Source organism: Dipteris shenzhenensis, chromosome 4 (genome assembly GCF_047967505.1).
Source record: "Dipteris shenzhenensis isolate YYH24624 ecotype China chromosome 4, Dip_SZ_1.0, whole genome shotgun sequence".
Lineage (NCBI taxonomy): Eukaryota > Viridiplantae > Streptophyta > Polypodiopsida > Gleicheniales > Dipteridaceae > Dipteris > Dipteris shenzhenensis.
Window position 1 is genome coordinate 52906732 of NC_141599.1, and position 60948 is coordinate 52967679.

The 60948-nt window shown below is 41.6% G+C and overlaps 1 protein-coding gene across 4 annotated transcripts; it reads right to left on the reverse strand.

Annotated features, from left to right (window-relative positions):
* Positions 1–10914: 10914 nt before the first annotated feature.
* On the reverse strand, positions 10915–42318 carry LOC147903030 (uncharacterized). Of its 4 annotated transcripts, none has more exons than XR_015540914.1 (12): positions 41571–42318; positions 41112–41429; positions 40958–41011; positions 40416–40550; positions 40209–40301; positions 39939–40027; positions 21777–22170; positions 21064–21414; positions 20449–20612; positions 20245–20339; positions 11132–11391; positions 10915–11007 (listed from the first exon to the last, which is right to left on the reverse strand). XR_015540914.1 is itself a non-coding variant. In XM_087374126.1 (12 exons), the coding sequence occupies exons 1-12, from the start codon at positions 41653–41655 to the stop codon at positions 11202–11204; spliced, it is 1857 nt and encodes a 618-aa protein (XP_087230252.1). In that variant the 5' UTR covers positions 41656–42318; the 3' UTR covers positions 10921–11201. The 4 variants fall into 4 exon arrangements, 3 of the variants coding, with proteins under 3 accessions (XP_087230252.1, XP_087230253.1, XP_087230251.1); XM_087374126.1 differs by having other exon boundaries at positions 10921–11391; positions 21064–21252; positions 21364–21414; XM_087374127.1 differs by having other exon boundaries at positions 10921–11391; positions 41112–41338.
* Between the last annotated feature and the right edge of the window lie 18630 nt (positions 42319–60948).

Consider the following 60948-nt stretch of genomic DNA (forward strand, 5'->3'; position numbering starts at 1 on the left):
TTCTGAACAAGCATCCTTCCTTGACTACTTTTCCTACTAGCTGATATCCTCTGGATTTGTCTCTAATAGTGCATTCATGTCCATCAAAGAAGACTTGATAGTTGTGTTCCATCATTTGCCCAATTGACAATATGTTCTTGGTGAGCTTTGAAACATAGAGTACATCTTTCACCAATCCTTTTTTACCATTGAAATTGTTCATAAGGACAATGTATTTTCCTTGAACTGGATTTGGTGTGTTATCTATAGTGTAGATAGCATTCTTCTATCCTTCTAATGATGAACTATTCCTGATGCTTTGTCATATGAGATGATGCATCATTGTCGATGTTCCAAGAATCCTAATCTGCTTGATTGACTTGATAACTGCTGCTGTCCCTTTTGAATTGCAATCTATGTCAAGATACACTATTTCAATCTTCTACATATCCTCACTTGCAAGAAACATATTCTCAGGTTCATTGACATAATGACTATGAATTAAATGTCCACCGTGATGATTTCCTCTTGCTTGGAAATTCCTTGAATTGTTGTTGGATTGACCTCCTTGGTCATGCTTCTTCTTGTGGCAATCTCTTTCATAGTGTCAAAAGTTATGACAGTCGTTGCACTAAATGTTTGACACGTTGGTGGATGGATTCCCTCTTCCTTGGAATTTTCCTCTATTGGAATTATTTCCTATTGGATTCTGATGCTGATGTTGATTTTGATGATAACTTTGTTTGCTAATGATGAACACTTTGTTGAAATGATCTACCTCTACCTTTGCCTCTATCTGTGCTTTTATCTGAGTCTATGAATGCTTGATCATTCGAATGACCTTTGTTAGCATGAATGGTTTAAGTCCTGAGCTCTTCACCAAGTAACACTAACTGTAATCTTCTAGTATTGGAATTTGTTGTTGAATGGTAATACTCTAGACTAGATTCTCGTATCCCTCTCCTAGTCCATTCAAGATGACTTGAACCATTTCTGTGGGGTTCTCTCCTGCTGTGAGTTAATTGTTGTAATCCTTAATCCTGAATACATAAGCATGATCAATTTCACTGTTGTTGTGGAAACTCTGGTTGATTTGGCTTCTCAATGTGAGAATCTTGAAAGTATTCTTAGACTCATAGAGAGATGCGAACATATCCCATGCTTCTTTTGATGTCTTCACGGTGTTGAGCTGTCCTAGCATGCCATCTTGCACATTCTGCTTGATCAAATGATATGCATATTTTTCTTCTTGTCTCATTCTACATGTGCTTAGGCAATGGCAGGATCTATTGTAGGTGTAGGCATTGGTGGTGCAGATGTAGATTCCATTCCTTGTGCTACGACAATAGTGAAAGTGGATGTTGGATCATCTAATGGTCTAGGTGTAGACCCATTAACATAATCCCACTTTTCTTGAAGTACATAATGGTATCCAATTGGTATTTCCATGTTGTAATTAGAATTGTATAACTTAGCATATGCCTCCAAACTGAGGTTACTAGTGGTAGAGATGGTGCAAGATAGTACTCAAAGTGCCTATGAAAACCACTATCTAAATCAACTATAATAACTATCTATATTGACTGAAATCTGAACTATCTGTGAAGATAGAACTAAAATATATAATCTAATCTATTACAAGGATTGTGGCAATTCATGCTAAGAATAGCCAAGAGGCTTTACAAGGCTTAAATGATGTGCACAATGCCAAAAAATAGCCTATAAGTCTTTACAATGGTGGCATGTCTATGTAATGTGCAATCTTCCCTCTGATCAATCGGCCAATGCCTCTGAAAACTCTGAAGTCTACTCACTGAATTAATGATGGTCAGGTTTTAGGAAATGTAATGATGTGAAACTGCATGTGAGCATAAGGATTGACTCTGGGTAAATACCATTTGGGAATTTTTGGGCATGGCTTCAATTGGTTGCTTTGGAGTTATCTCCACTATGGATGATCTAATCTAGTCTGATCTAAATCTAACCAACCATCAAGCGATGAAAAAGCAACAAATAATTCAATTCTTTGCTCATTTTAGGTGTTGGGTCAGATGCACCGATGTAGAGGCTGATGTGCATGCAAGAAGTGGATTTTTCTCTGAGGCTACAATGTGTATGATACTTGCACCCAAATGTGTGTGTGATGTGACAAGTGTGTAGAGCACAAAAAATCAATCCTTTTTGCTGTTTTGAAATCCATCAAATTCTTCTTGGATCAAGAGATATGGCTGGAGAGGCAAAAAGGATGCAAATGATGAGGTGGTAGTCAAGCTCACATGCAGAGTGCACACCTTGTGTGGGTGACCAAATTGCCACGTGTACTTGATAACGCCTTATTGGAATCTCTTAAGATTTGATGGAATCCGATGATAGATCCTTTGACAGAACTAAACACTAAGCAAAGAAAGAACAAGAGAAAGAGGCCACGAGGTGGCCGTGGTGGTGGTGGTGGTGGTGGTGGTGGTGGTGGTGGTGGTGGTGGTGGTGGTGGTGGTGGTGGTGGTGGTGGTTGTTGTGGCGGTGGTGGTGGTGGTTGTGGCAATGGCAGGGGTGGTGGTGGTGATGATGATGATGATGATTGACACTATTGCATGAAACCAAGGAGGAGGGCAATCTTAGAAATCAAAAAGTATAAGAAGAGTGTCAAATTTATTATGCCTAGAGTAGCTTTTACCCAAGTGGTGAAAGAGATTTTACAATAGTACAAGGATGATGCAAGAATACAAAGTGTTGCCTTGGCTGCATTGCAAGAGGCTGTAAAAGTGCAAGTGGTCACTGTTATGGAAGATGTAAATTTGTTTTGCATACGTGCAAAGAGGGTGACCATCATGGACAAGGATATAGCGCTTGCTCTTTAAATCAGCAATGATCCATTGTTAAGACGATGTTGAGTTGTCTATATTTAGTCTATTATAAACAATGTCACCAAATTTTTAGGAGTAATGAAAATCATTTTTGTTGAAGGATGTGTTAGAAGAAATCGTCTAATTCTATGCAATCTTTATAAAATCTTCCCAATCCTTGTTTTATTGTGAAAATTATGTGATGCATGCCTCTTTTTTGTTTGTGGTAATTATTTTTTGTGCATGTTATGGCCTTCCAAGGGCACTTCTTATGGGCTTTTTAGCATGTCAGGGCCTTGTAATGGCCTTGTACTTGGCACCATCGTGCAACTATAACCCCAAACGGGTTTTAAAAAAAGGGGCAGACTCACATGCCAGTCTGTTTTTGTTTGTTTTAAAAAAAAAAGGATACGTAAGCACTTGGGCCTTATAGTAAGAACATGGGACTTGTGGTAAGCACATGGGCCAAACTGCAACCCCAAAGGGGTTTTTAAAAAAGGGGGTGGATTGGTAAGCCTAAGTGCCAGACGAGGTCCTTGGGTGTGCCAGTCTGCCCTGTTTTCTTTAACCCATTTGGGGTTGAGTTGGTCCCATTTTCCAACCACAAGGCCATGAGATGCTCCAAAACATCCAAAATTATAACAAATTTATCCAAAACTACAAAATTTAAAGAAAATTCTCAAGAATCCAAACAATGTAGCATAGAAAGTGTTTGTAATAATACCCTTGAAGGTGTATAACTATATCATTGTAATTATTTGAAGTATACTAGAGTATACAACTGTATCTATACAAGTATGTCTTAATCTTCTTTCCTTTTGCTACTTCAAGCCTATTTTGGAATGCAACTCATCTTTGAGCTGGTAGGATCGTTGGACTTGAAAATCTTTGAGCAAGGAGTGGAGCATCCATCACATTAATTGCCGCGCAAGCTCTTGTAACTCCAAGATCCTCCCAAAGAGCTTTTGCCCAAAACATCCAAGGGCTACATCTCTACACACCAAAATTGCTTTTTGAACATGCAATAACGGTGCAAAGGATGTCAATTTAGATAGAACCCTACACTTTATCAATTCATCCTTTCCATGGGGCTACATCTCTACGCACCAAAATTGCTTTTTGAACATGCGATAACGATGCAAAGGATGTCAATTTAGATAGGACCCTGCACTTTATCAATTCATCCTTTCCATGGGGCACAAACTTAGCATGCATGCACACAATTATGTGCCTTTGAAAAATCCCATGTAGTAACCAAGGGAGGCATCTTTCCCAAAACGTTGCCTTGTGCCACCCTACCGCATTTCGAAAGTGTCAACCTCAAGCGAAGCCTGAAAGTCCAACAAAACATCTTCATTAAATCACTTCTAACTATGAATTAAAATTTAAAAACTAAAAATATACATTACTTTCTATGTACTAGCACTTCTACATCAGCTTCCTCAAGACGTTTCTTGTAGAGGTCAATTGAGCCCTTAGTTTGATCAACTGATGTAGGTATATTAGACAAGGAAGCCTCTCAAGATGATTTGAATCTCTCCTCTCCACCACTACAACTTGGGGTTGCCGCCAATATTCTTCCTTAGTGTGAAAAAGCTTTGTTCAGCATGCATCATCTCCTCCTAAGTTGCATAGCTTGCACTCTCCAAAGAGAACGTCTTTGTCAGATCCGTGCTACATGGCTATCCTTCATCTACAATTTTTAAGCCAATACTTGATTCCCAATAGAATAGCATGGGCAATGCCTCATCTTCACAGAATCCTATCAAAAATTGTACAATGTGTTCTTTGTATCAAGGACGATAGTAGGTAGAGACCGCAACCTGACCATCAAATACGAGGTCCCATCATTCTCAATCATCAACATTAGTCATCAAGCCCTCTTTAATTTCCAAAGCATTGTTTGGTTCTAGCTACTGATGATAAACAACCATCTTCAGTCCAATTGATGGCTCTACCCTCTCTTCCACCCTTTCAAGGTATGTGACACTTGGTTGTGGCTGTTGATGGTACACAACCATCTTTAGTCCTATTGATGGTCTTGCCCTTTTGTTCCTCCATTTGTGGTTGCTGTGCTGAGCTGATTCTTTGTACATCTTGATGGCCAACCTTTCATCCATGTTGACATCCATGGTCTCTTCAACATCAAGAGTTTCTAACTAATAGGAGTGTTGGCGCATCTTCCACAAATTTTGGAACATCAGGGTCAACCATCTCAAGTAAAACAGGGCAGTAGGCCATCTGCCATGATAAGTCCCATTTGCCATAGTCTCACAAACGGAGCTCTTCTGATTCCGTTTCCAAGAAATGCAAAGAGTGATTATTAGATACATCTTTACAAAACCTTTGTTTGAATGATGGATCCTTGCCATGACACTCAAATAGCATGTCACAAGGCACCTGTGCACCTCCCTGAATGCTAACCTGAACTGTGTATGGACGGATGTTTTCCTCCATAAATTCGATCACCTCTTTGAAAAGTATGGTGCTTTAGGATGGTTTGCTCTATATTAAGCTAGCGATCCAAAATCTCATTGGTCTTGTCCTCCTTACTCATGTAATGCAAGGCATGGGGTGGCCATGAGTAGTGTCAGATGAAGATAGCAAGGAAGTGAGCACACAATGACACAAAAATGTTGTACCATATAAAGGCCCACCTTTTATAAAGTCTTAAATTATTAAAATTTTAACTAAGGTACTATTAAAACATATGGGTGAGCAAGCCACTCCGATGGCTGGCAATTAACTGCCAAGTGTTTCTTTGGAAACTACACATCTAAAGTGATCTCCCTTCTGAATACCTTCTTTAATATCCCAACCAGGATAGGGGAGATTATCCAAGAATTGTTGTGCCATTTGTTTACACACCCACATCATCTTTTTTCTATGAATGAAGACTGGTTTGAAGCAATGAACAAACACCAAAGAGGGCATGAACTAGTTCACTTCAACAAAATTAGAACCAAAAGTGAATTTAATGGATGCTTGAATATCTTTTCTCCTCTTCATTCTAAATCCATCTATAGTGAATGGATGAATTGGCCATTGTATATCATCAAATGTGGGAAGAGGTAGAGGACAAATGCTTCCAAATGCTCGATCTCTTCAAGGCACTTGATAACATGCATTATTTTAAAATATTCCTACCGAACTATGCCTTGGGAACATCAACTCCCCAATCGTTGAATGGAAATCTTGAAATGGTTCTATCAAACTCTCCAAAGGCTAGTTTTCAATCTTTGTGGAAGGAAATATGTGTGCATAGATAGACAAGAAATACAGTTTGTTCATGCTCTCTCTCTCTCTCTCTCTCTCTCTCTCACACACACACACACATACACACAATTCTCATAACTTGCAAGCCACACACTTTTATTTTGTGACTCTTATCTCACAAACCCATTTTTCCGGTTAACTCACAAAAACACACTGACACACGCGCACACACACACACACACACACACACATGGACACAAACACTTCAACACACACACTAACATACAAATGAGTTTCTTAGTGCTCGGTCACACACACACACACACACACACCACACATAAAGAAAATTCATAATGCTCACTCACACACACACCCCACATAAAAATTTGAATAAACACTTACAATGTGTAGGAAAGCAAGCTTGATTGGAAGGATCCAATTGCATGTCATTGAGCCATGTACACATGTTGGACTCTTGCCTTGATGCCCTTTTTGGTGTTCAAGAACCCAATGATACAACCTTTCTAATTGCATGGCACAAGCCACATATGCATGTTGGACCCTTGCCTTGATGCCCTTTTTGGTGTTCAAGAACCCAACGATACGACCTTTCCAATGCTTGTGTTTGTTGGCTCTATACTTCTTAGAAGCCTTGTGTGGACCTATTGCAGAGGGTTGCATTGTAAGCTAGGACATAATCTTGAACTCGAGGAGTCCAAACACCATTAGTATCCTTCAAGTTGTCGCAAATACAAGATTGAAGAGATACCTTTGGTTTAGGAGATGGGGAACACTTCACCATGTTGAAATGGAGAGGATACCAAGAGGAGAAAGAGGCCCTTCAGAGCCGCATACTTTGGAAGAAACAGTACTTTTAGCTTGGAAGAGGGCTTGGGTGCATGGAAATGGTTTGGGAGAGATTTTGGAAGAGTTTTGGGTGTTTTAGAAAAAGTCAATTTTTTGGAGGGAAAAAGTGACGTGGTTGATCAAGATAGGGGACTAATTGACCAAGAGAGGGGGTGGGGGTGGAGCACAAACAGACAAATGAGGTGGGGCGAAAAAGGTCAAGTGAGGCATGTGGAGGGGGCAAAGATGGGACCTAGTGTCAAGATGTGGGGACCAAGGGAGGTCTCTCCACCTATGAGAGGCCTTTGTGGTTTCCTCCAAATATTAAATATTGGAGCCTCCTCATTGGTGGATTGCTAATTTCTTTATTAGAGCATGAATTAGGTCCTTCATCAAAGGGCCCTTTTTGACTTGAAATCTTCCCTAATGTCAAGTTATATGTATGGAATAATTTGTGGAGATTATGGGCCCTTACCTAGATGGGAAGTATATGGAGCAAGTGTTTGGGTTCTCATTGTGTACGAGTTGTGTGTGTACATATTAAATCCTAGGATATCCTAGAATTCTTCTCATGTAGCTATAGCCAGCATAGTCGTATGTCTTGATCTCCACCTTTGTTGTCTCTTCTTTTATTTTCTCCTCCATTTCCTCTTTCTCCTTCTTCTGCTCACATCTCTCTCTCTCTCTCTCTCTCTCTCTCTCTCTCTCTCTCTCTCTCTCTCTCACGGTTAATATTTACATTGAATCGAGGTTAAAACCCAAAGACATGATTTAAGCATTTGAATGGGCGACATCAGAAGAAGCTTTTCAAGAGGCATAGAAAATTGTTCTAGAATTGTAGCAAAGATAGTATAAATGTCAGTATAAATTTTAATATAAATGTAGTATAAATTTTAAATGTGTTGTTTAAATTCCCAAGCTCATTGGAAATAAATAATGGCATCTCAATCATTTCTTTCCCACCCTTACCCCTATCCCTTTCAGCCTATTGGCCCATTTCACTTGCAAAACCCCATTTATAGTGTATCCCTAAAACCCCTATCATGATGGGTCAATCATCTATCCATCCATCCATCTATGCATACATACATATCTAAATTTGTGTGCGCAATGGCATCAACATGAGAGCAAAAGTGTGAAGAAAAAAAGGATTCACATTAGAATCACACAAAGTTCATCTTGAGTACATTAGTAACAATATGGATTTTCTCCCATCATTAAGCTTGTGTAAATGGCAAACTTGTTTAGTATACTTGCAACTTGCTAATTAGAACTGTAAACTAGTTCCCTTGGAGCTATTTATAAATAAAAAAGCACAACAATTTTGTTGTAATATGCACTTGAATAAATATTGGATTGCTACACATCTATTGCTATACCTTTACTAGGTTTGCATTCCATAGGCTAACAAAAGCCCTGTCAAGACCAAGTGTAGCTTCAAACATCTAGCGAAGCAACTAGTTGTTGCATATTCAAGAATCACAACATCCAATAGTGAAATTCCTCCTACGTCATCTACTTTTTGAAAGAGCCCTATCTAAAAAAATTGTTATAAAAGCGACATGTATGAGACGCACACGTTTCAAAGGCATACGGTGCATGCGTAGAGAGAGAGATTCAATGTCCACAAAAAAACCTAGAAAACTATATATGCAATGCAATAAAATCTACTTAGTTTTACGTTTTACAATTGTTAAAACTTGCAAGATTTTTATCATATTTTAACCTCCAAACTTGAAAGCTTATACAAAAACATGCAAGTTTACAAGTAATAGATATAACTCTTTAATATATTATTTGTTTATATATCCATAAATTGTTTTGAAAACTTTTGTTAGGATGACTTGTCAATAACATCTGTTAGATTGATGGTGATATTTGGCATGCAAACCATTCTCCACAATGCATTGAATTCAAATAGATTAGTGCTCCTCTAATCTAGCTTTTACTATTTTTTTTCTCAAGGGGCTCTACCTTAGATTATGCATAGCCTAGACTTTTCCTTATGACATGGAATTGTCCTGCAAAACACCCACGCTCTAGAAATATGGAACTTTTAAAGAATAGGTACATCCTAGAAAGGGGCACTAACATTAAATTTACATTTTGTAATCATAGCACCAAGCTGAAATTTTGGTCGATAATTACTATTAGTTTTGCATCTCTCATAGTTCTAGCTCAAGTCCTAGTCAATCAAGGGGATAGATATTTACTTGAGAATCCTTTGTATTACTTTTCATGAATCTATGGTTTGATGTTGCAAGTCTTTGTCCAAGGTATGGACCTTCCTTGCTTCTACAGATCTTAGATAGTTTTACCACATTGTATTCCTTCATGCTGTATTACCTTTTTCTTAAATGTCATTTGACCTTTTGAAAAGATTGCTAGAAAAACAAGACGTGGTAAAAATCTCTTCGACCAAAGGCCGTCCACCAAAAAGCACTACTTCATTCCTTTATTGCATTTTTTACATCACAACAAATGAATAGCCTAACAAGCAATTATGAATGCTGCATCAGATCAGATCTACATGTCATAATTATATAACAAGCTTTAACATAGTACAACTGAGCAGATTGCATAATCTCGAGTAATTCAAGTCATTTAAAGTTATAACAAAGAAATACATTACCTAAGAACTTGAAACGAGTCTCAAACATGCTTACAAAGGGTCTACAAACAGAAATTGATGGCTGTAAAAAAATTTGGTTGAGGGCAGTGCGTAAGCATTTAGAAGATTGCAAACAATACATAGCATTTTAAAAATTAACAAAGTTGAAAGGAAAATAGGGCAGAAGAGACATAACACAAGACTCAAATAGGGAACCAATCCTCAAGCACCCTTGTAAAAGTGATGTACAATTCAAGACAGCCAACTGATTACCAAAACCTTTGGTTCATCAAACTGCAGTAAAGATTGTATGGTGATCTACCTTCCAAAGAGTGGTGACCCACTAACTTCGCCAGTCCTGCCTCGACAAATTGTGGCAGAGATGGCCCTGAGCAAAGCTCCTGCTGAGTACCGCTACAGCCGAGCTCAAATATCTAGGGTAGAAAGTTGGGAGGCCACCAATTTACGTGACGCCCGTTTCACTACAACCAGGACAGACTTCCGGTCCTTCGAAAATATACGCCCCTGCTTGCTTTCAGTTTAATGCTTTCCAAACTAAAAATCAATTGCACTAGAATCGAGTTGTGGGTTACAGGAGGCCATTCAAAGAATCCCAGTCAACCGAATTGTGTGAGAAAAAGTTAATGCAGGAGTCCTGCAATACGCCCTTCATCGACTATTTGGGCAATTTCAGGCTTGTCACAATTTAAATAAGACTAACAATGATAACTGTGACTCTCTGTAGCCAACAATGTTAAGAAGAGCAGCTGATTCAGTGTCAATGTTGCCTTTAAATCTCAGAACTCTTATGGCATAGGATAGCATTGCTTTTCCCTTTGGTCGAAACACTGGGAAGTTTGCTCCAGCTTAGTCAAGTGGTGTACAAAGATGCTTGCTTTAGAGCATTATTCTTCCAACGAAGCCCAAGTGATCATAGAACTTGAAACCCTGCCTATTAATCTTTTAAAAATCAAGCCCCAAGCTTGTAATAAATAGATCTTTGTCAAATTCGCATTTGAAATGGATAACTCCACGTGATAGCAGAGAACACCTGTATTCCCTAATTCCACCAGTCTCAAGCATGCTCCAACCAAGCTTGCTTGATGCACTTAGGGTCCTCTTGATAACAAGAAACCCTGAGGTGAGCTTTCACCATCTCTCAAGTTTTTCAAACCTGCATTTGCTTCACGGCGATCCCAAACATGTTTACCACCCCAAAGTAATAGCCATCATTCAGCCTACTGTCGACAACTGTAGCTTGATTCTCAGCCAAAGTAAGTGATGAGCCCCCACACTGTATCGAGGGCTTATAATTGGCCAAATATACAAAGGCATCTTACGGCACTTTCAGAAAATGCTCAGACAGCCAGAAGAATGAGCCTTGGGCAACAGAGTTTACTTTGCTTGAAGCAGCAGAATACAGTTTACTTTGCTTGAAGCAGCAGAATACAGCTGTAGCAATTTAAAGACTTGAATGAATTTGCAAAGATCCGGAATCCAACTGTCCCAAAACTATTCCGTTCAAGCAGCAGAAAGAACCAGCTGTAAATATCCTGAGCAACACAATAAGACAGCTACAAAACCTGAACTCTGGCCAGTCATTTTCCGGAAACCAGGAAAGAAAACTGTATGCTACCTTGATAGGCCACCTTGGAGATAAAGCAACTCTGTAAGAATCAGACTCTTATCCACAGCGGTGCCGGTTGTCAAGTTTGGTTCTGTGGCAAACCTTCCCGGTGCTCCTCATTGAGCCTCACCAATATGACACGGCACAATGGACAACTCCTGTTGCAGACCAGCCATTTATCTATGCAATCCACATGGAAAAGGTGACAACAAAGAGGAATCTTCCGCAAGATTTCCCCAGCCACATATTCACCCAAGCAAATAGGACACCTGAAAGCACTCGAAAGTGTTAGCAAAGTTCTTATGTCGCAGCCAAAGGAAAGAAGAGGGAGTGAAACTTTACATTCATATGTTTGTCACACATGACAGATAATGTCATAAAAAAGTCCCTTGGAAGGTTTAATCCAATTATGAGGATTTGGCAACTACGAATCTTCCCAACTAGGCTTTAGGGTGCATTTCAAAAGAAACCTCAACAAAAAGATGTACTTTGGCAAGCACCCATGCGAACAGTCTACTTTAGAGAAGGTGGTTTCGATGAGGAGTTGTATGGCTGGGTGGAGAAGGTAGTGATGAGCATTTGAATTGTACAGTTATTTAGTTAATGCTTCAGATTGGAGCTCTCGTCATCTTAACAGCATGGTCTATAATCTTCCAAGATCTTTTAAGTCAAAAGTAAGATGGGAGCACTTATGTGCTTGGTCAAACCTCTCATAATCAATTGTGCTTTATTTTTATTTTTTTAAAGAAGTTTTTACATAGTGCTCACTTGTTGCCTATAAATAGTAAATGTTCAACATCCCTCCCCCCCCCCCAACTCATTACCTAGGTCTTAGATGAGCTCATTCCTGCTCTCATTTCCTAAAGAGAACTCTCTATCATGAGATTCTTGTTTTTAAAGAGGAGGGTAACTCTATTCATGGGTCAAGGTGTGTATAAGTTTCACCTAATGGATCCTCCTCAAGAGGGGGTGATGGTGTTACTTTCCCTCTCTCCTTGCGGCAATGGACAGAGATGTCATGACAAGAGAAATTACTAATCTGTGATTAGTAGACATTAAAACATTATTATTATGTTATACGCCAATGGTGTAACATGTATTTGTATTTATGCTAGACACCGACCGATTTGTTATGGCGGTGGATCATTTGAGTAGATAGGACTAGTCGAGCTGGAGCCACTGCTTCATACGGCATCGAATTTGGACATGTGATACTTATTCTATTAATAAAAATGTGCACACACGTGTCTAGGTCTGAGGGGCAATAGGAAGGGAAGGGTGCATTAAGGTGCATTGAATGGTAGATGCATGGGTCATAGGCTAAGGGTAGGTGAAAATGGGAAGATGGAACTTGAGTGATCTCAAGGGACATTAATGAAAGGGTATCACCTTTTCATTGAAAATCTCACGTTGCATTCTCTCTACCACATTGCTCATCCGTCATCTCTCTCCCACCTTGCATGTAGGTCAAAATAGAAACAAGTACTCTCACGAGGGCGCTCTTCCCCATTGGAGGGCCAATCGTCATTCAAATTCTGCATGCATTGCACACATTTGCATTCTCGAAAAGTGTGGATTTTCACATTTGGTATCAGAGCGGTGACGATCCACGAGCGGGACGAGAAGAGGGCGACAGTTGCAGACGACGAAAGTCAAAAGAGAAGTTGCGGAAGAGGATCACGACCGACCAATATCTGAGGTTCTGAGACAAGGGATTTTTCTGAAAATTTCTGGTCTTGAACGGTGAACGGGGTGTCCTCACGAGGTGAATCCCCCCCCCCCCCCCAAGTGAATGTACCATCAAAAGCCCTAAACCGTGAGAAAAAGGGGTCCCCTGTTCTCCCCAACGGAAAGTCGGATCGGAATAAGATTTTAAGGGGGTGATCAACCCATCAAGTACCCCCTATAACGGTATCTAGAGCTCCAATCCGCTCAAAACAAGTAGCCCAAACGGAGCGTACCAGTTTACAGCAGAAATACAAGAAGAAAAGCTTGAAAGAGAAGGGAAAGGAGGTCATTTTAAGTATCTTCTCAACACAAACGAAGCACGGATAAGTACCACCAACTCTACAACACTTGACTTTTGCTGTAAAATAAACCTCTTTTTTTTTTTAATTACAGCAAGACATTTTCTCTCTTGTATTACTAAAAGGAAAGAATGGAAGGGGAAGGGACATATAACAATGAACTTATTCCTTTTCCTCCATTACCCCAAGGAGAGAGAGAAAGAACACCTTCACCCCCTCTTGAAGAGAATGGATTAGGTGAGAGTTATGCACATCTTGAGTATGATAACCCACAAATAGATTTACAGCAGTCTCTCCTTCAAGAACCTCTTGATAGGGAGTTCTCCTTTCGTAATGAAAGAAGAAATGAGACCAGCCAAGGACAAGGTGATGAGTTCACGCCTTCAACTCAAAGCCCAGTACACATGGATTATAATCCAAGTGCAAGAGAAAGAGAGGAGACTCCTGTTGATAAGCTGACTTTCCAGCTTAGCAATATGATTGAGCAGTCCATTATGACAAGATTAGGGACTAAGAGGACTTTAAACTTCGGGGATGAAGAGTTGAGTACCCCTTCTAAGAGGTCCAAATTCCAACCACGAGAGAGAATTGAGTTCCCCAAATATGATGGGGCAAGGGAGGCTGACAAAATCCTCAATTGGATTCCTCATTTTGAGCTATACTTTGCCCATCAAGAGAAGACCGAGCAAGAGAAGCTTGCTCTTTCCACATTGCATCTACAGAAGGATGCTCTAATGTGGTGGTCCTTGTCACAAACAGGAAAAGAGCCTATTCATGAATGGCGTGGAGCAATTGAAAGCCACTTTCATGCCACCGAGGCATGAAGAGAACTAAGTTGGGAGAGGTTTAGGCAGTTCAATAATGAGAGTAATGCAGATTTGACAGCCAAATTTTGGAAACTCTCTCTAAAGTTACCCGAAAAGAGTGAGGAAGATAGGAGAAAGAAGTATTCAGCAGCCTTAAGCCCAAAAGTAAGGTACGAGGTTGAAATGTTTAACCCGACCACGCTTAAGGACCTCACTAAGCTGGCTGAAATAGCCGAGAGGAAATTGAATCCGCATAAACCCTTCAACAAAGGAAATGAGAAAGCTATCGTACAAAATGTTAACAGCCAATCACGTCGTGGATGGATACCATTTCCTTCCATGACTGACGATGAGAAGAAAAAGCTAATTAAGGAGGGAAAATGTTTCGGATGTAAGAAACATAAGCCAGGGCATCCATGGCATAAATGTCCTACTCTATTAGCCAAAATTGTCAAAACCAATTCTGTAAAAGGGAAAGGCAAAGCATTTAAGCAGGAGGGTGAGGCTTCTACCTCCTCATCCCAAGGCTCTACGATGAACATAGAACCAAGAGTAAATGCTATCCATTCAGCCAATGCTGGTGTATGGATGTGTGAACTGAATAGAGAGTAGGCGTATTCATTGTAGAGTATGGACAGAGAATAAATATTTTTCTCCTCCGTGTAGAGCATCTGATAAGATAAATAGGGCTGAAATAAAAGAGTTGGAAAACGAGATTGAAGGTCTATAGTTTCTATAGACTAAGTAGCTCTCCATCGCAAAATCATCCATAGCCAAGGTCTACCTAGTTCAATGAAAACATTTGGGTGAGAGAATCGTTTTAATACTGACCAATTTGTTGAGAATGTGTTTAAGCTTATTGAGCAGGTTACTGTAAAGAGATTTCAACAGCTAAGTATTCATAAGAAGATTCTGAGCATGAGGAGATACTGAAGAGGCACTGCAGTGGTACTTTTGCATTTTGAATATTCAGCATCAAGAGGAACCAGAACTTGAAGATGAGATTTAAGTTCGGATTCACAAGAGATCGTGTACTACCAGAAGAAGATTATTTGCAGATTATGAAGAGGAGATGCAAATGCAGAAGTAAAAGAGAAGGGTACGCAAGAGAAAGAGACAAGAGAGGATCCAGAAGAGGACTTCTGCCCATTCAAGCAGGAGGGAGTGTCATGACAAGAGAAATCACTAATCTGTGATTAGTAGACATTAAAACATTATTATTATGTTATACGCCAATGGTGTAACATGTATTTGTATTTATGATGGACACCGACTGATTTGTTATGGCAGTGGATCATCTGAGTAGATAGGACTAGTCGAGCTGGAGCCACTGCTTCAAACGGCATCGAATTTGGACATGTGATACTTATTCTATTAATAAAAATGTGCACACACGTGTCTAGGTCCTAGGGGCAATAGGAAGGGAAGGGTGCATTAAGGTGCATTGAATGGTAGATGCATGGGTCATAGGCTAAGGGTAGGTGAAAATGGGAAGATGGAACTTGAGTGTGGTCTCAAGGGACATTAATGAAAAGGTATCACCTTTTCATTGAAAATCTCACGTTGCATTCTCTCTACCACATTGCATTCATCCGTCATCTCTCTCTCACCTTGCGTGTAGGTCGAAATAGAAACAAGTACTCTCATGAGGGTGCTCTTCCCCATTGGAGGACTAATCGGCATTCAAATTCTGCATGCATTGCACACATTTGCATTCTCGAAAAGTGTGGATTTTCACAAGAGACAAGTTCATTATTGTGTATCCCTTTCCCTTCCATTCTTTCTTTTCACTAATAAGAGGAAACTGATATGCCGTAATCGCAAAAGAAAGGTTTATTTTACAGCAAAAATCATATGTTCTAGAGTTAATGGTGCTTATCCATCTCCTGCTTGATGTTTGTCAAAAGACGAGAAAAAATAATCTCTTTTCCTTTGAATTTTGCTGTAAATTGGTGCGCTAACTTCAGGCTGCTTAGTTTGAGTGAATAAAATCTTGTTCCATCATTATTGCTTGATCCCATCAAGTTTTGAGGGCTCCATCATAAATATGAACATATATGCCACACCATCGAATTGGCTTTTAATGCAATAATGTTCAAATCTCTATTAATTAACAAAATAATCTTTCTCTTGTCGTGACAACATGGCCAGAGCAGTCAAATGGGAACACTTTACTCGTGGCAATTGGACTAAATCTTGTTGCTTATTTAAATGTTTTAGATACTAAGACTTTTGCACACATAGGCAATGAAGTAAGGAACAAGATAGATCTTACATGAAGAAGATTGTAATAAGTCATGTTGTCTTTCTACAAATGGAGTCCGAATTAGATGCAATTGTACAAGCCGCTCTACAGATGTTGTCTTTCTATAGATCGACTCCCAATCTAATACGATTATACAAGCTGTTCCAATTTCTATATATACCTAAATGAATCCACGAACATTCCAAAACTCATCCTCTAAAAACACAACATAGTGCAGTTTCAATCTCATGATACACACTCATAAGATTGAAAACCATAAACTCCATCGCGCATAGTAGGGACTAGCTACTATGACATCCCCATTGACGTCATCAGCGCCCAACAGTGGGTGTGGACCATAGTATAAAAATATGCTCTCACACATATAAAGCCACACACCCACACATACTTGAAAATCCATTTATACAAAGTCTTTGTACTGAGTTTCTGTCTACACTTCGGAGGTGAAATGCAGACTCAGCCATGACGAAGGCTAGCACTAAAGAAGAAGGCTAATCGAAAAGTAGTCCAAAATCTCTTCATTCAAGCCACAACTGCTTGTGAAGACTAAACGATTTCATTTTAGTCTCTCCCAAACGAGCATCTAAATCTAGCTAATAGGGCAACGCATTATTCAAGATAGAAAGAATTATCGCAATACCAGCATGCCGCAACTTGGACGAAAACTTCACAAGGTGAAATTTGCATGTCCGTTAATACGGTAGTAGCATATACCTAGATGAATGCAAGAACATTCCCAAACTCATCCCTAAAAACACAACATAGTGTAGTTTCAATCTCACGATAGTCACTCATAAGATAGAAAACCATAAACTCCATCACGCATACTATGACATCCCCATTGACATCATCAGCACCCAACAGTGGGTGTAGACTATAGTATAAAAATATCCTCTCACACATACAAATCCACACACCCACACATACTTGAGCATCCATTTATGCAAAGTACATGTACTGAGTTTCTGTCAACAGTCCGGAGGTCAAGGGCAGACTCAACCATGACAAAGGCTAGCACTAAAGGAGAAGGCTAATCGAAAAGTAGTCCAAAATCTCTTCATTCAACCTACAACTCCTTGTGAAGTCTAAATGATTTCATTTCAGTCTCTCCCAAACGAGCATCTAAATCTAGCTAATAGGGAAACGCACCATTTAAGATAGAAAGAATTATCACAATACCAGCAAGCCGCAACTTGGACGAAAAATTCACAAGGTGCAATTTGCATGTCCGGTAATACAGCAGTAGCATATACCTAGATGAATCCAGTAACATTCCCAAACTCGTCGTCTAAAAACACAACATAGTGCAGTTTCAATCTCACAATAGTCACTCATAAGATTGAAAACCATAAACTCCATCACGCATAGTAGGGACTAGCTACTATGACATCCCCACTGACGTCGTCAGCGCCCAACAGTGGGTGTAAACCATAGTATAAAAATATGCTCTCACACATACAACTCCACACAACACATACTTGAGCATCCATTTATACGAAGTCTTTGTACCAAGTTTCTATCGGCACTCCGAATGTGAAGGGCAGACTCAACCATGACGAAGGCTAGCAGTAAAGAAGAAGGCTAATCACAAACTAGTCCAAAATCTCTTCATTCAAGCTACAAGTTCTTGTGAAGTCTAAACGATTTTATTTTAGCGAGCATCTAAATCTAGCTAATAGGGCAACGCACCATTTAAGATAGAAAGAATTATCGCAATACCAGCAGGGCGCAACTTGGAAGCTTATGCTCTCTACTGGTGAGATAGAGAAGAACATGAATGCTCAGTTTTTGCCTAGGTGAAAAATGCAATAACCAAAGCTTTCCATGAGAAAAAGTTACAGGGTTGCTCGTGGAACCATGGCATGTGCCAATGAAATTATTGTTTTAAGGGATACAAGGAAGACATATAATTTTAAGAAGCTGTGAAGACTTCAAAGAGGCTGAAACAAAAGGCTTTTACCTAGATGAATCCTGGAACATTCCCAAACTCATCCTCTTAAAACAGAACATAGTGCAGTTTCAATCTCACAATAGTCACTCATAAGATTGAAAACCATAAACTCCATCACGCATAGCAGGGACTAGCTACTATGACATCCCCCCTGACGTCATCAACACCCAACAGTGGGTGTAGACCATACTATAAAAATATGCTCTCACACATACAAATCCACACACCCACATATACTTGAGCATCCATTTATATACTAAGTCTTCGTATTGAGTTTCTGTCCGCACTCCCGAGGTAAAGGACAAACTCAGCCATGACGAAGGCTAGCACTAAAGGAGAATGCTAATCAAAAAGCAGTCCAAATCTCTTCATTCACGCTACAACTACTTGTGAAGTCTAAATGATTTCATTTTAGTCTCTCCCAAACAAGTATCTAAATCTAACTGATAGGGCAACACACCATTTAAGATAGAAAGAATTATCGCAATACCAGTAGGCCGCAACTTGGACGAAAACTTCACAAGGTGAAATTTGCATGTCCGCAAAAATGGCAGAAGCATTTACCTGGATGAATCCAGGAACATTCCCAAACTCATCCTCTAAAAACACAACATAGTGCAGTTTCAATCTCACGATAGTCACTCATACGATTGAAAACCATAAACTCCATCATGCATAACAAGGACTAGCTACTATGACATCCCCCCTGACGTCATCAACGCCCAACAGTGGGTGTAGACCATAGTATAAAAATGTGCTCTCACACATACAAATCCACACACCCACACATACTTGAGCATCCATTTTTAGTCTTCGTACTGAGTTTCTGTCGGCAATCCATAGGTGAAGGGAAAACTCAGCCATGACGAAGGCTAGCACTAAAGGAGAAGGCTAATCAAAAAGTAATCAAGATCTCTTCATTCAACCTACAACTGCTTGTGAAGTCTAAATGATTTCATTTTAGTCTCTCCCAAACGAGCATCTAAATCTAACTGTTAGGGCAACGCACCGTTTTGACCACCTACATTATTCAAGCATTTACCAAAAGAGTGGTGAGGCTAATACGGCAGAAGCATATAACTGGATGAATCCAAGAACATTCCCAAACTCATCCTCTAAAAACACAACATAGTGCACTTTCAATTTCACGATAGTCACTCATAAGATTGAAAACCATAAACTCCATCATCCATAGCAGGGACTAGCTACTATGACATCCCCACTGACGTCATCAGCACCCAACAGTGGGTGTAGACCATAGTATAAAAATATGCTCTCACACATACAAATCCACACACCCACACATACTTGAGCGTCCATTTATACAAAGCCTTCGTATAGAGTTTCTGTCGGCACTCTGGAGGTGAAGGGCAAACTCAGCCATGACAAAGACACAAAAAGCTTTGATCGAATACAGTAAAAAGATGCACTGGAGCCATGCAATTATTGCCCTCAGGTTTGGAATGCAAGTAGAGCACTTGGACTGTGGCCTACTAAGCAAGAATGGAAATGATATTTCTACTTCCAAACTGAAAGGTTGGGGACTACGTCTTGTGATTTAAAGCTAAACAATGCAACGAGAGAGAAACTTGTAATGTGAAGGTACCTGATTGAGTGATTCACTCCCTTAATGTCCTACTCATGTACTGGCTGAAATGAAATTTAAAGGCTTCCAGGTCTGCCTTAGTTTGGCAAGCTTAAGCCTGTTAATATAACCAGCAAGCAGGTGGATTGGCACTGGGCAGTGGGCACTGCTTGGTTCATCAACTGAACCGAAGTGGCTCATTTTGTCCTGGTAAGTTGGGATTAGTTGTCTAAATCAGCACCCTGACAAGCTGGGACCACTTAGCCCTAGTTAGACAACTAACTAGATCTCACCAGTCATGTTCAATTTAAATCCACGAACGATTTGGTCCTGAAACCTGACGGTGGAACAAGCACAAACCCACTTTTAATCAAGTAATGGATCAAAATCTAGTGTCAGCACACCAATACACAAGCTCAACCAGAAAGAAGAAACAAGCACTTAAAAACTGTACTGTAGAAGGCAAACAAAAGGGAAAGATGCTTACTGTGTTTTCTCTTTTGGTAGGTTACTATCTTCAAATGACAGAAATGGAAAACTTTCAATGACAGTTCTGTCAAGTCCACCTTCCCTCTGTAAAACCTGACAATGAACACAACTGTGTGTTCAATATTTAATTTTGAAGAGACTTGCTGAGATCAAAGTTTTGGATTAAAAAGCAGTGTTCTCATACAGAAAGGTGGGAGCATACATTTCCCCTTCCAATATTAAAGTTGAAAGAGCCAAGTTCTTGGTCCATGCTTGGTGAATCTGTTCTACAAAGGCTAATCTTTGAAAATGCCATGGCAACGAAAAATAGCAGTGTTGAACTTACTGCTACCAGAAGTATAACCACAATGCTCAAACTTTTTCCACCTGTCCAGAAACGCATATGAGAATCTTCCACATATGCAACAGTAACAGATGAAAGACTGCCAAACCAACAGAGAACCTAAAAGGAACAACAATGCGTCAAGACAGTGGGCTCATTCACCATGCTAGTGAGCAAAAGGCACAAGGCGACATATTGGATCACAAGATAACAGTTCACTTTCCAGCAGTAGACAGCTTAATTCTAAGTGACAAACACATGTAGGACACGAACATCCCCATCCAACGAAGTTAATTCATAAGCTCTAAACCAGAGCATTTGCTGAGTTTTTACACGAGAAACACAAAAAGCTACATCCACTTCAATGCCACAATTTGTATTTCCCCTTTTTAGACCACAAGCAAGATATCAATCAGGTAGCTAGTTACATCATATCAATAACTAATTCAACCACAAAATCCAATCAAACACAAAGAATGAAGCTTGAAGATATACCAGGAAGTACCACGATGATATCATAGAAAGAAGTTTCGTGCACAATGTAATCTAGATTGGAGACAGCAAAAGTAAGATCTCCCCCTAGAAATGCTTCAGCCCCAACGTGATACTCCAAAGATTTTGAAAGGTTTCTACTGGAAGTATTGCCATTGGAAGTTAATGAATAATTTGCCAGTGTAAGAAAGCCTGCATTTTGGGCCAACAAGATTGTGTTGCTCCCATTGCAAGAAAATTTGATTGACACATTATTCTGATTATGCAGCTTGGCGCCAGCTATCTTAAAGTACGAGACTTGACCTGGGAAGAGCCAGCCAGAAATGCTCTGCTTGGATCTTGGATACTGCAATGCTGTGACATTGACAGCCAAAACGAATATTAATTTTTGCCAAACTACATCAATCAGCCACTGACCATGAGCAGAGAGAAGACTATAGAACAAACACTTTTCACCCAATGAACCATGAAAATCACGTCATGGTTGGATTTTAAATATTGTAACTGGACGCTTTCATTTTGTTAAATTTTCCACCTTATGACTGCTCACGATGAGTGCAATTAAGGCAGGAAAGCATTGCTAATTTTTCCTGCTGTACATTCAATAAGTGGGAGAAACAGAAAATACTGTAATAGGATGCTGTGTCACAAAAACAGGGAGGACTTCTGTCAAATAATAAACAAAACGGAGGTTTAGAATAGTTCAGAAAACATACATCCTTCACAAAAATCACCACCATAACCATCCATACATTTGCACACAAGATCCGATATACATCGGCCACTTGGATAAGAGCAATTTCTTGGGCACAAGTAATTGGAGCTCTGCATAGATGCAGTGGAAATGGTAAGATTTATTAAGGCTGCTTCTTCCACACATGCATCATTGTTGTAGATCCCAATAAAAAACAGCCCTGTCCCAGTGAAGTAGTAGTGATGGTAATTTTGCCGACCCTGGTAGCCTAGCTTGTCTGCATACTTATCAATGTCAAATTCTGATGGCATAGCTTCCTGCTTGAGGCCAGTACCATCTCCAGGCTTTAAGAAAAGCATAACATCACCATGTGAACGAGACATTTCCACTAAAATCCGTGTTTGACTGTCAGAAACCTGCAAATCAATGCAACATAAGCATGCACACCTAAATTACATATCCTCACGAAATACCCTAAATCTTATGGAGCATTTTAGAATAAGCTCGATCAACATTGCCAATCAAACGTTTTCAAACATCAAATATTTAAAACATGTTTTCAAACCTTTCCAAGCGTTTGGAAAAATGAAAATTTCCTCCCTATCAATTTCATACATACATCTCCAAATAAACACACTGCAGGAAATCGAAATTAAAACACCAAGTGACGCTTGGAAAGTAATATCATCATTCACAAAACAGTGATATGATAAACAAAGACAAGTACTTAAAGTGGATAGCCATCCACACTCAAGTATAAATCCTTGGATCTTGATTACAACTTGTGTCCATGTACAATGTAATATACATGTCATGGGGGGAGATGGCATTCCATCTATCAAAAGTAGGAAAAAACATGTGAGTAGCCACATATGTAATATCAAAGCAACCAAGCTGAGATTCAAGCAGTAGATGTGTCAACAGAATACTATTGGGTAAAAGGAGAATTGAGTCTCGGACATTTGTCTAGTTTTGCATATGCTAGAGAACTAGCAACTTGGTATCAAAGCTGAAGGCTGGTCAACGGAAAGTTCCTTGTAGATTGCACATGTGAGTGTTAGGAGTGTGTGAGTGCATTGTGGTTGCATGTCAGATGGATGATCAAAATTTGAGGTCGTCAGCGGGTGACCGTCAAGTTGAATCACTTTATGTTTCTGTCCTGGTTTGACACCTCATTTGAAATTTGACTATTAACGATGTTGTCTTGTCGCAGCATTGTTTATGGTTTACCCCTTAACTACCCTGTCTCCAATTGCCCCCTCCACACTAATCCTCAATGGTTTCTTGTGCAGCCTTTTAAGGAGGAAATCAAGGAGCGTATAACTGGGTCTGTATAGCAAGAGGGACTTGCTTGGTGGTTTCCTTGCAGCCAATGCTTTTGTCTATTCTTTCCAATAGCGGATGAAGCTCATCACTGGAGCTAAAAGCCTCAATTTTACGAGCTAAAGGGCACACAAGGGATCAAGGCTTCAGACATTTGAGAGGGTACAGGAAAAATACCTCAGCTTGGAGCCAAGATTGCAATTCATTATTATGCAAGACTTGCCACTAAACAAGGTTGGCACTTTGATTGTATGTATGACCACAAAGATAGCACAGGTGCACCAGTGCCTTGTGTCTTCATCATAGGATTTGGCACTATAAGCTGGCCAAGCAGCAGACGAGCAATCGTGTAGCAAAACGTTTTTGAAAATCAAGCTTGCAGAAACAGATTCGGGACCAAGCAAGTTCGCAGGTGAATTAAAAGAAGAAGACTGCAGTGCATAAAATCAGAAAAGAACAAAGGAAACTGAAGCTGCGGCGCTGCGCACAAGAATTGGACAAGGGGTTTCTTCTCTTTTTGAATTCAATTTGTTGCTGCTTTGGATTAATTTGCGTAGTAAAATGGTAATAAAGCCAAGCAAGCTAGGATAACTGGTAGTACATCGCAATCAAGTACCACCATAGGGGTGAAAAGAAAATGGCATCCCAAGAAGATGAAGAAGAAAGCAAGGAAAGAAGGATTGTGTAACATGTTTCAAATGCCTTCAACCACATTTATGGAAGTAAACTGGTGAAAAGACTGAAGCTGAAAACCAGGCCACCTCACTATGCCTATACAGTTCGCATGGCGGATTGAGGTAAGGTACCAAAGGACCACACAACTAGAGCTGCACATCCAAGACTACGGGGAGAAGCTGGATTTTGAAATTATCAAACTTGGTCACGCAGATGTAGGACTTGGAATGACATGGCACTAGAAGAAAAGTCTTGAGATGGATTGGCAAAAGGCACATCGGCAAAATTGAATTTGATGGTGTATTGTATATGCTTCAAAGTGAGAAGGATGTTTCTCAAGGCCCTTTGATCTCGACTATGGATGCTCGAAAGACTCCGAATAAGTTTGTGTTTCTTTGTTGTGCCTCTGTTGAGTCGTGCCTGGATGCACCAACAAATTCTTCGACTACCCAAGATGGGGAGACGGCCTCCTTAGCCAATCAGATTCTCCAAGAGTTGTCTAGTTGTTTTACAGATGAGCTACCTTTCTATTTTAAAGATGAGTTACCTTTCAGTGACCTCCAAAAGAATCGTTCAACATAAGCTTAAACTTGTTCCAAGAGAGGATTTGTGAACAAACCGCCTTATTGGTTGATCTTTACAGAAGAAGCTGAGGTGCATAGGCAAATTTGGACGAATACCTCAGGTGGGGGAAGATTCAACCCAGTTTTTCACCTTTAGCTTCACCAATTATATTTAAAAAGAAAAAAGATGGTATCTTTTGGTTGTGCATCGACTCTCGGGAGTCGAATAATATCACTGTTAAGCACAATATCCAATGGCAAGGATTAATGATCTGTTGGATGCCATGGTACTATAATTTTTAATAAGGCAGATTTGAAAAGCGGATACAATCATATCAAAATTCGTGTGCACAAGATTGCTTTTAGAAGCAGATTTGGTCACTATGGGTTTTTAGTAATTCTATTTTGGACTTACCAATGCTCCAGCTTTATCCATCATGCTGATGAATGATTTACTACGCCCATATCTTGACAGGTTTGTAGTACATTTTATTGATGACATATTGGTTTACTGAAAAAGTCATGGGGAGCATAGAGAAAATCTGAGAATAGTGTTTCATGCCCTGAGAAAAGTCAGTCTCTACGTGAATAAGAAGAAAACCATGCTATGCACGCTTAAGCTTAAATATCTTGGCTTTATTATAACTCTGATTGGGTTGAAATGGATCTAAACAAGGTGGCTACAATTTTTATATCACGATGTATACTAATATTGTCTTTCCATTGAACGAGTTGACCTCAAACAAAGTACTTGTGCTTAGGGAAAGAATCAACAAGAAAGCTTTGATGAGATAAAGAGAGCAGTAGCTCAAAGGCATGTGTTAATAATTATTGATCCCCAGAAAAATAGAAATAGATGCAAGTGGCATTGCTGTAGGAGCCATTCTCTATTGTAATAAGAAGAAGGCCAATTGCCTTTGAAAGCGAGAAGCTTTCACCTTCTCAGAAAAATTGGCCAACTCATGAGCAAGAGTTGTATTCCATGATCCATGCTTTCAAAGCATGGAGACCATAGATGATGGTATGCTTAAAAGAAATGGCAAGGTAGTAGTACCTAATCGAAATGATCTCCAATAGAAGACCATCCAATCAGGAGCCATGATAGCCCATGTGTGAAACATCCAGATGTTGAAAAGACATACAAGCTCGTAAAGTGTGATTTCTTTTGGCCAAAGGTCAAAAAGCATATTCATGAATATGTCAAACAATGTTTTGTGTGCCAAGTAAGGTAGAACAAGTGAAACACCTGGCCTTTTACAGCCATTGAAAGTACCATCAGGTAGATGGAGAGCATTCCATGGACTTTATTATTGATCTGCCAAACACGCAAGGAGGGTATGATTTTATTGTTGTGGTCATTGATCATCTTAACAAGATGTGAAGTAACATATTTTGTCTGCATGGCTTACAGAAATCTAGACTATCACACAGGGATAAGAGATTTACGAGTCAATTTTGGATTGCAGTATTTGATACTTAGGACTAAGTAGTTGGGAACAATCATCTTGAAACGGATGCTCAGTCAACCAAGATGATAGCATTCATCCATAGGGATGAGTCCTTTTGAATTCAATTGTGGATTTAGACCACCTAATTGAATTAGTGTTAAAGATCCACAAAGAGTACCTAGTCCCGCGGATTACGTAATCCACATGCAAAGAATGCTTGAACTGGCTGAGTCAAACATTCGTCAAGCCATGGATAGGGCTAAGACTTATGTGTATATAGCTTTAGAACTTTCAAAAGATTTGATGAAGAGAGTTTTTCTCAAGGTTCCTTCGCGCTAAGTCCTTAGCTATAGGAGAGTGCACATAATTATCAACCCGATATTGTGGGCCGTGGTTAATTATAAAGAGAATAGGCAAGTTCATGTATTGGTTAGAGCTGCCGAAGAGTTGTCTTTGACAAACCGATTTTTGCAAGCAACAGATTCATTAATTGATGGGATTGTTATGTTACAGGAACGATAGGAAAATGCAGCACGTAACACAATAAGAACCCTAGACCGAGTCTAAGATGACTATTCAAAACCGGAAGACACCTACGCTGCTGATTGCTATGTATTGTCTTCCTCTATCTAGGGCTACCTTCGGAACATAGTTGCAATGAAAAACGTTTTTTATATTTTGAAACGTTTTCAAAACGTTTTCAAACATTGCCAAACGTTTGGAAGTAAAAAACGCATTTTTTTGGCAGTGGTTTTTGGGGCAAAACGCCCTAAGGTCAATTTTTGGCCCTACTTTTATCAAAACAATCAAAGGAGCTGTCCAGGAATGAGGATAGTATCTTGCTACACGTACTTTGTTGCAAACTTGCTTTCTAGTTCCTTATTGTTGCTTTTTAAATTCCTGGGCTCACTTCTGAGTGTATGAACATATTAGGTTGCTGAAATAATAGTTTATAACCTAGATGAATCCAGGAACATTCCCAAACTCATCCTCTAAAAACAGTTTCATGGGACCCCTCGTACGAGCTGATCATTGACTAAGCGCTGTTGCAGGGCGCCCTGCAGCCCCAAACAAAGGCAATTTGCAGAACAGAGCTGTTAGTAGGAGCCTCCCCTAGGCATAGACACATCCTGAACGGCAGTTTTCTATTTGGAAAAGCCTGCTCTATTTGTTGGAATGGTCACCTCCCCATCTGTAAGCCCCCATATGAGGAGAGCATGGGGGAGGTAGACCTGGAAATATTGGGGCTGCCACATGGGCAGCACATGAGCTGCCATGTGGGCAGCTGTCAAGACAAAGGGCAGGCCATGGACCTGCAACTGGAGGCACAACATGGCGACCTGTTTGGACAGGCTTGTGCTCAGGGTTATTGCCTGCAGCAGGTCCTGAACAGGGTGCGGACCTGTACGGCTGCAGTACGGCTGCATGGCGGGGGTCTATGGGCAGGCATAAGGCCTGCAATAGGCGCAGGAATGGGCAAAGGCAGCAGCCCAAAAGGGGCTGCCAAAGGCCCTTATATAGGGCTGGTTGGACCAGCCAACCAGGTCGGCCAGCAAGCAGACTGGTCAGCCAGTCTGGTCGGCCAGGATGAGGCTGGCTGGTCGGTCCATTCAAGGGGGCCTTGTGCCCTATAAAAGGAAGGCTTCCATGCCCTCATTCATATCACTTGGAGCAGCAATTGGGGAGCAGACAGCAGCAGCAGCAAGCCTACCCTTGGACCTACACACAGGAGGAGAAGGAGGCTGACATAGAGCTGCACACTGAGCTCAAGGTGCTGCCCACCTAGGCTGGCTTCCGGACAGCAAGGTGGAAGGGATCTAGACAAAGAGTCTACATATGCTCGAGGTGGAGCACGCGGGCTCACAGATCTAGAAGTGTTAGGCTTGTAGTAGAAGGACCTTTTGGTATTGTATCATGTCCTACTTTGTGGACGGACGGAGATATAAAGTGTTGCTTCTATATTTGTCTCTGGGCATTGTCTATTTACTGGCTTGCACATCTATGCACATAAGTTTAAGAAGTTCGTGATTTCACACCCCACATGCACACTATGAAAGCTCCTGAGCATTACTATCAATCTTCTGCTATGCGTACCCTCTGTTGGGTCTTTTCTAACATGGTATCAGAGCCCAGGTAGGTTATCTAGAAGCCAACCATAGGTTGCAAAGAGTGGGCAGTCTTGTTTGACTGTGAGATCATGGGGATTTTGGTCTTAATATGGCACCATCACAAGCTTGTAGCACATTTGTAACGTGTGTAACTTGACCTATGACCTAGGCGGCCTGCTGAAGCTTGCTGCAAGCGCCGCTTGACCCGTGACTTAGGCGGCCTCTTGGAGCTTGTTGGCGAGGAAGATGGAGTGGCGGGGCTCTGTGTGTGTGTGTGTGTGTGTGTGTGTGAGAGAGAGAGAGAGAGAGAGATCACACGTGTGGGAGCCTAAAGGTAGGGACCTTGCTGAAGGATGACCCTAATTCAGACGCTCTTGGGAATCGACTTCCACGACTGGAGGATTGTGCCCTTGCGAGAAGGAGGGTGACTCGGTCTACTGAAATTTGAGTTTGGTTGACTTTGCTGTGTGGTATAACATCAGAGATGTCAACCACTTGTCACGATCTGTGACGTATTCCTTTTCTCTATATCTTAGACTAATGGATGGTTTGATGAATGGACACTTGTGGAAGGGTACGCCCTTTCGACGAGACACTTCCTATGAGGCACAACCCTTCACAAGAGACATTCTATGGAAGAGACACTCCTATTGTAATGTACCCTCTCATCAAGGGTCACACCCTTCACAAGGGGTACACACCTCTTCATGCACATACACTTTGGAGTACACACCTTTTCATGTGTGACTCTTCACTCTCTATATAAGAGAGGCCCAACTGTATGGATGACACACTACAGACACTCAAGCAATACAAATATTCCTTGTTCTCTGCTATTTCAGTCTCCTTTATGTTCCTTAGCACATTTCTAAATATAGTAAATATAGGATTTCTTACAGTGGTATCAAAGCAAATTTTGCTCCTACCTGTAGAAAATGCCCCCCACCTTCTAGCGCCTATCTGATACATCTCTTTCCGCTAGAAGGATATCCGCGCACATTGTGCATGGAAGAGATGGAGAGAATGAGCGTAAAAACTTTTAGCGCCAACCCCACCTAAAGTCATCAATGGCCTCTCCATCTCCCCCACATCACGAGTTGATGTGAATGGACACGACAAAAATCGTGTCTTTTGATGTGCTTGGACTGTCCCAAAACCAAGGGACGCACTTTTCCACCATCAGACACACCTTTTGATGAAGAGTTTTGACTCCTCACCCAAGGGACACACCCCATCGTGGAAAAAAGGACACACCTTTTCGTGTGGGGACACCCCTTTTTAAAACAGGGTCACACCCCTTCATGAAAAGGTACACCTATTCCAAGGGTCACACTTCTTAGAATAGGCACACCTTTTGGCACCAAGCACCCTACAAAAGGGTACCTAAAAGGCTAAAAAGAAAAACCAGCCCTATACCCAAGACCTAACCCTAGACTACCCAAGGGTTCTCTAAACCCATGTTTTAATTTTTGGTAACCACCACCCAGCAATAGGCGCACAAATCAAAACGTGAATACCTGCAATATGTTTCCTTTTTTCTGCAGTACGTGTTTGCGCCATATCCTTGCAGCAAGCTGTGCCCCTCGTCAGGCCTCCATCTTGTGTCATTCTCAATGGCCTGCATCAGCCAACTCTTTTGCTTACCTGCCTACAAGACGTGGTGATCGAACAGATCCCCTTTGCAGCCTCTATCGTCATCTTGCTGCCTCGATTTCTGCAAACAGCGTAGGAGCCAGAAATACGCCATCTTTCCAGCGCCAGATCATCAGCCCGTGCTGCCGCAAATCAGCCCTGGAAGCAAGCAAGGCACTTCCCTCAAGCAGCGCCAGATGCAAGCAGTCTATGCCAGCGAATTAAATCAGCCTGTTCCCTGCTGCGCATAGCCTGTGAACAGCGACTTTTGGCAGCCCTCCTTTTCCGTCTAGCGAAGCTCGGTCCTCATCTAGTACCCTACAGGTTTCTGCGCAAGGCTACGAACTTCCACGCAGGAAAAGTGCGCCAGATCTCATGCAATCTGCACCACGCCTCTGCCAATGCCCCTATCTGCCTCGAAAGTCTTGCCAGGCACCTTTTTCTTGTTCACACTTCAACGTGAACTTGCAAAGATAGTAAATGGACCTCCAGACAGAGATTTTCAGGCCATTCTACGCAACTAATTGGCAGATCTAATCTATGCCAGGTGGATTCTTTCCATTCAATTTCTAAGGATTCTCTTTCATATTGTTATTTGACGCTCATTATCAAATTACAGCAAATGAAAGCCTCCTCCTTAAAGCATGGAAACCCTTGGTAATTCCCCACTCCCTTCAAGGACACCTCAAGCATCCTCTACCACACAATATCGTGTTCAGATTGCACAACCAGCCCATTTCGGAGCTTTTGCATCGTGGGTCTTCTGTGTCACGTGCCCTTCCAGAGACTTGGACCACATCCTATACCTTCTGCGTGAGGCACCTCAATTACATTACTTCCTCAGCACAGTCTAGGTTGTGTTCCACGAGACACGTAGATACCCAAAACCCGATATTCCTCACGAGTTTGCTGTTCATCTTTGGAGAGACTTTTACCCCTCAGCTTCAGCATCTCCAGGGTACTCTCCCCCTCCTTCAGCTCCCAGATATCCTCCTATACAGGTTGTACCTTTCCCAAGACAGTATTTACACTCTGAAGGCACTCCTTCTCCTGGATATCCTCCACTCCCGACAGCAGCTTCTTATCCCTTCTCAGATCCGTGGACTCTGCAACCTACCCCTGTACTCTCACGAGCAGTAACACCCATTTCGGCATCACCAGTGTTACCTCAGACAGGACCTCCTTTACCAGATTTCCACGGCTGGTTCCATCTTGCTTCTCATGTCCCCTCCAACATGAGCAACCTCAGGAAGCAGCCCGAATCTTCTTCCAGGAATGATACAAACTAGAGCGCAGGTTCGTGCTTTTCTCACAGGGATCTCAAATATGTCGCAACGCTCACGTGCAGCCTCTCCGAAGATAAGCGACTCAAGTCCAAAAAAGACCCCTGAAGTCAACTTACAAGGCAAAGCACTACTTCAACTTCAAATTTCCCAGCTTCAGGACAGCATCTCTGACTTGGTCCAGAAAGTCCAACAACTCCAAGATTCTCGCAGTACCACACATACAGAGGATGACATGACGCCACCAGACGACTATGTGGACTCGTTCCCACCTGAGGTAGAAAACACTGAACTCCGTGCCCTCTACCGGTTACTCCAAGCTTCCAAAACTAAAAGACTTGACATTAAACTTCCGGAAGCCTACACTCGTCAACGAAATCGCCGAACAGTTGACCATTGGCTCACAAAACTGCGCATGTACTTTGATACTGTTGACCTCACTGAAGGCAAAAAGATTGCCTTGGCAGCCTCCCTCCTCAAGGATACAGCTTTCCTATGGTGGCAACGACGCTTAAAGGACGGCAAAAGTGTGTTAACTTGGAAACGTTTTGAACACGTGCTCCGTAAGCAGTTCATACCTGCCAATGCGGACTTCCAAGCAAATTCAAAACTCAGACTGTTGGAGCAAACAGGCTCCCTGTCTTCCTACATCTCTCAGTTCACGACATTGGTGCTGGAGATTAATGGTTTAGATTTAACTGATGATGATTGCCTTTATGCTGTCATCTCAGGCCTAAACCCCTCATTACGCATTGATGTCCTCAAAGCAAACATCACCACCACAGCTGGCGCTATTGCTTACGCAGAGCGCATTACAGATTTCCAAAACACAGGGAAGCAGAGTGCTAATAGAACACAGAACTCTACTATGGCCAGAGGTGCTCACCCTCAAGATAACCCCAAGTTTCGAAAAAACTCAGGTAATCAAGGTCAGCGACAGTCTCAAGATCCCCATAAGTCTCAAAAATCGTATGCTGGATTCCAACAGAAGCACTCCTCCAAGGATCGCGCCTCTTCTTCTTCACAAAGTCATCACCGCCATCCCCAACATAAAGGTGCAGCCACTCACAAGAAAAACAACTCCAGCACAAAAGGACTTTGTACCATCTGTACAAGCGACCATAGATGGTTCGATTGTCCCAAGCGACCAAAGCAAAATTCCAATATGGAACCTAGCACTTCCCAAACAGAAGATGCTACCCCAACACATGACAAGAAAGGCAAAGCTGTTCGAATGGCAAATATCATCCACATGAGCCTTGCCAGCAACCCCGAACCTTCCCTGGCAAGGATCAATTCGTGGAACAACAGTCACTATCCTCATCGACACTGGCTGCTCTCATAACTTCCTAGCTAGTTCTATGGTCGACAAACTTCGGTTGACCACCAGTCCTAGTCCCATGGACTATCAGATTGAACTCGCAAATGGAACTACCTTCTTGTGCAACACCAGGATCAAAAACTTGTCTTTTCGCATCCAACATTATACGGACGAGTTGAACTTCAACATCATGCCTCTTTCTCGGTACAATGTCATACCTCGACAACAGTGGCTCTACGACTATGATCCATCAATCAGTTTTCACAGCCATACTATCCAGTTTGTCCACCAGGGAAAACTTATTGCGCTAACTGGTTCTAGGGACTCTCCTTCAACCCCAGTTGCCTCTGCCCTACAAGTAAAGAAGTGAGTTCGTAAACATCAAGTACAGCATCCTCCTGAATACCTCAACCAACCTTTTTTCCAGCCCTACCTGGATATTTTTCCACAGCAATTGCCAAAGCAGTTACCACCTCAACGACCAGTGGATCACCCAATCGAACTTATTCCCGACAATAATCCACCGTCGAAACCTCCTTATCGGGTTTCTTATACTCAAAATGAAGAAATCCAAAGACAGGTGACCGAACTACTCGACAAAGGTCACATTCGGCCCAATCGCAGCCCTTTCGGATCTCCTGTACTACTTGTGGGAAAAAAGAATAAGTCAATGCGCCTTTGCATCGACTACCAAGCCCTCAACAAGCTCACTATCAAAAACAAGTATCCATTGCCTCGCATCAATGAGCTCTTCGATTTACTTCTACACGCCACAGTGCACACAATTCTCAAAGATTGATCTTCGTTCAGGTTATCATCAAATTCGCATACGAGAAGGCGATGAGTATAAGACAGCTTTTCGAACAAAGTATGGATACTACGAATGTTTGGTCATGCATTTTGGGTTAAACAATGCCCCGGCCACATTCATGACACTAATGAACGACATATTCAGGCCTTTCCTCGATAAGTTCGTCATCGTTTACCTCGATGACATCCTCGTTTTCAGCAGATCCCCTACATGAGCACAAACAACATCTTCGCCAAGTTTTTGAAATTCTCTGCGCAACTTCTCTCTACATCAACATTGAGAAGAGTGAGTTCTTCAAGACCCAACTTGAATATTCGGGACATGTTATTTCAGTTCAAGGCATCTCTGTGGATCCCAAGAAGGTCGAGGTAATCCGAAATTAGCCTACTCCTAAGAATGTTCATGATGTCCGCTCTTTTCTCGGATTGGCAAACTTCTACCATACAAAGGAGGGACAAATAGAAGAGGAGGCCTCGACCTCAAGCCCTGACCCTACCCTTGCCCTTTCCGATCCTCTTATTTCTATAGATGAGCCCAACATCTACAATGAAGAGTCCATAGATAAAGAAGCTAACGGGCGAGAAGCTGCATTGGCCCTAGAAGTGCTCCAGCGACCTCCTGAACCCCATTCTACTTCTCAAATTCCATCCACCTCGGCACCACCTCTATTGACCCCGCAACAGTGATATGGTTTGTTGCTCTCCCTCTTGTCGATGGAGAATAATACCTCTTTCTCCATGACATCGAGGTTATGTTTGGTCTCCGGGAGGACGAAGCTCTTGGTGTCCTGTGTGGATACGAGGTGGACACGACTATGCAAGAACCTGGGTTTTTGGGAGCAGATGACTCAATAGAAGAGGTTCTTGCTTTAACATTGGTCAAAATCAAAGATGCAGAGACATCAATCTACTCCGACCTACCTGATGTTCCAGAAGAAGCCTCCACATCTCGCTCTGAACAGTAGGAGACCTCTGGATCCATCCTCATTGACAAAGAGGAAGGGATTGAGCATGACGACTCCATAGTGGTAAGAAACTATGAGCTTTGAATTTCTTCTCTCTTGGTATAATTTTGCTTTATCAGAATTTTAATAAGGTCTATCAGTTTTCCGAAGTCGCAGCTCCTATGTCCGAATTATTGAAAAGCACAGTAGTTTTTCAATGGCTTCCTGAAACATAGTATAGTTTCCAACAACTCAAGCAAGCACTCACTACCACACCAGTTATGGCTGTTGCTGACCCAAACCTTCCATTTGAGGTCATGACCGACACTTCCGACATCGCTATAGGAGCAATCTTGTTGCAAGAAGACAGAGTTATTGCTTTTGACAGCCATAACATTCCAATATCCAAACCTGATACCCGGTTTATGATAAGGAGTTTCTTGCCGTTGTACATGCTTATCACTCTTGGAAACATTATCTCATAGAAGCCGACTCGGTGGTCAAGACAGACTATCACTCTCTAAAGTATATCTTTACTCAGCCAGTCATGAACGCTCGACAAGCACGCTGGGTTGAGTTTTTGGCCAACTTTCACATGACCATTGAGTACATTCCAGGACTACGCAATGTAGTTGCAGATGCTCTCAGCAGGTTAACTCTAGCATCAGCTATGGTAATCTCTACATTATCTATGGATGTTCCGAATTCATTCAAAGGGAAGTATTTCAATGATAAAGACTTCGGCACAGCAGTACAAGTTCTTTCAAAAGATCAACCTTCGACTTCCGAACAGAAGATTTTCTCATCCTATTCTTATACGGACGACCTTCTATTTTATCAAGATCGCATCTCTGTACCACATGACAAGGATGTTCGACGTCTTTTGTTATAAGAGCATCATGTAGTTCCTTATGCTGCCCATCCAGGCATCAACAAGACTTATAGGTTACTCAGTGCAACATACTACTGGCCTCAGATGAAAAGCGACGTCATCAAAATGGTTACATCTTGCTTATCTTGTCAACAAATGAAAGCAAGCCGACGACTTCCAGCAGGACTTCTTCAGCCTCTTCCAATCCCAACTGAAAGGTGGGAAAGTATTTCCATGGATTTCATTACAACACTACCACGATCCTCCCAAGGTAACACTCAGATTATGGTAATTGTTGATCGACTGTCCAAAATGGCACACTTTGTTACTTGCAAAAGCAGTGCACAGGCTCCGGACATCGCCAAACTCTTCATACAACACATCTTCCGACACCATGGATTGCCCAAGAATATCATATCCGACAGAGATCCTAAGTTTACCAGTCACTTTTGGATTTCATTGTTTGAATCTTTAGGTACAACTCTACTGTTCAGTTCAGCCTACCACCCAGAATCAGATGGCCACACTGAAAGAGTCAACCAAGTTCTGGAAGAAATGCTTCACATTATATTCAGTCACGCCTAGCAGCTTGGGAAGAGTATCTACCACTCCTTGAGTTTGCTTATAATAACTCTTTCCATAGTGCCATCAGCATGACTCCATTTCAAGCAGCTTATGGACACATTCCGATTGTACCAACGAATTTTGTACTTCAACATCGAGTGGCCCTAGCTGATCAACTGGTTCAAGAAATGCAAGACATTCTACTCCAAGTCAGGGATCACATGCAAAAAGCGCAAGAGCGGTATCAACGGTCTGCCAACAAACATAGACGTCACTTGGAATTTGACACTGGTGACATGGTGCTATTATTTGTAGCCCCACATCGCTATAAGACGGTTAAGTCTATGTTTCCTAAGTTGCGACCAAGATACTATGGACCTTTCCGGATCGTCGAGAAAAATTCACCTTTAAGTTACAAATTGGAATTACCACCATCATGGGGTAAAATCCATCTGACATTTCATATTTCTTGGCTAAAGACGTACATTCCAGGCGATGAAGCAGTTCCTCCTGCAAGTGATTATGTCCCAGAAATCGAAGACGATTATGTTCTCCTTATTCCTGAGCGTATTTTGAACCATCGACAGAGAGAGACTCGACATCGACTTATCACGAAATTCCTTGTTCTTTGGCGAGATCTGGACGACTCCGACGCTACTTGGCAATCTGATGAAGACTTACAGCAGTACCCTGACATTTTACAGCAGTATTTTCAGAACTTACCGTGATATTTTCTACATCAGTTCATTATCTCCACCAGGGTATTATTTTGAGTGGGAGGGGATGTCACGATCTGTGACGTATTCCTTTTCTCTATATCTTAGACTTATGGATGGTTTGATGAATGGACACTCGTGGAAAGATATGCCCTTTCGACGGGAGACTTCCTATGAGGCACAACCCTTCACAAGAGACATTCTATGGAAGAGACACTCCTTTTGTAATGTGCCCTCTCATCAAGGGTCACACCCTTCACAAGGGGTACACACCTCTTCACACCTTTTCATGTGTGACTCTTCACTCTCTATATAAGAGAGGCCCAACTGTATGGATGACACACTACAGACACTCAAGCAATACAAATATTCCTTGTTCTCTGCTATTTTAGTCTCCTTTCTGTTCCTTAGCACATTTCTAAATATAGTAAATCTAGGATTTCTTACACCACTACAGCCTCTTCAACACCTGCTCTCCCTTCCTCCCCCAGTTTTCTCTCATTCACTATCCCTAACTTCGGAGAGTCTAGGAAACTGGACGGGACCAACTACCTGATCTGGAAAGTGAAGATCCGGAGTCATTTAGTGGCTCGGAAGTTGTGGAAGCTGACAACAAGAGTGGAGGCAAAGCCGGAGGACATGGTGGACAAGCAAGGGAAGATTCTCATGGCAGTAGACAAAGAGGAGCTCAAAGCTTGGGAAGACAAAGATGTCCATGCTCTGGCATTAATCATAGGGACTACGGCGGATTCTGTTTTTCCACATATCTAGATGGCCGAAACGTCGGTAGAGGCATGGGTCACTCTAAAAAATCTATACGAGACAGACAACACCCCCTGGATTTTGCTTCTTCAACATCAACTCTACAATCTTGATATGGAAGAAGGAGATACGGTACATAGCCACTTCGTCAAGGTGGTGAGGGATCAACTGGCGGCAATGGTCAAAAGACAGACTCATGCCATTTAACCTTGATGGTACTGAGGAGGCTACCTCGGAGTTTCAAGAGCTTTGTTACGACCGTGACAGCAGGACAGAGGACCAAACCTCTGACGTCTCTTCATTTGTCTCATGAGATACGAGATTGGAAGGAATTGTCGTTCTTCGAAGGCAGAAGGGGAAGTATTGGTGCTTCTTCAAATCTCGGACGCAGATTGCTAAGAGGTGATGGAAAAAGAGTACTGAAAAGAGTACCTGCTTGAGAACTCAGCGAGAGTTCATGGTCTAGGTTATCTGGAAATATTCATTGGTTTCACACCTTGCCGAAGGAAGGACGGGTTGAAACAAACCCTCAAAGCATGGTGCCTGGAAATTCAATCTCGAGTTTCCCAAAGGGAGTACAATGCAATCTTTCTTGATGCAGGCCAAGGTCATTCATGACCAGTTCTAGGCGATGGGTGATGCTCTCACATCTCTCCAGTTAGTGGCCCTCGTGTTACCAAGCTTCCACCAGATTATGACATGGTTTCTCAAGCAATGATGTGCCAGGTCACAAACAATCAATTAGAATTTAATGACTTATGCTCCCTTCTCCTAAGGAGGAAACAATACTCATATCACAAGGAAAGTCACGAATCACTCCAAGCGGTGAAGCACTTTCATCAGTGCACAAGAAAAAGCAGAGCAAGTGCTACAACTGTGGGGAGAAAGGGCCTCTGGCCAAAGATTGTTGGTCCAAAGAAAGTAAGAAAGTCTCCCCCCACGGGTCACAGCTAGAGAGGCCATGTGGGTGGGAGTGCGGCCCTTGATCAGTTGAAAGTCTAACACGCAAAACCAGTCTGTGGAGCTATGGACAAGATGTATTCGGAGTTCATTGCTAGACGTCACTGAGACTATGGACGCGGTGTGTATTGGCGTTCATTGTTCGAGGTTCCTGTATGTGATGTGTTCACAGTAGGATATCGGTCGTGGTGTGTCCCACATATCATTATACCCCATTGGAAACTCACTGCAGACTAGCATGGGGAAACAAAGCCGTAGTAATCTCATTTGTTGTTGGAGGAGGCATTCTGCTTCGAGGATCCAAGCTATCAAGTGCTCTCACCCAAGTGAAGCCACTATGCACACTGCTGGAGGGTCATGGTTGCATCTTCATCGGCTTGCTTCTTCAGATCATTGTGCTCGCCACCATGAGGGTGATCAGCTGACTTACTGATCAGGTAATGGCCGACCTGTGCTAGACGGTCCATATGGCCGACCCCCTGCTAGCCAACCAAGCAGGCTGGGGGCTATCTATATGCCCCCCCTTCTCCACTCTTGGTGTCTCATACTGGGCCTCTCTTAGAGCATTCTTCCACAGTTGTTCAAACTCCTTGGATTGAGGCCATTCCCCAATATATACAGTTGCAATTGCCTCGTATCTGCGTCACTTTCTCTCTCTTTCTTGCATGCTTCCGCCCACACCCCTCTTACAATAAGGTATAATTAAGAATCAGACCTGGTTTAGACACAACGGAGCGTGAGAAATCAGATACATATGCCACTTTCTACTAGCAGTATGTGCCGGACGTAAGGCGAGACACAGATCATTCATATAAATCTCTAGGTGTTCCTACTAAGCACCTCTAGGGAGGCAATGGCTGCCTTAGGTTCTACACTACAAGCATGTGGCTCGTTCATAAGCGTGAAAACCCAGTGCAGCTGTCTCGAGGAGTCCAAGCTGCAACCTCCGAATGAAGGCACCTCTCTCCGAGTCCCTACATGTGAAGGCCCAAACCACTCTCCTGGATCCCATTACACCTTGCGGAGAGGCCGCCCTCCCACAACCAAAGATGCCACTATGACCCCTCCTGCCCTGCCGAATCCGAAAATGCGGCAATGATCCAGTCTTTGGCCCAGACAACCTACTGCCCTAATCCTTAGCCACGCAAGCATATCCAAGGCCGCTTCCATCTTTGGATTTAAAGAGTTCATAAAACCCTAGACGTGAATAGTTTACTGATTACATGTAGAAAAGTGTGGTTGAACAAGCAATCACCTTCTCCACTTGAATTACCCTTACTAACAGCCTTGAACTGGAATACTTAGGCAAGCACAAATTAGCATAGTAGTTGTTGATAGAAAAGGTGGTCCGCATTTCAAGTGACATCTTTCCACATGGAAGTGAATTAATCAATGTACATTCTAGCATATAGGGCCAGAACATTTGTTGCAAACTTGAGGTGGATGTAGATAGGTATGACCACTTACTCTCACTTATTTTCATGGGATAAAAATCCTTTAGGGTGGATTTTGCAAGCACTAGTATAGGTGCAAGTGGCAATTATGTCTGCACTTCGTTAGTCAACTTCCAATAAAGACACCCTATTCGAAATTCATGGATTTGGTAGATGCATTCTGTCCTTGCATCATGCTTTTAAGGATCCAAGGTTCCTCTTTATTTCATAGTGCAAAGCCCAGTAGTTGTTGAGAAGGGTATGACCAGTCACCACGCAGATCCATGAACGCAACCAACGTTAGGGATAGGGTAACTGTCCAGAACACTCCTTCGCATGACTTCTTGTCCAAAGGATTGCAGCACCTATTCTTGCAGCCTCAAGCAAGATACCGTAATTTTTCTGAGAATAAGGTCGGGACGTTAAAGCTTGGGGATGCATTCGAGGTGGAGCTTAATCTTCCCCTAAAGTTGAAAGCGAAATGAGTTAGCACTGGCATCATAGCCGCATCAGGCAGTTAAACGGCCTAGATGCTTGACTAAGATGCCTGAGAGCTTGAGACACAAGCGGGAACCAGCACTGCATAGATTATCCAAAGACCAGACGGTGCTAGAAGTGGAGGTTGCAGAAATTCACATTTCCTTCTTAAGTCTGAATTCTTCACCTTCAAAAAGCAAAAGAGGCTACTTTCCTGAAATTAAACAACTCAGTAAAACTCATTGAAGTATGAGGATGACAAGTGGATGAATAAAATCTAGCTATGCATCGTACATTAAATGTATAGTACTTCCACTCGCCAGACTGCAGAGATAATCCATACAGTTGTGAGCTTGCTTGATCACGTGTTAAAGGAACGTTTTCTGTCAAAAATATCAAACGTGTCAGATCCCCTCATCATCAACTACACTTGCAAAAGCTCCCCAGTTTTGAAACTATAAAATTTAGAACCTTGTTAAAAACATCATGGTGCATCCACAGAACCGAGTTGATTCGATAATGAGTAAACAAAAGCAAAGCCTTAACGGACTATAAAAGTTATACCTGCAGCACACACAAAGGTTTCTCTGATATCATAGCAACCGGCTGTGCCCACACTAGCACATGGCTTGCTTAGATCTGTGTGGGCTTCACCATCTGCATACAATAAAGACAAAAGGTTTTTGCCTTGGCAGTGTGAATTTCTAACAATGCCGTTTGAATGTCATCACAGAAAATTCATAAATGCTTGTGGCTCAGCACGCTTCATACCTACACACCATGCCTTCAAGGAATAGTTCAGAGAGCTTCCCATGGACGACACACCAACATACCAAGGCATTGTATCCAAATAGGATACAGTAAGCTGCAACTTCAGGAACGCATAAGACTGACGGCATGTCACTTCTGCAAACATAACATTCATGTCATCCACAGGCGGAAAGTTTGGTAAATTTTAAAAATATGGAAAGTGTAAACCGCAACCGAGTATGATTTATGGAATCGTTTAGCAGGTTGATATTTTCAATTATTTATTATTGCCGTTCCCTTTTGAAGAGCTGTCTTGCAGAATTGTGTCAAGTTCTAATAAATATCCGACCTAGAATAAAAGACATCCATGCCAAGGAAAGCACAGCCTAAATAATGCTTGCTCAAACAATATTCCTCTAATGGGGCGTGTGACACGTGCTTGCAACTAGCGTTCTTGCTCGGCTCCACTGCTGTAAACATGTGATTAATGCCAGAGAAACAAGGGTTTTGCAATAGGGCCTGTATCGCTTCAAGCAACCGGAACAGCGCAATAGTGAACTTACTCTGTTCTACTTGTGTAAACGGACTACAGCTGTCCAATCTGGGACTCCGGATACCTGCATAAGTGCACAAGATTTGAGTCAATCATCTCTGACAAAACTTGAGCGACCCAAGAACCGCTTCCTCTGAACATCAACGGGCTTAACAAAACCTCACCTGTGGAAGCCACAACTGTGTCGTTGTCAGCATCCGAAAACGGATTGTGACCTTCAATATTTATCCAGAGCCCATACTGGACGTTGTCGAAATCCAAAGAGGTCGGAATGTTTACGGGGCTCGATTCAAGGGCGACAACTAGAACCATATTTTCCGCGGCACAGTTCTGTGCCTCTAAAGTGTAGACCTTTAGGACACCAGGATCGACAACTCCGACTATGTGGGAACTATTTGCAGAAAGCGTATCATTCTCCAAAACGTAAGTGTGAGGAGAAAACGAATAGGAAGTGCATGCAACAAAATCTGTGACAAATAGAACTGCAGAGACGACAATACGAGACGATTATACAAGACGCAGTCAAGAGGTATTCCAAGCGTGCGTTTCTTTCGTGAAAATACTGCAGGTGGAGAGAATTTTGCGATAGGACCAAGCCAATAGGAAACTGCGATCAAACTCACCGCAAAAGATGAGGCAATAATGGAAGATCCGGTGGATGAAACAAGCGCATCTATCCGCGTAGACATCGCTTGCAGTAGAAACCATAACAGGACGTCTGTATAGTCGAAAAGTCGCGCAGATGGTTGCTGCCGCAGAAGAAGCGGGACAGCAATGTGCAGGCTCTCCGCGACTTATTCGTTACTATTATGCAGTAGATCCTCAGATTTAAAAGCCTTCTGCCAGAGATTTCTTCGGTGAAAACGAAGTTGGGGAGGCAACTTTTGCGACAAACCAACAAGATCAAATCTCGATTAGGCGAAGGAAACAAAGGCCGGAGGCGAGGTTGTGAGTGTATATTTCCAGGATATGCATTGCAGACAGAGACAGGCAGGCCGCAACAAGCTCTCGTCCTCTAGTTCCTGAGCTTCGGCCAACGTCTACTGGATGTCTTGGCAGCGTCGTGTGAAATGCAGCTTGGAGTGGATGAGAGGAGTGCTCATCACCTTGGTCTTGATGTTGTTGCGGCAGCGACGGCAAGAGGTGCCGGGGCTAGCGAAAGGCCAAGGGGAGCTGCAATGCGGGGGCGAAGAAGAAGAAGTCGAAGAAGCGGGAGGGGGGGATGAAGGTGCGGCATTATGTTGTGGAGGTGCGATGCGGAAAGGCGAGAACAGAAGGCGACTCCCCTAGGTACGACCTGAAAGCAAGCAGGCCAACATATTTACATGTATAGTGAATAGCGAACGCCATAGCCGAGCTCCATTTCCAAGCAGAAATGCCTACCATTGAGAAGATGAAGATGAAGATGAAAATCAAGCTCCCTCCTCCGTCAACCTTTGTCGTTGACTTACTTTCACCCCTCCTTTTTTGTTTTCTTTCATTCACTCAACAAAATCGTACCACTTCCACGTGAGCACTTTCCTAGCTTGGCACCAACTCAATGCGGTTGGATGCACTCCGCTCACATTCATTTCTGGCCTCCCTATCTAGTGTCATTTGCTTTGGCTTGTCTACTTTCTGCCTATAGTTCCCTTTCCCATCTCCTCTCTCTTGTGGCTCAACATTTCCTCATCTCTTGTCTCGATTGTGTCTCTCCTTGCTATTTTGTTTGTCTTGCTCCCTTGGGCATCCACGATTGTATGTCAAAACGCCTAAGAAGATTGCACAACATACTAAGAGTTCTTGGTATAAGCTTGGACAAACAAGTGCAATCAAAATTAGTGCAAAGAGTAGTCTTATTGTAATAGGTAGAGATTAGATCCCAAAATCTACCTATTAAAGTGAATAACTACATATTTCTTATACTGCAAATACTTCTGTAACAACAGCATATAAAGTAGAACTAGGCAAAACAGAGTCCGATCAATAACACCATATCTGCATTCGAAATACTGCGTGACAGATCCATGAGTCGAATGACTAACTAACTACATATGGTCGTTGCTTGCTAACTTGCAAACGCGCCTCATCAGCAGTTGCACAAGTAACTCCTATTAAGGTTTTTCCATACATCCTATATCATTGTTAAAGATAAATAGTTCTTAAATATGTTTAGGCTACACTTGCCCACACTGGCACACCCGATGGAACAATCAGTTTTATGCCACAAAATTATTGAGACTCGAACCCACTCATTTATCCGTTGTAGTGGATCCAGTACAATGGTCTACTGATACTGAACTAGTTGGAATTAATTCATGATCCACATCATAATCTTCATGCTGAACTCCCATAAACTGCTCTTCATACTGATCTTCTACTTGATCTTCAAACTGTTCCTATTCATCCTGTACCTGTTTCTTTGGATCAATAGTGGTCATATCCTCCTCTTTCTTTGTACTACATTGAATAGATCCTCCGAATGGTGGTTGAACATCAGTGTATCCGGGTTTGCACCAGTCAAATCATTAACCACTTTAAAAGCTTGAAGTATTTCTTATGGTCGTACCAACTCCTCTTGAAAGTCTTTCTTCAGCTCGACCCGACCGCTACTTTGATTGCTTGGCCCTGGTGCTATATCTCTAGGTACCTACACAAACAAAAGCTTAGAAAAAATTTCTGCAGAATTAGTACCTTGAAGTGTTATTGAGGTCGCCTGGGATTGTTTCTGAAACGACAATAGTTGTTGCTTCAATTCTTGAATTTGCTTCTCCTGTTCCTGAACCTTATCCTTCAAGATATTTGTTGTATATTCCTTAGATGCAAAAGCTTCATAAGGTCTCTGAGCCAAAATAAACAACCTCTCCTTTAAATTATCCCACATGCCCTAAGATATAACTACCAACTCATTTTTAAGATTATCCACAACATCCACTGCTACAAATACCCCATCCAACTCTGTCTCTTCTGAAATGTCTTTTAGTTGCTGCTCCAAATCTGCAATGCCTCCAGTCTTGCTTACAACCATAAGTTATTGGTTTGCAACTCTGTATTGCGTTTAGACACTTCCTCCAAAACAGTTAAAAACTGATCTTTCATCTCCTTTAGCCATTTAGTAACAATAGGAAGACATGCCCTGCTGTTTTTCTATCTGTTGCATGAGCTTCTCTTGGTCATTTTCCTTCTGCTCTTTATACACCTGAAAATTTTTCTGTAACTGTGCCAAGTCATGTTTGATCTTCTGCATCTCAGTGCTTTCCTGGACCTATTGCAACAATTTATGATTTTCTTCCTGTAGATAAAAAATATCAATAGTAGCAGCCTCTGCCTGCATCTGATTTCTAAAACTTTATACAATCTCAACTGCATGGTTGAATTGCTCAAATGAAATACTAGACACCGAATTCTTATCGATGAGCGGTGTATCCATTGCATCCACACCCTCCATGCTTGGGTCCTGAGACATGGCTAGTCTTTTCTTTAAATCCATCATAGCTCCCTTTCTTACCAAAATTTTTGACTTCATAACAGGTTGATCTTTATGTAGCAACTTCTCCTTGCTCACAATAGGTGTATTCCATAAAGCTGAAGATAGTGATTTACCAGTCAGCATCTCTATTGACTGTTGATAAGTGTATTTGGCTTGCACCAAATCATCAATTGTATTATTGATAATCTCATCTGCATCACCAAACAACTGCTCGCCCTTCTCCTTACGAGATAGAGTTTTTCCCTTTTTAGGAGTAACATGGCTGAATAAGGCTGTGACATGAGTGATTATTGAAAATTGATTTGGAGTGCGAACTTGCTTCCTGGAAATTTCTTGTAACAACTTTGTGCACAACAGTGTAGCCCACGACACCTTCTCCTCTTGCTCTGCTGCCGCCAAATAAGCATAATTTTCCTTTGCCATATAGTCATTGTTGCAAACCAACATAATGACTCGTTCCACGAACCAACCTAACTGTTGTTTCCTAATAGGATCCCGTACCTTGCTGATCATATAGAAATTCTTAGGCGAGTAAGGATTCCCAAACTCTGCCATCATCACCTCATCCAAACACTTGTCTAGTTGAATCTCTTCCTCATAGTAGGGCAGACGAAAAACTGTAGCTATCAACTCTGGTGTGATTCTAACTCCTAAAGAAATCTCTCCCATTGTGCACTGTAATGTCTGGAACTGACTCAAAACTTTGAGATTATCTCACCACAGCTCCCATGGTAAGCATGCAAAGTCATACAACTTGATCTTCTTCAGCCACGCTTTGTTCATTGTCAAATTGAGAAATACCTTGGATTGCTGAAAAACCGGCGGACTCTCTTGTATGTGCTGCTTCTTCGACGTTTGCTTCTTTGGCAGTTCATCCGACTTTGTTTTTGAATCTTTCGAAACATTTAGCAAATCCTCCTCTGGTAGCTTCTCCTCCATTTTCACCTTCTTGCTACATCGCACAGGCGCTGGTGTTGATTTTGGGGCCATCTGTTCACTTGCCGCAGCCGATAGTAGATCAAGTTCTATACATGACCTCGGGAGTTCTTCGTCGTTATGAAGATCCACATTCACAAAGGACATCCTCCAACAAATACTGGCTTGAACACAACTTCGAACAAAAGTCAGAGCAAACTCATTCTGGCAGGGATAAAAATAGCTAAACCTCACACACGTCAATTCAAACTGAAGAGAATTTTTATAATGATAAGATGTTACCGATCGTAATCCGACTAGACAAACCGACCATGCCGAATATTGCATCAACCTCCCGCCTTGGGCATGAAGAATCATCATCGACATGCGTGAAACATCGCCATTAGTACAGCTAGTACGACTAACGGATTCGAAACTTTGGAACTTTGGAATCGGAATCACTACTCCGCATTTAGATCTCGCATCACTTCAAAATTTTGGAGCCGGAATCACCGCTCCGCATTTGGATCTCACATCACTTCAAAATTTCGGATCTCGAACCATAGTTCTGCATTCAGATCTCACATCGCTTCGGAACTTTGGATCTTTGAACCTGCAAGCAACCATTGAACACAACTTTGCCACCATGCATTGCACCACCAAAGCCTCTACTACAATCTCCACATAAAGTGTTGGAGCATGATATGGTTTCAACCGATACCCATTGATTGGTTTCTGAATTGCATTCCCATACGTATCCTCCAATTTGAATGTTCCCTCTCCTAAGACCTTAACAATCTTATAGGGACCATTATATCTCAACTTTACTTTACCAGGACGAGGGCCCAATTTAGAATTAAACATCAATACCAGATCCCCCTTCCGGAACACCTTAAATTTGATATTCCTATTGACCCATGCTTGTCTCCATTTTTGGATCACATCTGAAATGTATGAGCTAACAACCCGATCCTCTTCCACTTTAGCACATGCTGGATCTTATGATGAACCGACTCTTCTGGAGACAATCTGCATCCAGCTGCTATTCGAAGACTCGATACAATGAACTCCATTGGAACCACAACTTCACATCCATATACCAAATGAAACGGTGTCATTCTAGTAGTCACTTTGAATGCTATTCGGAATGCCCATAATGCCGAGTGTAACTTCTGGTCCCAATCAGTTTTGTTCTCTGAAACTGTTCTCCTGAGGATTTTCTTAAATGTCTTATTTGAATTTTCAGCCCAACCATTAGCTTGTGGATAATAAGTAGTGGACTTCTTATGCATAATCATATGTAAACTTGTTAGCTTTTTCATTACTTTGTTTAGAAAATGAACTCCCTAGTCCAAAACTATCTCAATTGGACACCCAAATCTAGTCATGATATTATAATATAGAAACTTAGCTATGCTTGCAGCTATATTATCCTCAATGCAATTGCTTCCACCCACTTTGTACAGTAATCTATAGCCACCAGAATATACTTGTTCCCAGTATACTTGGCACGTGGTTTGATAGGACCCATAAAGCAAGCCCCATTTTTGGAAAGGACCTAGAGGTAGCACGGGTTGGTGTGGCATTCTGTCTGCATCAGTTGCTCTTCCATCTTGCTGACATGGTAAACACGTCTTGGTAAATTCATGAGCATCCTTCAAGACTATGGGCCACCACAAACCGGCCTGAAGTATCTTTTTGCTAGTGATGTCCCTCGAATAGTTCCCTCCCGAACTTCCAGCATGTGCTTCCATCAACACAACTTTTCTCTCACCGTCGGATCACCAATGCCTCTCTTGTACAGCACCCCAGCTATGACCAGAAATGGTTTACTCTGTAGTACAAATTTCTTCCTTGGATCTCGGGATAATGATGACTGAGGTACCACACCATTTGTCAAAAACAACAACATTTGTCGTACCAATCGTACCCTTCCTCCGTATTGACAGAAAATAAATGAACATTAGGTAGATCATCTTGTACCCCCATAGGTTCTTTACCACTCAGCAATCTGCTTAAATAATATGCAACAACATGCTGTTTTCCTTGTGTATGCACAACGTCATAATCATATTCTTGAAGAAAAAGTATCCACCTAGGTAGTCGGCTAGACAATTGTGGTTTATTCACCAGATAAATAAGTGCTTGATGATCCACATATAGTACCACTTTATTTCCCAACAAATAATTTGTCGAAATTTTTGGAGAGCATACACCATCCCAATGCTTCCCTCTGAGTCACACTATAATTTTGTTTTGCCTTAGCATCCACAAAAATATGAAATGACAACTTCCAGTTAGGTGGTTTGAGGATGGGTGCTACCACTAACATTTTCTTTAATAGAATGAAAGCCTTTTGTTGTGGTTCTTCCCATGTAAACAATTCCCCCTTCTTGGTAAGCTTTGTCAGAGGTACACAAACATGAGATAGATACCGTAAAAATCTGCTATGCCACTTAATTTGCACAACAAAGCATGATAACTGCTTTAAGGTTCTAGGTGTAGGGGCATTCTAAATGACTTCCACTTTTCGTGGGTCTATGGTATGCTGGAATGGAATCACTTGAGGAGAGGTTGAAAAGATGAATGCACTGTGGCATATATCTCCACATGCTGCTAGAGATGTGAGTGCCTCATACTGAGGACTTACCTACTGATTAACTGCATGGTCACTAGTGAACTCTTGCTATGAATCTACATCTGATGTGATAATAGATGGAGTTAGATCCATGCATGAAAGTGATGGCTGTACATCGCTGAAATCAGACTGTGCTAATGTAGATGAAACTGCCTCGTATTGAGGACATACATCAAATTTGCCTCATGCTGAGGGCTTATCGATAAGTGTGCCTTGTGCTAAGGGCTTACCAGATGTGCCTCGTGCTAAGGGCTTACCGAGGAATGTGCATGATCAGCAAGTGTGGGCTAATCCATGCTAGCAAGTGATACCAATCGTTCAAGACCAATGAGGTTGGAGACAATACTAATAAAATAGATATGAGAAGGAACATGACCTTTGTTACCTTTGTAAATGCAACAACACAAGCTACAACACTCCAAGATCTAATGTAATAAAAAAGGCATGTTCTTGCATAGCTATGCACACATACAAAACTCATGCATGCATAGCAAATATAGACTCTCACTTGATTCATAGTAGTAAAAATTAAGTATGCACCCTTTACATTCAGCTCCAAGTTGGCAAACAACACTAGCATTGATCAATCAATAAAGACCTTCAATGTCTCTCTCAAAACCTTGTAAATGTGTGTACATGCATGCACACATGCACACACACAGATACCTATAGGGATAACCTTCTTTGAAAGATTTATAAGGATTCATATCATGCACAAGATAAGTTAATCATGTCCAACATTAAGTAGCTAGAACTCCCAATTTTCTAATTTGGTTAATCCCTTGTCAAATGGTGACATGTGGCAAAACTTGTAGCTCCACTTGACCTAGAATATTCAAGAAACCAATGTTACATATATTCTTATGACTAAGATAAAAATCTTAAGCTTATTTTTGGTTGCCCTAGTATGTATTAGTTCAAATAATTTATATGTCATTTGAGGATAAAAGCTATTATCTTTCAACAAATTCCTCCTCAAACTTGAGATGGAATACAAGATATAGTTTGGTATCCTTGTGAAGTTCTAGTTTATAAACCAAGTCTCACTCTTAGAATATTGCCCTAAAAGCCGATTTCCAAAAGCTAGGAGTAAAATTTGAATCTTTATCTAAAGCTATGCACATCCCTCTCAACTCTTTTACAAAGAATCTTCATACCTCTATGTAAATCATAGCATATCCTTCCTATTTAATAGGCAGCCTAGTATTAAAATCCATTAATATCAACTCCCACTTCCTATTTGGTATTTCTTAGGGCCTATCTTAAGGTTATAAATCTCTAAGAACCCTTATTTGTTTTGTTGCCACTCATTGGCACTAAATACATGTGTTCACGTCCTTATCTTATTTTAAACCAAGCCAAAATAAAAAATTCCTTACTTTTCATATTTCCATTAAGTTTTGTTAAACCCTGCATGAATGGAGATGAGAGAGAGAGACTGAGAGGGAGAGAGAGAGAGAGAGAGAGAGAGAGAGTAGAGTGCATAATACAAGATGAGTAACTATACACTAACATTGAAGATAAGGAAAATATTTACACCTAAGTGGATAAGGATGCTCCTTTATGCCCACATGTAGATGAGAGGATGACACCTTAGCTAGTGCAATTTATCCAATGCTCTAATACCCCATTTGAATTACACTAGAGGTGATTTGCAAAATGCATTTTTTGGATTTTTGGAATCAAATTTTACATTATACACTGAATAAAGTCGCATATTATATTCTCAACTTTGTTCCACTTATGACATGCTATGTGTTGTTTTAAAGATTTTTGCAATGAATATCTATTTGCATCAAATGATCTCAGTTCTATGTTTGAACTGTTATTCACAATGTGTATCTCTTGTTGGTTTTGACTATTTAGCGTAAGCCTATGTAATTGAAAAAGTTGATGATGCAATATTACAACAATGCCAATGCCTTCCAATGTCCTATGATTTACGAAATCCTTCCTTATGCTTGCAATTGTCTTTTGTAATTATGTTTATGTTTGGATCTTATCCCTAAAATTGTGTGGGTGCTTACTTTGCAATGACTCCCACAAAATTGTGAACATGGGCTCAAAAAATCACTTGATGTTCTTCATTGTATAGATCATTGTACATGATTTTGCTTTCTGTACATCTACTGTTAAAACAAGAAACTTTGAAAAAATGCTTCAATGTTGTATTGGAAGTGGGGTAATCTATCCATGTGGAGTCCCAATCTGTCAAACCATCTACATGTGTGTGAATACCAACATCCTAGAACACCCTCAACTGCTAGGGCCATACATGAGAATATTTCTATCCATGGTAATCTATGTTAGTCTGAGGTGTAGTCGTCGTATCTTCTGACATGGTATAAATATGTGATGACTTGGAATGCCACATCAAGCTGTCTGACCCAAACTCAGCTTGAAGTCACTCTACCCTAGCCAAGTTTGCCTATGAGAGATTCGGTCCCCAACAAGGGCTGCCATACATGCCTGCTAGCTAGGCTCGGAATTGAAAGGAATCCCTGGTTCGAGGGTCCTAAATGTGTGAGTGAAAGCATTGTCTCTCCAGTCAGGCTAATGAAGCATATCATCTGCTCAAACAAACCTACATCACCAATCTCATTGTGAAAATAGGGCCAGAGAAGAGAATCCCTAAATAGGTGTATGATAAAACAATCTCCATCGGTGATCAATCAAAAGTGAACCGCTCTCTAACCTCGGTCTTACCAAAGTTGAGACCCTCAAATCATGCAGTCCCAGAATGATTGTAACGCATCTAGGTGTCTTTCAATGCCCTCTGCAGTGAAGAAGATAATAGCATCACGTCATCTACATATAATAGGATTTGATCAAGGAATGAGCAAGAGAGCATCTAGCTCCCCTTACTGTCTCCATAAAAGTCTCGAGCTCGGCTATGTAAAGGCCAAATAAGGTTTGTGATAGTGGGCGACCTTATTTGACCCCATAATGCTCATGATCTCCTTTGTCCATCCAACTCCCATACAAAATCTTCATGAGATGCTCTCATAGAGTGCAGTAACAACCCATATAATCTCATGATTGTAACCTAGATCCTGGATAATAAGGTGGCCCCTCGATACTATCTCAAAGGCTTTGGGAAATACACGAAGCAATAGTAGACCATCCACCTTCATGCCCTAGGGGTGGCAAAATAGAGAAGTCATTGATATGTGATAAGAAGGCAGGGGACCCCATGCTGTACTCAACTAGCTGAAGCCCCCCCATGTCGAAAACTATGATGGAGCCCCACCATGTGGGAAATAGGTGAAACCACTTGAGGAACGCCAGACCATTACAAATGATAAGATCATGAGTCCTACCCATATCCAAAAGTGCATGCCCATATGATGTGATTGGGGCCTATCTATTAGTAGAGACTTGCTTCATATTTGCATCGTCTCATCTCTCCCATCTCTCCCAGGTGTATTCGCTAATCACTAGTAGTGGGCACCTTGTGTCTCTATGTAGAAGAGTATTTCTTGTCCTGTGTAGGACCTCAATAAGTTCTCTAGCTCTCTGACCATAAGTTACCATTGTAATTCTAGATGGTACAAGACAGGGTCTTGGTATCTTGACTCTCATAGACCTTTCTCCCCTATATGGGAGGGCAAGTAGGTGCCTGCGGGGCCAGTGAGGAGTCTTCCATCTCATACTACCACCCACTTTCCCTCCTTGTGGGCCAAGTCCTGCTGTTGTATTAAAGTGAATCTCTCCTCAGCCTATAGGGGTGCCAAATCCTGGTCTCGCAAGGCCGATCTACAACATAGTGCTACTTGTCAGGCCTAAATGTCACGCAAGCGTATGACAAGGGGATCTCTCGATTGGGATCTCTCCCTACGCCTCAGGCTCCCTCGGTTGCATGCCGAGAGAGAGAGAGAGAGAGAGAGAGAGAGAGAGAGAGAGAGAGAGAGAGTAAGAGAGTAAGTAAAATGTGTTTTTGGAAATTATTATAAAAATGAAATTTCGATCTTTATACCTCAACATATTTTCTCACATTCCATGTCCATACCAAATACCATTATTTTTGCTATAGTGCATTCTTATATAACTTTTAGGTTTGTTCTATAAGGGCCTAGTTTTAGAATTACTAACAAGAGTGCACAAGTGCATGTGGACAATACCTCATGGTAAAGCAAGCACTTTTGGATGCAAAGGAGAAAGCAAACAATTTTTAAAACTAGAATTTTTGTAGGATGTTCTCCATAAAGGACAATTTGGAAAACACAACTTAGTCATTTTTAATTGCACATGGAAATCCTCCACTATAGCACTCCTCTAAGGAGGCAATGCTAATAAAGACTTTAACTACTCTTTATCAAATCCATATATGCTTTACGAGTGAGTTCAAGCATTTGTACTCTCTTGTTTAAATTGGATCGATGGAGACTTTGAGTTGCGCATTCCTTACTCGTGCTTTTGAAGAAACTTTAGATTTTAAATGTGAAAAGAAAGAGTGCACTCTTATATCACGCGACCTTCTTCCATTGATAATTCCGATTAGTTTTTTTGGCATGCCTAGGGGTTTTGCCTTATTGGAGTTTTCACTTTGAAAGAATTTTCATTTTTGTGCGAGGTGTACGTGTGTGCATGGCTTTTTATGATTAGTCCAGGTTTCACTTTCTATTTTCTTCCTTGGAATCTCTCTCTCCTGTCCCCCTGGCCCTTCCTCTCTTCTCTCCCGCCCCCTCTCTCTCTCTCTCTCTTCACACACACACAAAACTTTCCGCCCTCTTTCCCATGCTATGCATCCAATTCGTCATCTTTTTGGATTGGGGCCGGCCTTCTTCTCTTATATTACTTCTTTTCAAAGTTGAGGTGTCGATCAAGGATTATGACACGTGTCATACATGTAGCTCCTCTCCTCTCCTCTCCTCTCCTTGCTATTCCCTTTCACCTACAATAACCGCCGCCTTCTCATAAAAATGGGACCCAAACCCGTCGTAGATGGGTCTAAATACTAGTATGATCCATCTTGGTTTTTTCGTGGAAACTTCAAATTTGCTATTTTTTGACACGTGTGTAGGAGTGGTGTAGGGTGTGTAAGATCCTTGTAGATTTCTGGTTATGCCTAGTCGCTTGCAGGAGGCCAAAGGTTAATGGTCACGTCATACGAGACTTTATTTTCTTTTTTGTTCTGTCAATTCCGACCAGTTTGAGAGGATCTCCAAACGCATGCGCAAGGAATTCGATCAATTAAGTGCGTCGACCAAGTTTCGTTGTTAACTTTCACTTCTCCTGCCGCGAATTTTGTGGTGCCACTACTAGTATCTGAGGTTGCCCAGGTCGATGTCGTGTTGCCATGCGAAGAGGACGGGCGCTCACGAGAACCGCTGAGAGTGGTGCACTAGGACTTGCTTGCGGACGACGCAACAGCGCTACCGAGGAATGCAATGGAAAGGCACAGCTCACTTTGAAATGGAGAGCTCAAATCGAGACCGACGTTCCTCTCTCAGGCCATGAGAATTACCTTTCATTACCATCTCTGTTTTATAACGTGGTTTTGCTTTGCGATTTTGCATATACTTTCGAAATGACGTTTCCGTCTAAAGAGACTTATGGCTAGATCTATTAAAGAGTGACTCATTTGGTACTCGAAGTTCTAGGTTCTAGAATGAATTCACTAATATTCAAATAGAGAAGGGCAAAAGGCAGCCTAGGCAAGTGATACATCTTAAATAGCAATTATTTACCTCTTTAAATCTACAAGCTATCTTTGCTAAATAATTGTGAGCTATTCTTCAATTAGCAATAATTTCCACTCCAAACCATTTTTTTTCAAGAGAGAAGCTTTAAAAAACCAACCATACGAATGTGTCAACCAAGGGTTGCCGATCAACAAAACAATAAAAAAATAGGTTGTCTAACTAACTAGCCCACCCAGTTCAATGCTAGGGCATCTCGAAAATAGGGGCTAGCAACCAAGATGGAGGGCTATACATCCAACCAATGCCTTACTCTATTGAATACATAGAAGACACATGTAGGCTATCCCTTGTAGAAATGTGCTCGCCTCTTCAAGATCCTGATGTCTGTTGCTCTAGATGGTGGGTAGGATGTAGATGATGTCTACCATATCGCTACTAGGGTGGCTACTGAGGAAACTGTGTGGCCTTCATCACAAAATAACGAGGTGACCCAGATGTACCAAACAGTAATGCTGGCCACTGTTTCCCATAGGCTATCCTCTGTTGAGGCAACAAACACTATCGGGGAGGAGGCAAGTTGGTATCATGCGCTAATTTTTGTTTTTTGATACTTGGATATTGTAGGAAAATGGAGGGTTCTAGGGGAAATTCGATGGATATTGAATGGATAGGTGATTTTGGAAGGTGCTTGATGGTGGTACCGTGTTTGGGATTGGTCAAGGATAGGCATTCAAGATGTGGAGGCAAGAAAAGCCAGCAAATATGGAGAAAGGCAGATCACCTCTTGTAGAAAAAGCAATAGTTATCATAAGCTTTAATCTTAAACTCCGATTGAGGAGCTACTTAGTGCAGTAGAAAGCTGAAATTACGATCTACAACTTTCTAGAAGAAGTCAAGATCTGAATCCATGGAATATTAGGTCAAAAATCTGATTTACACAATTGTACCTTCTATAGAAGGCAAGCAACCTCTTTTTTCCCCCTCTGCATTTATAAATTAGTCCTTGGAGTTGCCCTTGAGAGCATGCAACTGCCTAGCCTAGATGTGCCTTAAACCTACTCTTCTTAGGCATTGTAGCACTTAGTTTTTGAGCACGTCTTGTTGCTCTAGCCATGAATTCCCTCCATTTTGTTCATAATATATCAGTATCTTGCAACTTCCCCATGTGTTTTTCTAATTTTCTGGTAATTTTCATGTGTCCATCTCACCCTTTTCCTCTAGATCTACAATGATTGGTAGCTTACAAGCACCGAGGTGGCGAGGTTCTATGCAAGTTCTTTTGTTTTTTCAACAAAGCAGTGGGTCAAGCTTGTTAAAAAGGTTGTGTGGTTTCAAGAACTGTATGTTTCTAGTTATCTCATGGAGTAGTCTACATATTGCACAAGCTTATGTGTTTGGGGACTAGAATGAGAGACCCTACCATGTCATTGGCATTGTTTCGTGTTTGCGGTGGGTATTTCATGGCGCTTGTTATTGCATACATGTTCCTTTGTTAACTAGCAATAGCTAGTGCATAAGAGTTAAAAACCACTCTCATAATTTGACAATCCTATTTGGGAGGGTTGTAAATCAAGTGTTGTTTATGTTGTTAAGAAGGCAACCTTGATGGCACACATGTACATGCCCACGTACTTTGGTATTCCATTGTTTTTAGGTGAAGAAGAGGAGGATGGTCAGATCTTCTTGGAGAATGTGACCACCTTCTACGTGGTGAATGATAAAGATACTCTTGTAGAAAGGTGAGCCATCTTGGTATTGGTGCTTAGAAAAATAGCGAGGGTATGGTACAATAATCTCGATCCAACTACTTGGAATAATCTTGATTTGTTGAAAGCGATCTTCATGATGTGGTATTACAAAGGCGATGATTCTCCGGACATATGGCAAACGATTTTGAATTTGAAGTATAGGATCCTTGAGAGTTATATGGAGTATAAGGCTGAGATAAGATTGTGGGAGAGAAAGCTTAAAGTCAGATTGCAAAAGTGGTAGAAATTCAAAAGTCTAGGTAGCTTCCATTGTTGTGCATTGGTTTGGGACTATGCATTCTAACCTGTTGAAAATAAAATATGCTCCTGAAATAGTTGCATGTCCAAAAAAGAAAAGGGCATGATGGGGCACCAAAAGCCAACCATGATTGGATGTTCTTGATCTTGGAGAAGTAGACATACTTGTTTATGATTTTCAACTTACAAATGATGGACGCCTAAGGAAGAAGACAATAGATATACTCTTTGAGAAGGTTCCATCCTATGCGACACATCTTGTTGGATCCTCCTCCTCTAGACTCACATGGTTGCAAATGGAAGGGGCACTAGGTCTTCACAAGGACAAAGTTAATTTTCTTGTTGATAGCATGGAGGAGGATGGATCATCCACTTTTGGATCATTATCAAATCATGACAACTACCTTGATGATGATGAAACTGTAGGTGTTGGTACAGATGAGTATACACTTGTAGAGTGAGACAGTACATGTACACTCTTTGGTTATGTAGGAATCTCCTAATGTTCATCTTTTTTTGAATATCAGTGTATCAAGAAATTGCCCAACTTTTCGATTCCTTTGATGAAGTTAGCAAACCATAAGAACTATGCATTGTGTTTTTTTAAATTATGTAAAATTTGACACATTTAAAAACTGCTGAGAAAAATACTCTTAAATTGAGGACACTTTTTTGCATACATTTTTTTCCATAGTGATACTGTGCAATAGTATTTTTAATTATTTGCCAACGATGAGATATTTTAGCCTTGGAATACCCCCCCCCAAAAAAAAGCCTTGGACGGGGAATGGAAATTGGTGACTTTGAGCCTTAGAAGAGTGCCATCTTAATTTGGATTGAGCAAATTTTATATCTTTGCCAGGCAAAAGCCGCTTTTCCACCTAGCATCGACCAACATTAACATCTGCAGACAAGGATCCATCCCTACAAACTTCATCAACCATAGCAATAAAATCAGACTTTATATGCTCCCAAAATACCACATAGAGCTCCCCTTTGAATCCAACAAGGCCAAGAGACTTCTCTTTCCTTAGGCAGTCCAAGGCTTCCTTCAACTCTTCCTCTGTAACCTTTCTGTCCAAATAAGCTTTTGTTGAGAAACCATGCTCAACATCATGTGATCATATGTGCGTAGCACTACCCCAATAGAGTGCTATAAAGGAAAGGGCTAGATGCCTTAACCGTAAACCTAAAAGGGTTCATATATATTCTAAATTTTCAACTAAATCTAGTGTTCAGCTAGTCATTTGTGGTGTGCTCTCTAGCTATGCCATCTCTCCTCATCTCCACTCTTCTCCTCTCCCCTCTTCATATTTTGTCATGGTATTAGAGCTCCCTTGCCTTCCGCTGAGGCATTGTGATTCGTATGAGAGAGTGTGACTGATTGAGAGATCGAGAGATCGAGTGTTCTCTTCCATTGAGAGAACTTTCACTTTCTTTAGAGAAACTTCCATCCACTCGAGAGTATTCCATTCATTCATGAGAGATTTTCGTTTGTTTGAAAGAATCCCATCTATTCTTTCTGATTCATTCCTTGAGAGACTTCATTAAAATCCTTTGAGAGATTTTCAACAGAGAGTTTATAAGAAATAAAGATATAGGGAGAGATCTGTTTTTTTGTTGTTGAGAGAAACAAAGAAACATCTCTCTCTTCTACCTACTCTATTGATTGAGAGAGGTTTCCCTAGTAGAGAGATTTGCTTCCTTGCTTCCTAGGAGACAAAGGATTCTTCAAGGCACTCCCATTCAAGGCGGCTACTACAGTAAGCTACGAGCTCTACAGCAAGCTCTCCTTTGGGCAACACTTCAAACGATACCTGTCTCCATCTACGTTCATAGCAATTGACTCTTTAAACAACAGTCTTCTTGCACCGACTCCTACAACACATAGCAAGGCTCTCCAAGGCGCATCACTGCTCTTCCAAGAGCACATCTCTTTCAGGCCCTAGCCACCAGCTGTGCAACGATAGCTCCAACTCCAACGACGACGTACTACGAGCTTCACTGATACTAGCTCACACAAGGCTTACAGTATAGTCCTTCTCCAACGCATGCAAAAGGCTATCGCCTAGCAACACCAACTACATGCAACACTCACGACGGATGAGCAACGCCTCAAGCCTCTACAACTTGTGCCTCCCAGCAGTGGCTGGGCCTCTTGCATAAAGCCCTGCCTTAAACAAATTGAAGCGACGAGCATCAATGTGCCTTCAACCGCCTCAACATTAACGGGGTAGCTACCTCAATTGACATCCATCAGCGACCTCCTACAATCCCACTACACAGACATCGGCCAATTCTACATGCCTAATGAGTCAATCGACTCCAACGAGCTCTACAAAGGCTCTAACAACTTGGCCACCTATGGAACAAACACGCTACTCCAGTGCCTTATGCCATCTCCATGATGGATGCAACCATAGTGCTCCTCTAGATTTTGAGCCCCTAGTAGCAAGCGGCTCTTAGCTCTACAAGCCCAAAACTCTTGCACTAGCGACCTGAGCTCCAAACAATTCAAGCTCCTTCAATGTGCACTCGTCTCTCAAAACGATTCAAGCATCCTTCAGGTATGTAGTGCTCTAGTAGTAAATAGCCAGCACCGGTTCAGATTGATGGGGATACGATGATGGAATTTTCAAAGATTCCGTCAGCATCAACAAAGGATTCTAGAAGCCCAGTAGCACAGTTGACACATGGAACATACCTTATATCTCCTTGAGAGTTGGTCAGAAAGGTGCCATGTGGCACCCTATCTGCCGGTGCCACATCAACAACCACCTGCCATGTCAACACAATTGACAAGTCAACATCCATGTCAACACATCCACGTGGACTACCATGTCACCACTGAGACCTCATTAGTCCAGTCAACAGTCAGATGCCATATCATTATCAATGCCATGTGGCACAGCCCCTAGCTAAACACTGACCCTCTACAGGCACACTACTCACACTGCATGTGAACCCACCTTCCACCTCAGCACAGGGCTTCACAGGCACACCCCTTGCTAGGCACAATCACTGCATATGACCCCCTCTACGTGCTCGTCATCACATCACATGCACATTTTGGTGCAAGTATCACACACTTTTGAGCTTCGTTGTTGATAAATCCAATTCCTTCATGCACATCAGCTTCTACATGACGCATCTGACCCAGCACCTAAAACGAACAAAGAAAATGAATTATTTGCTACTTTTTCATCTCTTGACAGTTGGTCTAGTTCTAGTTCAGAGTATTTTAGATCATCCATAGATAAAACTCCAAAGCAGCCAATCGAAGCCATACCAAAAAATTCCTAAATAGTTTCTACTCAGAGTCAGTCCCAGTGCTTACATGCAGTTTCACATCATCACATTACCTAAAACCTAATGTTCCATGGTTCAATGAGCAGACTTCAGAGTGTTCAGAGGCAATGATTGATTGTTCAGTGGGGCAGATAGCATGTGATTTGATTTCACACACACATGCCATCATTGTCAAGCCTATTTGGCTATTTCATGGCATTGTGCACATTATTCAAGCCTTGTACACTCTTGGCTATTCCTGGCATCATTTGCCACAAGCCTTGTAATAGATTTGATTATATATATTGCAGTTCTATCTTCATCGACAGTTCATATTTCACTTGACACAGACAATGTTTGCAATTGATTCAGACAGTGATTTCACAGATAGTTTGAGTATTGCACCATGTCTACAACTAGCAACCTCAATTTGGAGGCATCTGCTAAGCCAGACAACTCCAATCATGGTGCATGGAAATACCGAATGGAGACCATTCTTGTACTTCAAGACCCTGGGCGCCAACTCAATATGTAATATGTTACTACTCTCATTTAGAGTCCAACGTATGGTGGGACAAGGTCCACAGATAATATGCATGGATTTACTAAAAAATTTTCAAATATGCAAGGGAGAAATATGAAAATTTTGTGTCCCTTCTCCCATAAAATATAAGGTATATATCTTGAAAATATGCAAGATTTTAAGATTTGTACATATTTTTCATAATATGTGAGGCCCAAGGGGGGGGGTTCTTTTGAATGAGGGGGGCTAAAACAAAATAAACTAAAGTATGAAAACCCATCTCCTTTCAAATTAATGTTACTTTTTCATGTGTTATCCAAATTTCAAGGTGTAAAGACATATTTGAGGCTCTTTTAGTGTAGAACACAACCATGTTAATTTGAATAATTTCTACTCATGGCATATTGTTAAATTCATCTCATACTCAAGATTTTGATAGGTTTTCTTACTAAAGGGAGTTGATGCCCTAGGTTCAGGACAAATGGTGGTATGTCGATGGGTCTACACCTAGACCATTGGATAATTCCAGCTAGTAGTAGGCTCTACTCCACTTGTTGCCACAACACTAGCAACAGGATCTACAGCAGGAACTCCAGCTACACCAACAGTGTCTACACCTATAGCAGATCCTACCATTGCCTGAGCACAGGCAGAATGGGACAAGAAAGACAAGTATGCATATCATTTGATCAAGCAAAATGTGCAAGATGTCACTCTAGGACAAGTCAACACAATCAAGAAAAGAAGCATGGGATATGTTTGCAGCTCTCTATGAGTCCAACAACACTTTAGGATTCTCACACTGAGAAACCAGATCAACCAGAGTTTCCACAACAATAGTGAAATCAATCATGCTTACGTACTCAGGATCAAGGAATAGAGCTGGAGAGGAGGACAACCACATGCAAGGGTTGCATCCAGTTAGGAAGTGGCATAAGTATAGTACAAGCAGTGAGCCCATGGGGTTAGGGTGGCTAAGAGCCAATGTAAGAGGCACAAGAATAATGTAAAATGCCAAAAGTATGGCCGATATTACGGTAATAAATCATACCCAAAACCATACTGGCTCCAAGTTATAGTGCCAAATAGTCCACATTCCCATGTTTAAGGAAGCATTAATGTTCAGTTGCATTATGATGTGTTTTAGAGCCCAAATGTGACATCAAGGTTGGCTATTTTTTAGAAACAAACTAGCCTGAAATCTCATGCTAGAGGTACATTAGAAAACACTTTACCTTTCGGGTCCACTCAGCTGAGATACCAAGTGGAGAGACTCACTTATTGATGTATTTGTAGTGGCACCATGCATATATGACAAATGTAAGGAGCCTATGAGGTTTGAGGATGCTAGAGAGCACCCATAGCAGGTACAAGCCATGAACAAAGAGATTGCATGAATTGGAGCAATAGGGAACATGGTCATGATGTGCATGGGGCCAAGAATGTCATTGGCTATACGTGGGTGTACAAGATTAAGCACAATGCCAATGGAAGCATTAGCCGTGGTTGCCAAGATG

What these genes read in the sequence shown, in the direction of transcription:
- LOC147903030 (XM_087374125.1), bottom strand. Translation starts at nt 41,655, where the DNA reads ATGGTTTCTACTGCAAGCGATGTCTACGCGGATAGATGCGCTTGTTTC. An exon ending in GGAAGTACTATACATTTAAT is followed by an intron (nt 22,171 to 39,938) that starts GTACGATGCATA and finishes ATTGATTTGCAG; the next exon opens with GTTTCTGACAGTCAAACACG. An exon ending in TGGTGATTTTTGTGAAGGAT is followed by an intron (nt 21,415 to 21,776) that starts GTATGTTTTCTG and finishes TCAATGTCACAG; the next exon opens with CATTGCAGTATCCAAGATCC.